This window comes from Cervus elaphus, chromosome 9 (assembly GCF_910594005.1).
Source record: "Cervus elaphus chromosome 9, mCerEla1.1, whole genome shotgun sequence".
In the NCBI taxonomy this organism is placed as follows: domain Eukaryota; kingdom Metazoa; phylum Chordata; class Mammalia; order Artiodactyla; family Cervidae; genus Cervus; species Cervus elaphus.
The window spans coordinates 47,596,797-47,657,744 of record NC_057823.1 but is presented as its reverse complement, the minus strand read 5'-3'; the positions used below and the strand labels follow the sequence as shown (position 1 = coordinate 47,657,744).

General features: G+C 52.7%; 1 protein-coding gene across 10 annotated transcripts; it reads right to left on the bottom strand.

The window, feature by feature from the left end:
- Positions 1–554: 554 nt before the first annotated feature.
- JADE2 (jade family PHD finger 2) lies at positions 555–51,400 on the bottom strand. Of its 10 annotated transcripts, none has more exons than XR_006342728.1 (14): positions 49,586–51,120; positions 41,175–45,866; positions 40,756–40,813; positions 38,754–38,842; positions 28,000–28,157; positions 23,496–23,656; positions 22,616–22,827; positions 21,215–21,382; positions 19,672–19,788; positions 17,944–18,408; positions 9,207–9,324; positions 6,461–6,589; positions 2,682–5,224; positions 555–2,422 (listed from the first exon to the last, which is right to left on the bottom strand). XR_006342728.1 is itself a non-coding variant. In XM_043912791.1 (14 exons), the coding sequence occupies exons 3-14, from the start codon at positions 41,334–41,336 to the stop codon at positions 4,416–4,418; spliced, it is 2,646 nt and encodes an 881-aa protein (XP_043768726.1). In that variant the 5' UTR covers positions 41,337–45,210; positions 45,783–45,866; positions 49,586–51,120; the 3' UTR covers positions 555–4,415. The 10 variants fall into 10 exon arrangements, 9 of the variants coding, with proteins under 9 accessions (XP_043768726.1, XP_043768727.1, XP_043768733.1 ...); XM_043912791.1 differs by having other exon boundaries at positions 555–5,224; positions 41,175–45,210; positions 45,783–45,866; XM_043912792.1 differs by lacking the exon at positions 49,586–51,120 and adding an exon at positions 49,305–49,403 and having other exon boundaries at positions 555–5,224; positions 41,175–45,210; positions 45,783–45,866.
- Between the last annotated feature and the right edge of the window lie 9,548 nt (positions 51,401–60,948).

The following is a 60,948-nucleotide window of genomic DNA, read 5'->3' as shown; positions in this document are numbered from 1 at the left end:
ATATTCATTGGAAGGATAGATGCTAAAGCTGAAGCTTCAATACTTTGGCCACCTGATGTGAAGAGCCGATTCATTAGAAAAGACCCTGATGCTGGGAAAGACCGAAGGCAAAAGAATGGGGCAGCGGAGGATGAAATGGTTAGATAGCATCACCAACTCAATGGACATGAGTTTGAGCAAACTCCAGGAGATAGGGAAGGACAGAGGAGCATGGCATGCAAATCCATCCCATGGGGTCGCAAAGAGTCAAACACGACTTAGGAACTGAACCACCACCACCAGAGTTTCCTCCCAAACCTTCCCACTGGAGGTGGCTCGAGTGGTCCTGACTCTGATGCTGAACTTCACCTCTTACCAGAGGTGTGGTTTTGGGAAGCTCCATCATCCACTCTGAACCCCAGGGGATGACAACTGTGAGAAGCAAATGAAGTAAGCCCAGCCCCAGTGCATACTGAGCACTCACTATATTCCTTGGGACACTCAGGGACCACTCACTATTTCACTGAGCCCACCCTCTCCCACTCCCCAGCGCAACAGAGCCTCAGACCAGCCAGCACAGAAAACATTGCTTTATTAACTGCGTTTGCCAACACACGAGGATTGCAGAGGGGGTCCTGAAGCCACAGGCTCCAGTGAGGGCTAGGCTCTGGAAACCCCCATGAGTGAGCAGGACAGGATGGGACTGGGAGCTATGTGGTAGCGGGATCATAGGAGCATGCAGGGGACGCGGGCACTGGCCACCGCGAGGCAGCCATACATTCTATTGCTCGTTAAGGGTAGCGAACATGGACAATGTACAAAAAGGAGAAATAGGTTTTTGCGTTAATGAAAAATACATTTTTTTTTCTACAAAGGAATCTTTCCTAATACAAGAAAATAAATATTGCAACATAAGCCAAAAATAATTTAAAATTGCTCTTTTCAATATATTTTCAATATTTCTCTTGTATATTAACAAATGGCACATCAACTTTCTTTGAAACAAAGACAGAAGGTGTCTCCTCCTGTGACATTCATATCATCCCCCCACCCCGAGCCGATGTGGAGCGCAGAGTGTTGTGCGTCTGAGGGACAAGGTGGCAGGAAGTGCCTTAAAGAACAACCAAAGGTCCTGGACTCCAGCCCTGGCTCTTTGGCCAATGTGGCCAGCTGGGCCAGGGCCATGGGAAGTGGCCTCCCCAAGGGCCTTGTTATAGGCATCCAGACCATTCTGCAAAGCTTGGGGTATGGGCAGAGGTTGGCCACATCTGGCAGTAAGCAAGGAATGCCAAGTCCAGCTGCTGCCAATGTCTGTCAGAACTGGGCATGTGATTCTCTAGAAACTGCCCTGGCAAGTCCCACTGTGTGCCCATACATGACACACAGACACACATGCATATGGACACACAAGACGTGCCCTGGCACACACTCACACATCCACAGCTCAACACCCATGTTTGGAAACCTGGGTGTCTTCTCCAAGGAACCTGAGACCTTCACACTGCAAATGTTCACACACTGTCACCAAGTCAGAGCTCTTTTAATAAAATAAACCCTTCTAACCTTTCTTCTCTGTATTTGTTCTAAAATACATTTACGATCCATAAAAATACTTTCCTTGCACATTATCCTTTCTCACTGTGAGAAGGGGGAAGGAGGTGGGCAGCAGAGACCAGGAGAGTGGCAAAGACCGCCAGGATAACTTCCAGAGCAGCTTGTCCCTCCCTGAGGAGGGCCACTGAGTGTGGGCAGATATGGTCACATGAAAGACATACGTCAGCCTCTAGTCTGGAAAAGGCCTCCTGCCTTCTCCTCAGCTTCCCATCTTGACCTCAAAGGCAGCAAAGCTGTCTGCACTGTGGATGGGAAGCTGGAAAAAGTGTAAAGGGGCTGTGGCTGATGGCAGAAAGGCCAGCAGTGAGAACCAGTATCCTTGTCTTCTTTGTAGCCTGCCGGACATCCTAGTAGTGGACGGCTGCCTGGCAAACAAAGCTCTTGGGTCTGGCCTGGCAGACCCTGGGCAGCCAGCTTTAGAGGCACCCCGACTCCGTGCAGGACACGGGGCCCCAGGGATAATTGAGTTCAAAGCAAGAGCCAATTGAGAAGTGGTTGAAATCTACAGGCCAACTTGAGTAGAGGCCCTCTGAAGGAGTGCTGGTCTCCTGGCCTGGCCCACCCAGTCCAGGCCCTGACCAGACCTACCACGTTCCTGCCCTGGTTCTCTGCCCTACCTCGCCCCCAGAGCTCCCAGACCCGGCCTCAGGATGGATGAAGGGTAAGCAGGCTAGTGCCGAGTCTACTGGACCTGAGCACCCCACCTCCCGGCAGAGTTTGGTTGTTCTTTAAAGCTGGTCCCTTTGCTTCCTGTGAGGTCAGACCAGGCAATCCAGCACAGACAAGGTTGTGACCCGAGGTGACCCGAAGCACGGGGAAGGAAGAAGATCTGTTCAAAGGCAGTAAACAGAGAATGGGGTTAGGACGCTGCTGCTGACTGCACTGGCCACTACCACCAAGGCGCCAGGCAGACTGAACTCTACACAGTAGCTCATGCAATCCCAACGCCCAGAGTCCTTGAAGCCCACTCTGAGTCTGCTCCGACTGGACACATCTGTCCAGCCCTTTAAACTTAGTCATTATCTTTGTTTCCTGTTTTGATAAAATTCACATGAAACTGAGTGTCCATGACCATGCCACTGTCGTACCTTGAAAGTCTGGAGTCGGGGATGGGTGCTCAGCCTGCTCCCCATCCCGCTGATTTGCGCTTTGTGTTATGTGAGGGGGATCCCCATGGTGAGACTTTTGCCACGCTGGTTTCACCGTCAGTCTCCTCCTGCGGAGTTTTAGGGTTCAGGAGAGCTCACAGTGGGCCCAGGATCCAAAATCCAACACCAGCAGCAGCAGAACAGCATCTTGTCCGAGAGCTTGGGCTCACCTCCTTGGGTGTGTGCAACGAACATGTTTCTATACTTGGTTGCTAAAGAATTCCATTTTTAAAAAAAGTCCAAGTGACAAGTTGTCAGGTCCTGGCTGTGCTGTATTATGGTCAAAATATTCTTTGGCATCCACAGAATGATTCGACTGATTCACTGGACTTTTGCAAGGTTCTTGTTGGAGAAGTTCTGGCTTTACCAGTGGCAGAAGTGACCCAGGAGTAAGTCATAAAAGAAAAGAAAACATGTTTTCACTGAATTCCTTTTTGTTTTTCATTTGTTCCCTGAGCTATCACCCTGGGGCCACTCCACTGAAACTCTTCAGAGCTACTACCTGGGACTTAGAGGGTGAAGCGGAGAAGGCAGGACGGTGACGGTAGGGAGGGAAGGGCTAAAAGGGCACAGCTGGGAAAGGGGGTTAAGGCTCAGAGGGGAAGAGGAACCAGGAAGATCCAGCAAGACTTCAAACAGCCCTGGCAGGCCATCACTAACCCGTCCCGGGCCCCGGGATCCCACTGCTTGTTGGAAGGAGGAGTTTCCAAAAGGAAACCAAGGAAGAAGCTCATCACTTAGCAGGAAACTTGAAAAGGCAAATGGTCTGGTCTGGTCAGCTGTCTGGGATTGATCAGACCCTGGCCGAGACTGGCCCCGAAGGAAGGAAGGAAGGAAGTTGGAGTCCCAGAGCGATTCTCTGTAGTGGGCGAGTCTGAGCCCCACGCCCCTGACCGGGCACTGGCCCTCCCTCGCAGCCCTCCGCCGGCACTGGCGGCTGGCTGGCTGGGAGTCCCCTGAGAAAACGGCACAGCTCAGGAAGGACTCTGGGAAGCCCTCCCCAGAGCCGCCGGGCTGGGCACTGGCAGGGGCAGAGCAGCAGGGGAGTGGAGGATCGCAGGGTGGGCGGGCAGGCCTCCGATGATGTGGGTTGACCAGGAACAGCTATGGTTCCCTTGGAACCAGCAGGCCCTCTTCGCCCCCTCAGTGCTTTCTTGTATAAGCTCATTGTGCTTGTGACAGTGAGTAGACTCTGGCTGGGTATCACTTATCATACTTCCTTGGGGATCAGTGAAGTGCAGCAGGACCCCCCCAGATGGACCCCAGTGGGATTTGGGAGCAAGGCGGGGCAGGCCCATCTGCCATATAATGCCCAAACGACAGTCTGTGTCACCCAGTGGCAGCGGGCGGGAGTCCTGAGCTCTTCATCACCTTGCCTACATGTAGCCAGGAGCCCAGCAGTACTGCGTGGCCCAGGCAGGGATGCTGCCACGGCCGTGATGGTGCACAGGACCAGGGCTGGTCCTTGTGGCCAGAGCCGTGGAAGGAATCCTAACGTCCTAGGCCAGCACAGAGGAAAGACAATAGTGTGGAATTCGAAACTCTCTTTATATTAAAAATAAAACCACATCAGAGTGGCAGCCTCAGGGGTCTGAGACACTCAGCGGAGATTGGAAATGGCAGTTGTCACTGGGCTGAGGCCTCACAGGGGGCCAGGACAGGGGAAGGGGTGACTTAGGAGGCCAGTACCCCCATGCGGACCACCTCCTCAGCCCCTGCTTCCCGGGGACCTCGCTGCACCCCGCTGTCCTCAGCCTCCACATCTGAGTCGCTCATCTCCCCATCAGAGAAGTAGCCATCAGTCTCAGTGTCAAAATGTAGGCTGACCTTTGGCCTCTCGGCCACAGCAGAAGGCGGTCCCGTCCCCGCGTCAGGCCTGGCACCTGGCGATCTCCGGTTTCCCTTGCTCTCACGGGGCAGCCGGAGCCGGCCTGAGGGCTTGGGACTCGCTGTAGGGCCAGGCACTTGGACATTAGAGTCGGCAGCCATCGGGGCTGCCTCCTCCGGGGTCTCGGGGGCCAGCGGTGGGGGGCTCTCGGGAGCTGCTGGGATGGGACAGTCCCCAGCTGTAGGGCTGGATGGCAGGTGAGAAGGTGTTCGCCGTGGTGGCTTCCTGGCAGGTGGTCCCTGACCCCCTTTGCTGCTGCCAGTATCCTGGCCCCAGGGCTTCTTGGGGGGTTTGTCTGGGGTCGTCCGTGAACCAGGCCCATCCTGCGGTGGTTTCTTCTTAGCAGGCAGGCGGGTGCGGCCGCGGGCCTTCCTGGCAGGGTCGCCAGGTCGCAGCGAGGGGTCCCGCATGAAGCTCAGCAGTGTCTCCTCGTCCTGCAGCAGCTCCTCGGACAGCAACCCCGGGGCGGGGTCTTCGCGGTGCCCATTGTTGAGCGACCACTCACTCATGGCCATGTTCTCTGCGGTGATCTGCACTGACTGCGCCAGCCAACTGTTGAAGAAGGTGCCGTCGATGGGGAACGAGGTAGACAGGCCTGGCCAAGGGGAGGAAAGAGGCAGGTGAGACGCCAGCAGGCGTGTGTCCCACCCTCCTTCAGGAAGCCCTCTCCCCCACTGCCCTGCATGCCATCATGGACCTTCCTCCCTCTCTCCCTCTGCGCTAGACCCGGCCGAGTCAACCTGTTCTGTCCATCCGGCCTGCAACCCCTGAACACCCTTCTCCCCAGACAGATGATGTCCTGCTCCTGGGGACTGTCTTCATAGTTTGAGGAGCAGAGTACAAACTGAAAATGTGGACTCCTTATTCAAAAATTATTAAGAATTTCAAAGTGGCTACAGTAGCGCATTAACCCAGGTGAGGGCCTTTGCTGACTGCACAGAAGCACACCCAGCCCTGCTCACCACCCCACATGGCATCACCCTGGGACCATGAGGGATGGGGGGATGGAGGAAGGAGCCCTCTGGTCACCAGGGGGCGCTGGGTTTTCATGAGTGTCGGTTTCCAAAGCTTCCAAAGCAAGGGCTTGGATAAGGGTGTCTGTCAGGGCCAGCTCCGTTACGGGCCCTCCTTCCTTTACTGAGGTCTTGGGAGGCGGCCGCTGATGTTCCCATCAGATACCAAGCTGTCTCCTTCCTGAGACTGAGGAAAATAAAAGATGACCTGGGGCTTCCATGCTAGAGGTGAGGTGGGGGCTTCCTTGCTAGAGGGGACCTGGGGCTTCCTTGCTAGAGATGAGGTGGGGCTTCCTTGCTAGTGGTGAGGTGTTCCTCTAGAGCACGCCCCTTCCCTGAGGAGTGCTCTAGAGGAAGCATATGACATCCTGGGAGACAAAGCCCAAGGCCAAGAGCCCCTCTAGGAATACCATGCTTAACAGGGCAGCAGTAAAGAGATCTGTGACAGACAGCTATGACAGTGAGATGCACTGGGCAAAGACCACTGCTGCGGAGGTCTCTGGTGGCTTCCAGGAAGTTTGCAGGGGATGAAGGGAGGGCCTATTTGAGGACATTCTGGCAGAGGGTACAGGGACAGAGAATTATGGCAGGCCCTCACCCCACAACATGACACAGGCTTCCTTGAAGGGCCAGGATGTCTAGAGGCTCCTGAGTTCCTAGGCCCAGCCTCTAGTCTATGAGAGGAACCCTTGGGAGGCCAGATAGGGCTCCAACACCCCCAGTCTCCTGTATACCTGGAAGGTGGGAGTGCCTGGACATGCGGGGAGCTGCAAGTGCAGTGATGGTATAAGCCTAGCCATGTGCACCAGGCCACTCACCAAGCTGCCCCAGGACTGAGTCAGACCCTGCCTTCACTTTCTCTTTCTTCTCGGGGCTGCCCTTGGGGCCCTCGCGGCCTTTTCTCTTTGAGTCGCTCTTCTTGCCCTTTGTTTTCCTCCCAGACCGCTCTGCATCAGGGAAAGAGAGAGCAGGAGGGAGATGGTTACCCCAAGCAGGCCAGACAGAACCAAGACCCCTGCATGGAATCCCAGGGAGCCCCATCACTTAGCGTCTCGCCTTCTAGGTCACCTCCCCTGCACCTCTGCAGCCCCCGTCCAGAGCCAGGTGAGACCTGGGATAACTGTGGCTCCAGCGAGTCAGGGAACAGCTGATGTGGGAAAAGGGGGTAAGAGTCCCTGAGGGGCTTGGTGAGGGGCTCAGCGACACGAGGAGGGGGAAGACCACTCTACAGGACCTGAGCTGCAGTTTGATCTCTACGGACTACAAATCCCAGGAGAGTCCTGGTGGGCAGGAAGGCTGGCTGGAGGTGAGTGGACAGGACAGGGCCTCACAGGCCAAGGCCACAGAGGTAAAGGTGCGTAGGTCACTGTGGGGTCAGCAGCCTCGGCTTCCCCTCCTGACACAGGGTCGGCCCCCTGCCTTGCACTCGTGGTCTGCTCTGGAGGTTAGACAGTTGATGGGAGACTCGGGGTACACCCCTGGCCCTCATACCCTTCTAGTCCAGGACCACATGGGTCTGCGGAGTCACAGAACAAAGCAGAACAGGGGAGGGACATGCTGTGGTGGCGAGCTGCCCCAACTCTTCTCCTAGCTTCTCAGCCAGAGGCTGGAGGGCTTCCTGAGTAAGCGTTTAAGAGAAGGTTGAGGAGTGTGGGCCCAACTCCCGGACTCTGCCTAGCTCTGCTGTTCATTCCAGGTGTTACCTCAGGCCAGGCCTCAGTCTTCTCACCTATCACACGGGACAGTGCCTAGATACTTGGAGGGAGGCTTCCCAAGTCCCCCACTGCACTCGCTGTGGCCTGAGCTCCTCCCAAGGGCACAGACCTTACACAGCTGACCCTGGCAAGCCCTTAGCGTCACTTCAGACATTTTCTTTCTGCCCTGGCTGCAGCTATGCCAGGGTCCTTCCAGTTTCTCTAACAAGACAAGCTCACTTCCAGGTCCCCAAATATATGGTTTCTTTGTCCCTCCCCTGGTTCTGTTCACAGCCTAAGTATCACCACCATTGGGAAGCCTTCTCTAGGCTCCTGGCCAGACAGACCTCAGGAATATACTTGCGGCCCGTGTCCCACCCTATGGGTGAAGCGTCATAACACTGAGGGCATTGGCTTCGGGCAGAGGCAAACCAGTCTTCTCTCCAAATGCCTTGCCCTGATCAAAAAAAGGTGGCCTGTTGCTGCTGCTCAAGTCTAGGAGCTGCGAATGTCTCCAGACTCAATGCGAGAATGCGGACCCTCCGAGCTCCTGACTATGTTTCTGGAATCCTGTGCCTAAGGGCACTGCATGCCTCGCCACTCTCCACTGCCTTCCTGCAGTGGGATGTATGGCCCGTGTGAGTCCCAGGAAGCCTGAGATGTTCCAGTATCACCACCACCAGGAAGCCATCCCTGATACCTGTGCCCTGCACTGGCACCCATGGCAGGCCCCCGGACACCACCTTCTTTTGTCTCTCCAGAAGTGAACTCTGTGAGGACAGGAAGCCCATCCGTTCAGTCCACGGCAGGGCACCCTGTGCCCACCACAAAGCCCAGTATTCTGTCAACCTCAGTCAGTGCTTGCTGAAGGAACCGACAAACAAGAGGGAGCCTGGGAAGGCCTGGGGGCCTCCTGTCTAAGCTGCCCTAGTCCTGGGGGGTGCACAGTGAGCCCTGACCTCTAAATGGCCGTGATGCAGCATCTGTATCAGGCAATGCTGGTTTCCGGGGCAGGGATGGGGCAGTAGAAGGTCCTCAGTTGTTGACTCTGGTGGTGGCCCAGCCACTCTCTTCTCTCTGCTCCAAGCCTAGCCCAACTCACAGGCTCTATCTGAAGTGGCAGCTTCTGGCTTAAAAATCTCTCCATCCACCTATTTTTACTGCATGGAATTCAACATCAGAGCACCATCTTCTGCACTAAGCACTGCCCTCTTTAACATGTTAACACTCCACAAAGGGCCCTGTTGTCTGGCAACATCCACACCTAACAAGACAGACCACTCTCAGAGCTTCTTTAACCTTTGATTTCCAGATCTGTTAAAGGCATGTGATGGTAAAAGCCTAAGAAAGAGGAAAAATAACCTACTGGCACAGGGCCTCAATCCTGTCAGATAGGGTCAGAGAGAAGGAACACACAGGTCCTCTTCCACCCCTGGGGCAGTTGCCTTCTTCACAATCAACACACAGGCACACAGGGGTTCAGGGAAGCTTGCCAGCTTGTTCCCTTCCTGCCCTGGAACCAGCACAGAGCCGCTGAGACTTCTGGTTTGCACTTGTACACGTGCAGCTCCCTCCTGAACCACAGTGGGCCTGTACTGCCTCAGAGTCCCGTGAACCAGAAAGCTCCCTGAGGGTAGGCCTGATGCCCACATCACATCTTTGCTCCTTGCCTGCCAACACACACCCAGGACCCTGGGAGGCCCCTGCCTTGGCCCACTAACTGGGTACAGAGCATAGGGGTAGGGTCAGTGGCCGCTGATCCCGTACACATGCCCCACCAGGCTCTGAAGACACACAGCTCCCTGGAACCTAGCCCCCTCGAGGGTGTGATCACGAGAGGTGGCCAGCGGCAGGCAGGGGAAGCGCCTACCTCGACACAGATCCTGTTCGATAAGTTTCATCTGCAGGTGGAATATCTGCTCCTGGAGCTTGCAGATGGCATGTTTCGTTCTCTCGCGCCTTGTCACCATGTAGCACAGATTTCTAACCTGAGGAAACACAAGAGAGATTTTCCACCTTACTCATGGGCAACCACCTCAACCTCCCAACTCTGGGGGGCCACTCTGCCTAACCTGCCCAGGACATCTGGGAATCAGTACCCAGGCCCCGAATGCATTCTCAGTCCTGAGCTGCAATTCTCTGATCTCAAACACAGGGCCGGGCACAGGCTTGGCCCCAGGACCCGCAGTGGAGCCAGTGTGGGCAGGGAGTGTGTCCGCAATGGTCAGGCTGGCAGCTCTGCCTTCCTTCCCCGGGCCTGCACCTCCTGGCTGAGTCATGCCATTGCTCAAGGCCCTTCCAACATGACTGCTCTCCCCTGTATGTAAATCCCCCAAGGCCTGTCATGGCCTGACAAGGTCACTAAGTCCATCCTTCAGCCTCCATCCAAGGCTTCTTACACATCAACGAAACTCTTCAGCCACCAGCACCTGGGCAAAACTCACCTCCTATCCTGAGACACAAATGACCGGCACATGAGAGAGCTCCAGCAGAAGAGCTCTGAGTAGAGAGGCGGTCCCTGATGCACTGGCGTCCAGTCTGCAGCTGACCCTTGTCCACGTGTTGCACTGGCCCTGAGCCAGGTCCCAGCTGCTCTGCTCAAGGTCTCATGTGCACTCGGCCATGTTCGCTCTGCCAGGGACAGACTCCTCTGGGGGAAGGGCAGGGCCTCTCGGACTACCTTAGGCCAGCTAGGAAGAGCCTCCTGGGGCCTGGGACACCATCTTGCTTAGCCCATGGGACAGGACCCACCCTGCAGCTGGCTTGGAAGCACCTGAAGAACGTTGCTTCCTGTCCACCTGGCACCTGGACCCCGTGTGCCATCCCTCACTGGCTGTTCTCAGTGTACATCATCTCTCTGGGACCAAGTCCAGGCCTCCTCCCGCCTTCAGGACACCACCTTGCTCTGACACGGTCTTCAGATCGGGTCACGATCTCCAGCAAAAGGGACAGCTGGCCACTGGAATCCTGGGTCCCACCAGGTTCTACCTCCTGCTAGGTTCCATGTTCAAGGCTGAGTTCGGTCTTCATAGCATTAAGCTGCCTGGGCATGACCTGAGGGTTCCAGGGCCCTTGCCTCTTGTCGTGACCATGACTTCTCCCACCCTGCAGTAGCCATGATGAGACCTCCCGGCTGGCATAGGCCGCCTCCTCTGTTCCCTGAGCCTAGCTGTGAAAGAGACCCCGGAACACCTGCGCCAGGCTAGCAGGCCTCTACAGGACAGGCTCTGGGTGGGTTCTCAGCACCACTCTGCACCGCAGCCTAGAGTGTGAATACCAGGCTGTCCTGTGGTCAGCACCTCCCCAGGGGGCAGCCACCTGGCTCAGCCTGTGAGCCCTTGCTCCAGCACACTGGCACCATCTGACTTCTTCACAAATCCTGGATTCCCTAGGACCTCCCTCCAGCTAACCTCCTCCTCCACATCCCTAGGCACAGGCTTGTGCTGGTCCCTGGGCTCAGCTGCGAGAGGTGCCAGCAGAGTCCCCTTCTTAAGGCTTGCTGCTCAGCAGGGCAGAGAAGTACCGCTCTGAACAAGTCCTGACAGGACCAGGCAACCCTGATCCAGACTTGGGGGTGGTGAAAAGGCTCCCTGGAGAAAGGGGAAGACAGGCAGGACCTCATCCTTCAGGTCTTGGCTCCAGGGTCACCTCCAGGAGGCTTCCCTGTCCATCACATCTAAGCAACCCAATCTCATTCTCCTCATATCCTGGTCTCCTTCCTTCCCAGCAGTCATGTGGCTGAGCACGCATAGGGACAGTGGGGATAAAGGCAGCTGGATGGATGCATGGCTACTTTGGGGGCCTGAAAACACACTAGTCAATATATCTAGCCTAAAAACAGATCAGGTCTACTTCCTATTTAAGTACAGATGCAGTTTTCTTTCTTTTTTTGACTTTTAGAAACATTAGAACAAGGTTTATCAAGGCAGGCCAAAATGAATTCCTGGTCAAGATTACCCCCCAGATCCCTGGGGTGGCTGGTTAAAAGCACAGATTCCCAGGCTTGGGGGAGTATCAAATTCTCTGGGGGTGGGGCCCTCAAATATATATTTTACATAGCACCACAGAACCTGAGAACTATTGCCAAGCTCCAAAGTGAGCTGCATGGGCTACTGAGTTTGACATCTCAGCATATATAGGAAGATAATATTCTAGTGGGGGGTTTTTTGGTTCTATTAGAAATTCTGATTATGTATGCTTTACAAAACAGCACAGTAGATATGAATGAGATATTAAAAACACAATATATTGGAGGTAAATGCTCAATTTTTTTCATGATAAGGGTACATACACTACCCAATCAATAATATCTGGAGATTTCTGCTATAGAAGATTCTGTGAGAATCCAAACACATTGTTACACCTTACTCCCAGTTCACTATGGAATCATCAACTCCTCTAATTTTTCCTAAGACTCTGGTAACACAGCTACATGTAACTGAATGCTGTGAAATTCCTTTTCCATGATGGCTTTTAGGGAAAAGTATTGCAACCATCCTAGAAGCCAACCCAGGCTATTGGACTCCTTACATTGTTTTTTTCTGATTATAAATACAAACCAAAAACAAACAATCCAATAAAAAAGTGGGCAGAAGAACTAAATAGCCATTTCTCCAAAGAAGACATACAGATGGCCAACAAACACATGAAAAGATACTCATCATCACTAATTATTAGAGAAATACAAATCAAAACTACAGTGAGGTATTACTTCACACCAGTCAGAATGGCCATCATCAAAAAATCTACAAACAATAAATGCTGGAGAGGGTGTGGAGAAAAGGGAACCCTCTTACATTGTTGGTGGGAATGTAAATTGGTGTAGCCACTATGGAGAAAAGTAGGGAGGTTTCTTAGAAAACTAAAAATGGGACTACCATATGATCCAGCAATCCCACTCCCGGGCATACCCAGAGAAAACCATAATTCAGAAGATACATGGACCCCAATATTCACTGTAGCACTATTCACAGTAGCCAGGACATGGAAACAACCTAAATGTCCATCAACAGAAGAATGGATAAAGAAGCTGTGGTGCATATATGCAACGGAATAACACTCAACCATAAAAAGGAACAAAATTGTGTCATTTGCAAAGACGTGGATGGGCCGAGAGACTGTCACACAGAGTGCAGTAAATCAGAAAAACAAATATGGTATATTAAAGCATTTATGTGGAATCTAGAAAAATGGTAGAGATGGTCTTGTGTGCAAAGCAGAAATAGAGACACAGACGTAGAGAGCAAACGTATGGACGCCAAAGGGGAAAGCTGGGAGAGTGCAATGGACTGGGAGACCGGGACTGACACATATACACTGCTAGGCATGAAGAAGACAGTGAGACACCACTGCACAGCACAGAGAACTCTGCTTGGTGCGCTGTTATGACCTAAGTGGGAAGGAAATCCAAAAAAGAGGGGATACACGTATATGCATGGCTGATTCACTCTGCTGTACTGCAGAAACTGACACAGTAGTATAAAGCAACTATACCCCAATTTTTAAAGAAAATGATAAAACAAACATCAAAGAGCATAAAAATCAGTCAAGTAGAAAACTCCTCCAAAACTAGAGCAGGGATCAGTAATAAAAGCAGGTTTTACGTTTTGATAAAGTTTTTTTCTCTTGGCCACGCCATGTAATCTTAGTTTCCCAACCAGGGATCAAATCCGTGCCCTCTGCAGTGGAAGTGCAGAATCCTAACCGCTGGACCACCAGGGAATTCCCTTGATAAAGCTGTTTTGACAATAGCAAGTTTGGCAGAGAGAGACTGGACATGGGCTAAGGAGGGCAGGGGGCAGGGAGGACTCTTAGCCAGCTACCTTAAGCTAGAATGGACCAGGGTAGGGGCATTCACGGAGCCTAGGGAGGTTATAGGAGGAGCAGAGCATACTGGGCATGAGATGCTGGAGCTTGGGAGGCAGGTGTGGGATGGAGTCAGCCTCCTGATGGGGAGTAAAGCTGTGGATCAGAGGCACAATGAGACGAAAAGCCTAGTGCAGTGAATGATCGCAGGGACCAAGGAACACTCAGAGAGGGAGCAGTAGGACTGAATTATCAGGAATGGGGAATCTGGTCAGAGCATCCACAGGAAAAGTATCTCAAGACCAAGGGCATGTTTAACTGTGGCGACCACTGCTGACAAGGCTGAAGGATAAGGGTGGAGAAGTGGGAGAGATTGGAGGCTGCTGGCAGCCCTGGTGGAAGGTTCTGGAATCTGGTAGTGGCAGGGGTCTGGCCTGCCACTATGGTAGATATAAATGAGGTATTAAAAATACAATATATTGGAAGTAAATTGCTTCAAGGAAGCTCCAAGAGTGAGAAGCAAAGAAGTAAGAACTGTGAGGGATGACAGAAAAGGAAAGATAGGGACGAGGACAGAGAAACCGATGATTAGAGGGATGTGGGGGAGGGAGGACTTGCTTTTGAAGATGGGACAAGGTAAAATGGATTCAAACAATGGTGCAATCCTGGAGACAGAGAGGGGATGAAGAAAAAATAGATACTCCTGTGCTGTGGGTGTGGGCTGGAAAGAGATCCCGGTGCAGGGCAGCAAGGGGAGGACATGAGAGCAAAGGGCAGAGAATGGGTCCAGAGGGCACTAGCAGGCAAAGGTTCTGGTCTGAGGAACAGAAGATGAGGTCTGCTAAGAGAAGGGAGTCCTGAGGGAGTGGGGGCAAGGCTGGGAACCGGTGGTGGTAGGAGAGCCCAGAATGCTGCTGGCTAATGCCTTCATCAAGGCTGGCTGGCAGGCACCTTGGGGTGCTCGCCCACTCACTGCTATAAGATCTCTGCTGGTTGGCAGAGTGGCTCCTACTGGGTAATGCTCTGCCCAGCATGTGGCCTTTGCACAGGGACAAGCAACTGGCAGTGAGCTAATGCCACAGGGTAAGAGTGAGGAAAGCAGGGGACAGTGAAGGAGAAGCTGAGCAGACAGAACAGGGGACTTAGAGGTCTGGGGCTGCTGATCAGAAGCAGCGGGAGTGGCTGACAGGGCCTGAGTGGGTAAAGGGGGCAATGGGGTGGAAGAGTCCCAGAGTTGGGAGCCATGGGGTTGAGAAGCTAGAGGCTGGAGGCTACAGCTGCCCACTCGGCTTTAGTAGGAGGTCCAAGAGACACAACCCAGGCACTGAAGATAGTAATGGTGTGTGACAATTGACAAGGAAACAGGCGGAGTGTGGGGGAGGCAGGGCCAAGTCTCCTGGGGAGAGCTATGGACACGGAAGCTGGGGGGGAAGTTCCTACATGTCTGTCCTCTGGGGCCAGTGTCTGAGAGCCACTCCTGCCCTCTCGACTCTTCTCAGGCCAGGTAAAACCTTTAATAAACTCTTGGTAATCAGATCCGGAGCCACAGGCAGTAAGTGAGGCCCTGGGTAGCCCACTCTGCCAGCCCGGTTGCTAGGGGACACCAGCCAGTGTTTGTCAGTTTGATCGCTGCTCATCAGTGCTGCAATTTTTTTTTTTCTGTCAGCTGTGAACAATTCTGAGAGGCTGCGGTAGCCAGGCCTTCCTGTGTTGCCTGCCAGCGCCGAGGCCAAAGGCTGAAATCTGAGGAAAGCACATCTTCTAGGCTAAGCATAAAATGGGATTTCATGCTGGTGGCACCATGACCCCGGCTCCTGCTTCTCTCAGCAAAAGTCTCGCCTAGCCTTGGGAAGCAAATCAGTCGAGGAGGACCCAGGATTCCTGGGCCATAGCCCTGGGCCCGCCCTTTCAGTCCCTGGAGCCCACCCTCCGAGCAGCCCGTCAGCTAAGGGTCAGAACAGCAACACCAATCACCACTGACAAGGGAGGGTGGTGTGCTAAGCCCTGTCCCTGCCAAATGTCCCATTTGGGACATTCAAGGTCATGCGAGACTTGATTCATATCTCATGATGATTCAAGGTCAGCGAGACTCTCATTCCCATTTCACAGACAAGGAAACTGAAACCTGGACAAGTAGAAAGTGAAACTCAGAAGGCACAGAGCTGGGCCTGCTCGAACTGGATGCAAAGCCAGGCTACCCACAGCCTCAGTCTCAACTCCTCCCCTGAATCCCTGATGGATCCAGCCCAAGCTGGCCTGGTGCCCAGTGACAGGCTGGACACTCTTGACTGTTGGCACCAGGCCATGGTCAGAGACGGAGCCTGCTGGACAGGCCGACAGTTATGGGTCTTTGCAGAAAGCCTCCCCCGTGGCACAGTTCTCAGCCTGCTTCACTCACTCAAGTCACCAATGCGTGGCGTGAAAGGTTCTGAGGCTGGACCGGAGTGGGGGGTCAACAGAGCACATGGCTGCCTAACTTCCTCTCAGCCTGCCGGGGCTGTGTACTCAGCTGCTCCCCTTCAGCCTGGCTTGGAGGCTGCTGGAAAAGCAGGGGCCCTCCTGAGCCCTCAGAAGCTAAACAGACTGCAAGGCTGGCCCTGCCTCCTCCTCCTGGGGGCAGAGTGGACTGATTCACACCTGACCTGGGAGGGCTCTGTGCCCCAACCAGAGATGTCTGTGAGGTGGGGATCCCACAGCTGCCTCGGCATCTTAACCAGTGACACCCTCAGCCCCTGGCCTCACCTGCACCAGCTGACAATGGGGTCGAGAGGCTGGGGGACTGAGGAGGGAGTACTTTTGCCCAGGAAGAGTACAGAGCAGAGAATAAGCCAACAACTCTCTGACGAGCCCCTCCCCTCTTCAGGTCCAAATTCAGTTCAACTCTAGAAAACACACGTTCCTCCAAGGCTCTCTCAACCTCTGAGCCCCACTGCTCATCAGGGATGGCACCACGAACTTCTCAGCTCCTTCTCCAGGATGATGGTTCAATAGGTGAGCCTGTCCCCTCACCTCCCCACGCAGCCCAGCCAGGGTCAGACACATGCTGAGCAGCAGAGATCAGGGAGGTCAGACATGATGTGTCGTTTGAAAACAGGAGGGCTAAAAGCAGGGTGTGTGGACTGCAGACCGTGGGGGTGGCCTGAGGACAAGTGTGGAAGCAGCTCTGGTCTCAGAAGGATCTGTCCCTGAGGGCCCTTCCACATGGGAAGGGATGCTGGGCTGCCCAGGGAGTGGTGACTGAAATGCAGGTGGCCTTGCTCTTTGTCCCGGGTGACACTTGTGGACACGTGATGATCTCCCCGCCCCCCACCTTCTGGTTGCAGGCTGGCCTCCAGGCAGTAAGCTTCCTCCCTCCCAGGCCAACAGGGCCATTTCTGCTTGACCAGGCCTCAGGGCAGATGCATATGGGGGTGAAGGAAGGTAGAGAAGCTAGGTCCAGTTTCAGAGCCTCCACCTCATTGCCCCTTACCCCAGTACTCAGCAGATGCTGAGTAGCTCTAACCACTGTACAGCCTTGCCAACTGAGACACACCTAAGCAAAGTAGCTGCCTTAAGTCACACAAAGCCCCCAGAACGCTTCCACCCCTACTGCTTCCTAGTGTGGCCTTGGAGATGCTAGGCATACGTGTTGTGTGTGTGTCCGTGGAGGACACCCTGACATGACCCCTCATGCTCCAGAACCCTAGAAATGAATGTCCCGGAGAGGAGAGGCCAGAACAGCACCTGGGGTTCGGAGGACTCGATCAGGGACCTGAAACACCCTGCTTTATGCTCAGGTTGCCTCCAACTCGGGGGTGGGACTCTATCTGGAGGGGCTTTTAGCTGGAGGAGTTGGGGAGGGGTGTCAAAAAAGCCAAGTCTAAGGGCACACAACACAGAAGGCAGGACCCTCTCACCTGTTCTCTGGGAGGAGGAGGAGGGATTAGAGGCTTTTGGGGGGCCTCTGTGCTCTAGGAAAGCAACTCTCACTGGCCCCGGATCTCCACAGCCCGGCCTAAAACCATGAAGTCTGCACACCAGCCTTGTCTCACTCAGCCCCCAAAGCTGTGTGCCTGGACCAAGGTGAGATCGCCTGCCACCTGGCACACAGCTGAGGGGTTCCGGTCGACCCACTCGCTCCATCTGGGCCCCGTGATGCCACCTCCAGGGTGAGTGTTTGGAATCTGCAGCCGCAGCAGGACAGTCCCTGCTTAAAATCTTTCTGCAACTTCCAGAAACACCGTGGTCCACGCACCCAGCCCCACACTTCACTCCACGCAGGCTGTTGCTGGTTTCTAGCCCAGTCTCACGCCCCGGGCCTCCGCTCACATGGCTCCCTCAGTCCAGAACCCCAGGAGCTGCACTCACAGCTGTCTTCCCTGCTGTGGCAGCACATGCGGATTATACTGATTTAACTCTCTTGTGATGTCCCATGCCTCCCCAGCCTGACTCTAAGCAAAGCTCCTGTGTTGGGACCAGGCCGGGCCCACAGAGACAGCTGGGGGTCAGATGCCTAGATCTTCCCCCAGCTCTGGAGTCTCCCAGCCTCACAGTCGTGCCAGGGCCCTCACCCTTGATCAGACCTGCAAAAGGGTTGGGACAAGAGGGACTTAGAGAGCCCAGAGCCGGATCCTCCCCTGTTCTGCAAACTCTCAGTTACCCCAACCTGTCCAAGATCCGGAGGCCCTCAGCGCCTTGGCCAGAGCTCACTGTTTGAAACCTGGAGAGCCACGGCTGCTCCGGGGAAGCGAGGGAGGGGCGGAAAGGCCTGCTGGGACACCTGCCAGGCAGGTGGGTGGGCGGGGAGCAGCAGGGGCACTCACTCTCTCCAGGTCCTGCCGCAGGTGCGTGAAGAGCTTCAGGCGGCGGTAGAGGACGTCCTGCTCCTGCTGGGCCAGGTTGTCCACCTCGTCCGTCTTGGGCGTCAGCAGCGGCTGGTTGGAGTTGGCTTTCCTCTTCAGCTTCCAGTACTGGTAGATGAAGTCGACCAGCGCCTCAGCCAGGTCAAGGCGCTCGGCCACCTCGGCTGGCTCTACCAGCTCATAGAAGTCTTCCTCCAGCTGTTGCAGCCGCTGCTTCCGAAGAGTCACCTTTTCCAGGTCCTCGCTAGCCGGGCTGGGCTCCACAGGCTCGGACGGAGCTTCACCCCGTGGGCCCCCATCACTGTGCTCCTGGCAGAACGACTTGAACTTGACCTCATCGTTGTCTGCTAAGATAGTCCTCATTTCCAGGCTGTGGTCAAAGGCGCATGTGACATGGAATGCCGTGACGCAGGAAGGCATGGAACACTGGAGGGAGACAAAGAGCTGCATGAGGTATGAAGGGAGCCCAGGTGGGAGGGAAGAAGGATGGGGGAGCATCCCTCAGGGTGACACTGGGAAGGCAGCATGCTGGTGAGACCCTAAACAAAACGGCTGCCAACATCCTGCGGGGTGTCGGGGGTAGGGAGCCATGGAAGAGGGCAGGGGAGCTCTGGGGGAGCTGAAAAAGAAATGGGGTACAGCATCATAAGCCCTAGGGAAATGGCAACAGTTAGGTGACTGACAGCCTCTCTCAGGATGAGCTGCATTTCTGTGTGGACAAATGACTTTGGAATCTGAGACGTCAAGAGAGAGAGGCTGTTGATGGGTCCCTGCCTCCTCTGCTCCTACAACATTATCTAAGATGGGGAGCTGTGCCCCTCCTTTGTCCTCTGGGAAGCAGGGCTGAAGTTGGACCCCTGCCTTCCTCTCTTGTCCAGGCAAGTGTGGCCAACTCACGGCCTTAGTTGCCTGGGATGATGGCTGTGGGCAGCTGCCAAGTGCTTCAGTGACAACCCACCAAAATATTAGTGGGGCCCTTTATGCCGCACTCACAAGCCATTCTGAGAATCTTACAAACGCTGGAGGCACGTCCAGTATTTGCAGTGACCACTGTTCCCGGAGACATGAGAGAAAGAAAGGTTGACCTTTCCAACTCCCAGCCTATAGACCAGGAGCATCAGTATCACACAAGAACTTGCTAGAAATAGGCAAATTCTCAGCCTCACCTCCAATCTACAGATTCAGAACCTCTGGGGGTAGGAACAGCAGTCTGTGTTCTCACAAGTCGTCTGGGTCATACTGAGGCATCCTAGAACTTGGGAGCGGTTACTGCTAACAAACTAGCACAGCCCTGCCCCGTGTAGGGAGAGCTAGTCAGTTTAGCTCAAAGTAAAGTTTAATTCCTATTCCTCTCACATGTCCAGCTGACACTGGAAGCAAAGTCAACGTCTTTATGAAGCCCAGAGACACTCGCTGTTAGGAAAGCCAGAGTCCTTGGCACTATAATGGGGTGGTGAGCCTGGCTCCCCAGGCCTTTACCCCATGCCCAGTGATACTATGGATGGAGGAAGGTCCAGCAGATGGGGCGCTGACTGTGGTCCCATCGCAGGCTCAACAGTGGCTGTGTTGGGCAGGCGGAGGGTGGTGGCAGCGGCCTGCTGTAGAGGGTGTCCCGGACGTGTCCCCTGACATAGCTGTAGCAGCCCCGAGTGGGTTCCCAGGCAGCAACGCGGTGGAGGGGACGTGTACCTGGATGCAGGTGCCCGTGCACTCCTTGCAGAGGCTGCAGGACAGGGCCCAGCGGCTGGCTGGGATATGCGAGATCTTGGTGATGGGCTCCATCTTCTCGGGGCAGCCGATGCTGACCTGGGCAGGACACAGGGAGCTGCGTCAGGCCTCTCATCCTTAGCCGGCCTCCAGGGCTTACGCAAAGAGAGGACTGTCTGCTGGAACCAGGCGGTGGGCAGACAGGGCAGTGGGAGAGGCCCAAGTCCTATCTTGTGTCCCAAGTGGACCACTGAGCAAGCGTTGGTGTGTGCTCTCCGGTGGCTAGGCTTAAACAATGACTGGGAGAGCATACATCAGTGTGTGAGGCTGACTGAGTATATGAGTGCCTGTGACTGTGTGGGTCTCAAGACAGAGATGTTTCCATGTGCAGGTGAGTATGTGTGCAAGGTCCCCTTTTCTTTTGCACCTCAAGCCTTTGTTAACAGCATCTTCAGAGTTATTAGAACTGGTACTCATTTTGCTTATGTTTCTGGGTGGCAACTATAGGTCCCCACAGCAGAATCTCTTCTTGGGGACTTCCAGGGCTTTCCTGGCCAAGGGGGATGTGCCCTTGTTCAGCCCCTCCCAGGGGGACAGGCCTATAACCACTCGCATCTCCTGGGCACAGCCCACCCCTCAGCCCGAGGCAGAGCCCATGCCTGAGGATAGGAAGAGGGTCCCTGTCCAGAGATCCTGAACCAGAGAGTCCCAGAAGTAGGTCCTGGTTGCTTCTCTGTGTCTCTGCTGTGCCTCGCCCAGGGTATACTCAGAGGTCGTCCCAGCCTTCAAGATGCGGATGTGGGAGCAAGCGACTGCTGCTGACATAACCACCAAGATCACAGAAACCTGCGAGGTGGGACGCAGCAAGGACTTTCAGACTGCAAGCCCAGGAGAGGGAGGGGCCACCTGCTGACCGGGCCACCTGGCTTGCTTCCGGGCACAGGCAGCATTGGAGTGGGGCCTCATTCTGGCTCAGGGCACACAGCAGGGGAAGGGCTGAAACGTCAGCGAATGTCAGCATTTCACACATCAAATAAGATGGGAGCCCAAGGCCTCTGCTAACTCACTGTGGGCCCAGCCCACCCACAGCCCCTCCCCTCCATCCCAGCCACAGTCCTACTACCCAGTTTTAACCAGGCTCCCCACCTGATTTCCTTTTGGGTCATTTGGCTCACTTTTAAACAAGTGCTTTACTTTGCTTGGGGCCACTGTCTAGATCCAGGTAAACCTATAACCTGCTCTCCCCTGACTTCTGTCCAGCTTGCACACCTACCACCTGGATCCCCTAGTGGCTCAAAGTCCCATTTTCCCATGGAAACCACCACCGAGTTCTGCCTAGGTCCAAGGGTAAAGTTCCCTGTGGGCTGCTGCCTGCGTTCTTCCCAAGCTGAATATCTGGGATCTGCCATTTCATGTAGCCCATCACCTTCTTTTCCCAGTGCTCTGCCATCTGGGTTCTGAGTTCTGTTCAGACCCACTTCCCCATGCTGGGCCCCAGGACCACTCCACCCCCACCTCTGCCCACCTCAGGAATCCACAGGGCACAGCTGACGTGCACCCACTTGGTCCCACTTCTAGTGGGCTTCAAGGCTCCTCCTCGCTTCGGGCAAAGCAGGCACTTCGGCTGGACACCCAAAGCACATGTCCGGCACAGCCAGCTGCCCGTGGGCACCTTGAGGATCCCATAGCATGCCTGGGGAGAGAGCAGAGAGGACACAGGTCAGAGGCAATGGCCAAGGTGCGTCTGCAGTGTGCATTCAGCTGCAAACAGTCCGAGCCCCAGCCCATACTGGGAGCTAGAGTGACGCTGCTACTCAGCCCCACCAAAGACCTCCTGAGGGACTGAAATGCAAGGGCTCCAGTGAAGCTCTGTGCAGGCACTGTGCACTGAAATTTCACCGTTTCACAGTCCTCTGTGAAAGGGCTCAGCTCTGCCCTCTGCTGGGAGGACAGTCACTTCAGCAGAGGTTCCTAATCCGGGATGGATTTCAGGGGCATCCATGAACTCCCTTAAACAGAATACAAATCTGGGTACGTATGCTGCCTTCGGACAAGGCCCAGAGCTTTTGTCTTTCTTCACAGGTGTCTGTGATCAGGGATCCTTCTGGTCATGCCTAGGGATTATGGACCTAAGAGCTGCTGGGTGTAAGGGATGTGAACAGGGTGAATGGGGAAAGTGGTGTATCACCTACCCACCTGCCACCCAGGAGAAGCCACTCTGAGCTCCCTGGGCACTATTCCAGCAAAAGTGGGTGAGGAACGGCCTCAAAGTCAGGGCTAGAGTAGGTCCACGGAGTTCTAGTCAGGTCTTCCACATCTTCCATGAACTAGGCCCAGAGATGCCCCAGACCTACAGCCGTGGGGCTCAATATCAACAGGGGAGCCTAGTCAGGCCGCACCTGGCTCATAATACTAATAATGTTAACAAATATGAACAGCCCTCACTGTACGGTTCTAACCAAATGACTCAGAGTAAGGCACTTAATCCTCACAACGACTTACTTTTATTTATACTTGAGGAAACAGCAGCTCAGAGAGGTCAAGAAACCGACCCCAAATCACACAGCTTGCGAAGGGCAGAGCCATAATTTGAAACCAGGCGGCCTGGCTCCAGGCTGTGCTCCCCATCCCTACACTGTGCTGCCTCGTTGTGAGTGGAGGAGCAGAGGAGGACGGGGTAGGACGGTCCGTGGGCAGAGTCTGAGGGAGGCTGGCGGCAAAGGACAGGAAGACCATCCAATAGGCATTACTCAAATCTGGCCGAGGGGGCTAAACCCTGGCACCATGGGCACTCACACCCTTTCCTTCTCCCCACTTGCCCTCCTTAGGCCTGTGCCCACAGCGCTGCTACACCCCCACAGCCAGGGTGAGCGGTCAGGCAGGGGCCTGCCAGCATCACACAGCAGTGGCCGTGGGGGTTGCCCACCTGGTGCACGCAGACGTTGCATTTGTCGCAGAAGACCATCTCGTTGCCATCTTCGCCCTCGGGAGAGCGGCACACGTCACAGACGACATCCTCATCGTACTCGATGCCCAGCCCCTCCTGCGTCTCGATGGCCCGCGCCATGTTCTGGTGGCACAGCGTCTCCAGCTCCTCCAGCACACGCTCGAGCGTCAGTTCGTCCAGCTCTGGCTTCTCTGCGAGGGTAGCAGGGCAGGGGGTCAGAAGCCCAGCCTCTCGGAGCAGGTGGACAGGAGCGTTTCTACCTGCACGCTGTGTTTACTGTCTCCGGCCCTAGTTCCGTCGTCTGAAAACCGACTGGGTTCGACCATGCAAAGGCCCCGGAGGCCTGGTGTGGTGTTGTGACTTCAGACCCTGCTGGTGACCACACATACATGCTTGTGTACACACAGATGCTATGACGGTGTCTGTCTCTGGGATGCAGCCGCCGCCATGGGGAACCCACTGCCTGAGCTGTGTGTATGGGGGGCACCTGAGAAGGTGGCTGAATCCAGCAGAGCTGGCCTTTCCTGGGACACGGTGGGCCTTCAGCCAGAAGGCCCATACCAGCTGACCCCAGCCCCACATGTCACGCTAGACTTCTAAGTGCTCACTCACTCCTCATGTAACAGTCAGGCTTACTAAGTGTGTGGGTGCACGCTCAGTCATATAACACTCCCCCAAACCCTGTAAATGACATGCTGTTACTGCCTCCATCTGACAACTACAGAAACTGAAGCACAGTCATCAGTAACAAGGCAGGGACTTTCCCCCAGACCTGTGCAGCGCCAAAGCCCAGCAGTGGTTTAGAAGAAGACCCTGTGTGGCCTGGCCCCGTCCCATTCTCACCTGGCAGGTCACCTACCCATCTCCTTGAGCTCTGAGTTGATGAGTTCCAGCCAGTAGGCATCAATCTCGTCCAAGTCATAGCGGCTGCCCCCTGGCCAATCAGGCTGGGAGCCCTCACCAAGTTCAGAGCCACTAGGGGACACCTGGGTAGGGGGGCCTTCCAACGGTGGAAGAATCCTAGGAATTCAAGAGAAGATATGAGGAGAGGGTGCCCTCAGCCTGCTACTCTTGCTGGCTCTGAGGGCCACCCCTAGGGAGTTGGCCAGCCTGACTGAGGGGCTAGCAGGAAAGTGAGGTGTGAGACTTTGCTGCCAAGCAGGGCCTGCCTCCTTCCAGTCCCTCCTCCCACCTGCCCACCCTGCAGAGGCTGTAGGAGGCCATTCCCTTTGCCATCCTGGGCAATGCCCAGTGCCAGTCACTTTGGCACAAGTTGGATAGGGCCGGCTGGCCCCCAGGTCCTTCCATACACTCTTTCAAAGCTGGGGAAAGGCCCCCAGAAGCCCCAGCCCCTCCTCCACCAGTAGCCTCAGGGGACCTGAGGCCAGGGCTCCTCTGGGGTGAAGAGGATGCACCTGCTACAGTCCCAGGGTTACACTTCAGGTCAGCCCTCTCTCAGGCCATGGCTCTGACTCGGAGGCAGCCTGCAAGGGTCCTGGCTACAGGGCGAGGCCTCCAAGCCCAGCTCCGCCACTTAATGTGTGACTGGGTAAGCCATTTAGCTCCTCTGCGCCCCAGAAAATGGACTAATGGTAACAGCACCTAGCTTCCACAGTTGGCATAAGGATTAAATGGATGAACACGTGTGGAGCTCTTAGAACTTTGAGTGGCATGTAGTAAGCGCTATATTCGTGTGAGTGTGTATTTTAAGACCTCTGGATATCACTTTGCTCCTTCTGAAATGGAATATGAGGGTTTTCTGCCTTGGGAGGGCATGGCTTCCTCTCTTGGCTCAGCTGTGTGCTGCCCCTCAGTTCCTAATGCCAGTTCAGAATGCCAGCTCTTCCCACCCCCTACCAGTTGCCATGGTTATTGCTGTGGAGCCTGGCCTCCATCTGGCCGGCCCTGCCAGGGCTGAGAGGCCCCTTACTTGCCCAAGAGGCCTCCTGGGGTCGAAGGCAGGGCTGCCAGGGGCTGTGACTCAGCGCAGACTGGAAAGGGAAGGCAGGGCCAGGGGCGCACAGATATGGCACAGCTACGGGGAGGGTTCTGGGGCTTCAGTAAGAGCCCCGGGTGTCGGCAAGGGGGGCAGGTAGGATGCAGGGCGGGGGGCGCAGAATGGCCTCCAGGCAGGAGGGAGGCCCAGAGGAGACTGAGGGAGGCCAGGATACAAGGGAAGGGGCTTAGAGTCACCTTCTGCCACACAAGATGCCCAGATCAAGGAAAGTCCTAGGCAACAAGAATGACGTGACGCCCACCCCCAATCCCAGACCATTTCAAATAGAAGCAATAGTATTTGCTTTGCAGGACTCTCAGTCCTACAAAGTTCTGCCTTGCCTTGGGAGGCTCTTATTTAAATTAACACATTCTTTCAAAAACATTGTCATTTTGTCACGACCCTGCTTTGTTTGTGTCCCCAGCATATGCTCAGCTGGGTCTGGGATAGCCCGAGCGCCCACCGCCTAATGGCCTAACTACCCACACTATGTGCTCAGGATGTACCTGGCCAGACCTCTTGGGGCCAAGATCACATTCCTTTCTCCGGGAAGCTGGGGTTAAAGGGCTATCAACATAAAAGGCATTTCCTGTGCTTCCCGGGGTGCTCATCGTCACCTGTCTGGCCTCTTCTGGCTCCGACTATGGAGGAGGCGCCCCTACCACGGGTGGTTTGACGTCACCCTCAGTCAAGGCCTCAGTCTTGGCTGCAGCCAGTAGAACCGAGGTCAGCGGGGAGGAGATGGGTGGCTGGGCTGGGATCTGAGGGCGGAGGGGCGGGAGTCTCTCACTCCAGAAGACCAGATAGAAAACAGAGGCTGGTTTTGCCCTGGGCTGTGTCTTTCGGCCACCCCCGAAGAACAGTGCAGGCCCTCCTTCAGTTCATGATGTGACAGTGAGGGGTTCTCATTATCCAGAGATGTTTAGGACCATGAGGTGGGTAGACCTGCTCAAGGGCCAGGGAGGACTGGGCAAGAAGAGAGGGATGGAGGGGGCCAGGGAGGCAGTGGGGGAGGGCAGAGTCAGCAAGCCAGGGTGACTGGGGCACGAGACTCTCTCTGGGCCACACAGAGGCAGCCCAGGGCCTGTTCCTGTGGCTTGTGACTTCCTGGCCCAGCCCACAAGGCCCTGGCGGTCATGCAGGGAATTCCCCAGAATTTCCCAACTTCCTCCTCTATAAAATGGGGACAGCAGTGTGCCTTTTAGAGGGCTGATATGATAATTAGATGAGAAGATGAATTTGAGGCTCAGCACAGCAAGTTCTCAGGAACAGAGCTCCTGGAACAGTTCTGACCACGGCGCCTGCTGTGCCGGCTTCCAGGTGAGAGCTGTGAAGGTAAAGGTGGCCCGGCAGGTGGAGGTGCCAGGCTGCAAGGAGACAGGGAAAGTCGGGGCCCAGAGGTATCTCCATGGGAGCATCCCTCCCCTTCCAGTCTTATCCTCTCCAAAGAGCAGGATAGGCCAGGCGTGCCTGGCTCTGGTCAGCCTAGACCTGTGTGTATGCGGGGAATGTACCTAGTAGGGCCAGAGCTGTGTGAACACATGCTTCCGTCGTGATCTCAACAGATAAGACACCAACTGAAGCCAACCTACTTGTGTGGCATCTGCAATTAATCACCCAGGCCAGCAGATGCTTCCAGAACCACCTGACATTGACATCGAGGACAGAGGACACACCGCTGGGCCAAGCCTAATCAGGACTCACCCCTCTCCGCCCAGCTGGTGGCCTACCCCTCTGCCTTGTTACCCTGGGCCCTTGGCATGTGAATTCTCAACTAATCCTCACCACTACACTATCAGGCACATACTGTTATTAGATCCATTTTATGGAGAAGGAAACAGGTTCAAAGAGGTCGGTTACAGTTCTTTGGTCTATAGAGTAGACAGGGTGAAGCTGGCTGGGAGCCTGACCCACGTTTTTGGCCCTGGGCAGCAGACGTGTAGAATAAAGCGTTTCTCCAAACTCCACATATGCTCTCGTCCAGAGAGGCCTGGAGCTTCCCTGATTCTCAGAGGGCCAAAGATAACAGGCCTTGCGAGCCCAGGACGATAAACACTGCCCAATACCCAATCCTCACTGGGCACCAAGTGGGGCTTAGTATGTGCTTTGCCTCTGTAATCACATGCCCAGCACCGGCCTGGCACCAGGCAGGCACTGGGTGTCTGTGAGCCCATCATAGGTGTGGCTGCCAGGGAAGCATCAGTGCCAATGTCAAGGGAGGTGACAGCTGAAATCTTTGCCCCAGGCCCTGGCAAAATGGACCTAAGCGAGAGCCCCAGGGCTGCCAAGGTTGGGAATGGACTGTCAGTTAACATAAGTCTGCCCAGCCCTGGCAGGCTGATGTGCGGGGCGGGGACGGAGGGCCAGGACAGCAGGCCCCTATGGCCCAAGACATGACTTGGAGGGTTTCCCAGGGTGCAGGAAGAAGCACTTGGCTGAATTCTGTCACTGGAAGCAAGGCCCACGGCCACAAGGCCACCTCCTGACAAGAACACAGGAGTCTCTCTGACCTACAAGACCACAAGGCTCCTGAGCCCAGAAAGGACTCAGCCTTGATCCAATCCTGATTTCTAGGAGGCAGCGGGCCCTCCTCAGAATCTGATCATAGCAACTGTTTTGTGGACATCTGGTGTGTACCAAGCACTGGATTTCTTGCTCCCAATAACTCCTCAAAAAGGTTTTAAGAAGCCAAGAGCACAGTTTGTCCCTATTTTAAGGACTTGTTAGAGGTCTGGAGATATCCCCGAGAAGATCTTCTGGCGGGACCCAGTTTGGAATGACATCAAGCTAATCCACGGCCAGTTTTCACCGAGTGTTCATGTGGGCCAGGTCCTGGGTCCAGGGCCTTCCACGCATCATTTCTCTACATCATCTTGACCACTGCATAGGGCAGGTGCTGTTGTTATCATCCCCATCTTATAGACAAGGAAACTGATGCCCAGGCAGATTACATTTCCTGCCCAAGGTCCCACTGAACTTGGAGGCAATTTGAACCTAGGCTGTCTGGCTCCAGAGCTGAACTCAAGCTCAAAACCTTGGCCTCAGAGGTAAAACTGCAGTATTTCTGGAACACTGCAATGTTTTTTCAAGAACAAAAGAAACAGAATAGACACAGACTAGAAAGGAACCCCTTGCCTGGTCCTCGCCTCCCCTCCCTATGGCCCCTTGCCTGGGCGCCATGGCTCCCCTTCCTCTGGCCCCTGGCCTGGGCCCCATGCCTCCCCTCCCTATGGGCCCTGGCCTGGACACCACGGCTCACCTCACCACAGGCTCGGGAATGGCCTCTGCCCCCGCGGGCACCTGCACGCCCTTCTCCTGGTCCTTGCCTCCCCTCCCTGTGGGCCCTGGCCTAGGTGCCACGGCTCACCTCACCACTGGCTCGGGAATGGCCTCTGCCCCCGCGGGCACCTGCACACCCTTCTCCCATTCTTGCCGCCATGGGTCTGCCAAGACGTAGTAGTCATCCGGGCTGAGCTGGTACGAGTCTGGGATCTTCATGGCTGTGATCAAGTCTGTCCGGAAAACCTGTGGGGAGACAAGGTGGGGAAAGAATGGTTTCAGGTCGTCTTCAGGTGATCTGCTTCACAGCCCAGGGCAGGAAAAGGCAAATGCTAAAAGCCCACTCACTCAAAAATGAGAATGCGACACAAAAGCAGTTAAGTACAATAACCCGTCTTCCCTGAACCCAGCAGAGTGCTTTGCACACAGAAGATCTCCAATAAATGTTGAATTGAATTTACATGCTCAGATCTGCTCAAGGACAGAGTCTGAGTGATGGATAGAAGTGGACCTTAGAGGGAAGAGGAAAGACATGTGGGAAAGGCAAAAATACTGAGGAAAAAAATCAGTTGGCAGAAAGGCTTGTGTGAATGCAATACTGCCATGAAGTGTCTGTTTAGGGAATTTCTGTTGAAGATTCAAAATTATGTTTGTTGTTGTAACCACAGTCACAAGTGTAAAAAGAATCCAGGCAACTACATGCCAGGGCCTCAGGCAAATAGCTGAGGGAGAGGCCAGGCTTTGGGACAGCCTAGAGAACAGCCTCCCATGGCTGAGGGTCTCCACGGTCTCTGAAGAACAACGGTACCATATGTCCTATTCAGTGGGCGCTCTGCTGTGCCATGCTCTATATGACGGGGAAGGAGAAGCGTGTTGAATTCCTTCTCAACCAAGCCCTTCCAAACCCCCTGGGGCCAGGCCATGAGTGGACACACCCTCATGCTTTGGTTTCCTTGTGAGCACCTGCTCACTCAGGGAAACTTCTTTTCCCAGCGTTCTATCTGTGGTCCCCCACCCCAAAGCAATCCCCACGCCCAGCCCCAGGAGCACTGGCAGTGCCTTGTCTGCCCCAGCTGCTCGGCCTCACCTGGGCCCCACCAAGGGCTGCTGGAGGACTTGGTGGCAGCTCTAGACACTATGTGACTTGTTTTGGTACCAACTTTCCCCGTGAACATCACAAGTTAAAGGAGAGTTCATGTCACAGAGAGAAGAGAAACCACTATAGGGAGTCCTCCAGGTTTCAGACCCGACTCCAAGCCCACTCCCCTCCCTGGAAGACCAGCCTTCCAGGGGTGGTGGCCATTCACTGGTAACCTCTGCCTGCAGGAGGCCCCACCTGCTGGCTCTCTGTCTCACTTGAATCTAGGAGACAACTGAAAGGGGGCGCCAAGGGGGCTCAAGGCAGCGTCTTGCAGAAATCTAATTAACATCTGCTTCTAGCCAGAGAGGGCCCTTGCTTGCAAAAGGTCAAGTTTCTTGAAGACTCTATTTGCCAATATAATTTAATTGTTAAGACTAACACCCTAACATTTAATTAGGGTGTCAGTGTGAAAAAATTAAAATGAGATTACGATTAAATGCTAATTACACAGAAGATGAAATGTGGCAAAGATTTCACAGCCCTGATAATTTGCATATCTTATTAGCAAGTAGCAAGACAACTGATATAAGAACATAAACTCAGGTAGTGGGTGCTTCTGTGCTGTCCTTCAGCACCCTCCCTCCCTCTGCTGGCTGGGGCCAGGTTATTTCCCTCTGGGGCCCCCTGTTCAGGACCCGGCAGGGGTAAACTGAACCCACAGCAATCTGGTGACTGTCTCAAAGTTCTCCCAACCCTGGCAAGCCCTACGTGGTACATCTAATGCCCTGTTGCTCTGAATGCCATTAGGAACCATCCTCCAGGGAAAGCCTGTCATCTTGCCCCTTCCAGAGCCCAGTGTCACTGTGTGCCCCTCCAAAAAGGCACTGGTGAGTCTGAAATCTCTTGCTGTTCCCTTTTCCTGAGCTATAGTTCAAATGCTGCCTCGTGGGATCACCCTGATCACTCCAACTCAGGGTGGCCAACCACCCAACAGAGCCACTTTCCAGCCCGTGGTCCTGTCTCACTTCCGAGTATGTATACTTCTGAAAATTAACTGGTGTGTGCATGTTCCTTGCTTCTTGTCATCTCTCCTGCCACACCTGTCCAGTTATCTGCAACATTCTCAGGGCTTGGCAGAGTGACTGGCACATAGTAGATGCTCGATAAATAGTAACTGAGAGAATGATTAAATGAATGAGTGAATAAAAGGGCCCCTCTGGGGAGTTACCTGATAAGTCTGATGACCCCAGCTGGCTCCTTGGCAGTGCTTTTTGAACCCCCATGAACTGGAGAGACACCTCATGGATACATCCAGAGCTGAAACAACCCAAGTACGTGGAGCGAATGGAGCAAGAGGCAGCCCTGGTCTGCAGGTGCAGACAGAGTGCCAAGCCACACCAGCGGGGAAGAGGTGGCTCTGTCCTAGGAACAGGCTTGGTGCTGGGAACTCGAGAGCAGGAAAGGATCCCATGCGCAACTCAGCTAAGGAGATTCAGGAGAGGAAGAGAGTCTGGTCCCAAGAGAGTTGCAAGCTTCATGTGGTGTGACTGGATGCCACTGGGCCCTTGGGCAGAGGATTGATGGAAGCAGAGGAAAGGCAGCACCATCTTACAGGTACCAGCCAACACTTAAAAGAACACAGTGTGCCCAGCACCAATCTAATGGCTGTCCTTGAATTAACTGTTGGCCCCTATTCCAACTCTGTGAGGTGGATGCTGTTATCATCCCTAGTCTACATTAGAGAAACCTGGGACTCAGGTCAGCTTAATAACCTACACAAGGTCCTACATGTTAGAAGTGGCAAAGGAACCCAGACAGACAACTCTGGAGCCATCCAGCACTCCTCTGCAATCTCGCCCCTCTTGGCCACCTGCTCACTGCCAATGCCCTTGAATTAACCCAAAGCCAAATCAAGGGGTTTCCCCAAAGGCTGGAATATGCAAATCAGATGGTGACCTCTGCAAGTTCCAAGTTCTCCAGTGGCTTTCCACTGCCATCTCACTGCCCTCAGGACGAGCCACGACTGCATTAGTAGTCAGTCTCCCTTCCAAGCACGTCTCACACTTGGCACAGGGGAGGACCCCACTGGGACACTTCTCCCTGCCAAAGTGGGGGTGGCCTGTTTCACCCTTAGGGTGTTACTCCAGCCCATAACTGCTCTAGGAAAGATTCCCTGATGTCAGGCTGGGTTCTGGGCTTCCTCTGGACTCCCACAGCCCCTCTACTGGTATCCCTTGGTTTCCTGCCAGGTCTTCCCCACTAGAAGGTAAGCTCAGTGAGGTCTGGCCAGGCTACAGGCTGCAACAGTGCATGCAGGGCCTGACACATGCTAGGTGCTAACTAAGGCTGAATGATTGAAGAGCCTCCCGTGGATCTGCCACCATCTTTCTGGGTAGCTGCCCAAGGATTCAGCTGGGGACTCTGTCCCTTCCAAAGGAACCCCTGAATACTCATATAAAACCTGTCCACAAACAGGGCAACCCAAACACCTTTCTGTCTTGAATAGCCAAAGGTTGGGCTTCCAAAAAAAGGCTCAGTTATTCTCCTAAAACGCCTCTGAATTATTCACGAAAACTAAATAAATAATAAAACAGACACTGATGAACTGGAGGCCTTGCCATGGCAAGGAAGTTGGAAGCTGGAAAACAAGCAATTTTCTAAGAATGTGAATGTTTACTATTTTTCTCTTTTGGCAGAAGTTGACAAATTGTCTTTCAAAGTCTGCTGCCTAGCAACCAAGTTCTGCTGAGCTGCTTGGGAGACGTTAATTGTAGCTTCTTCAAACAGTATGAAGAATGTTTAAAGGTCTAAAACTCTAACCTAGTAACCAATGTGAGTGCCAGAGGTGCCAACACAGCTCTGAAGAGAGCTGGAGACCCTGCTCTGCCCAGACGTGGGGAAACTGCATGGGGCTTGCCTTCTAGTTCCTCTTCCCAAGAGTGAGACCACAAGCACTGAAAAGTCTATCTCGCTTTCTGAGCCTATTTCCCCACGGAGAACCAAAAATGAGCTATGCCAGAAAGCGTGTCATGTCTCAAGACTGACATGATCTCCAAAAGCAGATGAAGATGATGACAACAGGCAACTTTCACTCTGCTATCCTCAGCATTCCTGTACATGATCATGAGATTTATGAATATTATTTGAACATTTCATCCTGGGACCTTGGTTTCTGCTTCCTTTTCTCAAGAGTGAAGTATTATATATCACAGTGTATTTCAGACCTAGAGAGGCACCAAGGGGAAGTTCCGTTACTTAAGGAAAAGCCCCAGCACTTATCGTAATTACTGAGCACAATTATCTGTGTAATTATTTGTTTAATGTCCATCTCCTCTAATAATCAAGCTGAGAGAGGCAGAGACTACGTGTCCTGCTTATCACTGTGCCTATTTGTGGCATCATGTGCCTGGTACACAGCAGGTATTCAAGAAATGTTTGTGAGACTAGTGAGTGAGTGAATGAATGAATGAACCCCAGGATTTCTCTAAATCCTATATAACTAAACTCTGAAACTTCCTCTCCTGCCTAGCAGGGACAGTGAAGGCAGAGGGCTGGCCCAAAGGATTCTTCCAGGCAGAACTCAGGAACTGGTCTTGGTTGCTGTCCCAAAGCCAGTGAAAATAGCTTTGGCCAGGACAGCCTCTCCTTGCCTTCTATCCACATCAGAAGGCCTAGTGCAAAGCTAGGAGTGGCCACTCTCTCTAATCTCCCAAAGGATGTTTGACAGTCTGTCTTGCAAGAGTCAAGTAAAATTACTACCAAATGCCTCATTTGAAATCACCGTGTTTTTCTGAGCACCTCATCTCATTAGAAAGGACAGCTAACAGTGAAAAGTAATTGCCCTGCTGCAGCATGCTAGGTGCTATGCTAAACACTTTATATATACAATCTCACCTAATCCTCCCACTTTACAGATGTGGGGACCAAGACTCAGAGAGGTTAAACCACTTGTCTGAGGTCTGCCCTGTGCTTTAACCAATGCAATCCAGCCTGCAAACCAGTCTGCTATTTCTTCTCTTAAAAAAAAAAAATCTCTTTCTTGGACTGGAAATTGATAAAGAGTATCTCAGCCAAGAGCATACTTAGATACTTAAAATTAAGCATAAAACACCAGAGAAGGGCTCTGGAAATAGCTTCCCAGTCCCAGTCAAGCTACCACTAGGCTAATTTGGTCAGACACTTACACACACACACACACTCAACATCTCTTTCTCTTTCACAAGGATAACAGCACTTCCTGCTCTTAAAGAGAATTTATTACACACATTTCTTTTGCAAGACAAGTCCCAGAGGCCGGGAGGCCTTTCCAGCTGGCGGGAGCAGCAGTGTTTCCAAATGTATGAGAAGTGGATTCTGCCCCCCACCCCAGAGCAGTGGGAGGCCCAGTGGAAGGGCTCCCCTCACCGCCCGCCTGCCTCCCAAGGTAGCAAAAGAGCTGTTGGCTAGAAACATGGCTCAAAACCACAGGGTCAAGCAAAAAAACCCTTTTCTGGAGAGTCTCCTGTTTTACGCTCAAGTTTGGGAGCACTCTGCCTTTCACTACAACATATGCCATCACTGTTTTAATATACAACATTATGTCATTTCAAACATTTGGATAATACCTCTGCTCCTCCAGGAAAGCACCTTATTTATCCCATGGCTTTGAACCCCAACACCATCTGGCCACCCTTGCGTGCACCTAGGGGGGAAGGGGCCCATTTTCAAAAGCAATGGGTCAAGCAGAAATGGAGCATTTTCACCCTCCACTCGTTGCCTTTCCTAGGGAGGGCCATCCTTACATAGGAACTTTCACAGACACTGGATCTGGAAGACCTCCACTGCTGGCAGAGGCTGTTCACAGGGTCACCTCTTTCTCCCAGGCCCCGCTCCAGGGGTGAGAGGCTGAGCACTGGTGAAGGGCCCCTGTGGAACCCACATAGAAGTCCCCCATTCTCTCAACTCAAGGTACATACAGTTTGTCACCAGGGCCTAAAAAGGAGCCCAACTCCTGCCCACCCCATTCTGAGACCATCCAGGCTTCCATCCCAGGCATGCGAGCTCCACCTTCACTCACGTCTGGGTTCTCCCCACACCCCCAGGCTCCACGGGCCCCAGGACAGGACCGTCACACCTACAGAACAGAAACTGCAGGACAGCACTCTACAGACAACCACCCTGAGGCTCACAGAGACTGTACTTGCCCGAAGTCTCACAGTTCCTCAGTGGCAAGCTGGCTACATCCCTCGTAACGGACACCTTCCTGTGCAGCACCTGCTTCCTGCTAACAGTCAGAAGACAAGCTCCCCAGGGACAGGGCCTGCGCTCTCTGTGTCCCTGGCCCTAGGCTGGGCCTCTGAGGTGCTCTCGAGTGTTTGCTGAGTTTAATCACTATCATTAAGGTCCTAAAGACCTATCTCCCTGCCTGTTGGCTGACTTCTGGGGACTCTGACTTCCTGAAAACACAGCTTTCTACCTCAAGAGAGCCTGTCCGGGGAAATCCTCACTTCTCAGCCTGCTCCTCCATCTGCCTCTCTGCCCCAGGCCTGAGGAAGACATGGCTTCAAAACAGCAGTCTCCAAACCACCTGGCTTCCAGGTCTCTTCTCAAACTACCCTTCCCACCCATGCCAGGCCGAGGGCTTAGCAGAAACCTGTCAGTCCCATGGTCGCTGTGGGAGAAGGGAGGAGCTGTGGGTGATGCCACACCCACATGGCCAGCATTTGTTTAGGTCACTGAACCAGGCTGGAAGGCCTTCCCTTCTTCCCTCAACTTTCAGCGAGGACCAAGCTGGAAACTCCCATTTAGCAGATCATGGAAAAAGGTCTACGGCAGTAGTTCTTAACCCTGGCTTCCAGCAGGAGGGCTCTGAAAAAGTACAGGTGCCTAGGGCCCTACTCCAAAGCATTCAAGTCAGAATTCTTGAGAATGGTATGGGATAAGGGTCTGATATTGTTATTTTAAAAAATAATCCCTGGTCTGTGATCTCCATCAGGCTCTCAGAGGTATGACCCACAAAGTTACATTCATGCTATTTAGTGAGACAGGCCAGGCCAGAAACCCAAGGCCTAGAGCGGCTGCCCCAGGCTAGGATAATCCCGTCCTCTCCTTCAGGACAGGCCTGGCCAACTTAAGCACCAAGGGACAGAGCTCAGCTTTGCTGGGATCCCACTGGCAGGCAGAGCAGAGGAAGGCAGCAGCCTGTGTTCCTGGGGTCAGCCCCACCTTTTCCCTCCACTGCCAAACGGATCCTGGGGCCAACTTCAGACTAAGTGTGCTGCCACCAAAACTCCTAAACCAGCCTCCCAGGAAGCCCAGGGCCTGTTCTTTCAGCCCCAAGTACCGAGGCCTGCAGTCCCCTCTCAGTCAGGCTGAGGAAGCCACGCACTGGTTAAGGGCCAGAACGAGAAGCTGGGCCTCAAGGCCTCAGCCCTGTCCAGGGTCCTGACTCCTGGTCAGAGCATTCTGTTCCAGCCTGGGGCCTCTCCCTCTGGTGTGGAGGGCGCCCCTTGATTTGCACCCTCAGAGTGCACATATCATCTCAGGGGCAGCCCTGCCAGTCTCATCTAAACCCATTCCCTGCCTTTTACAGAACTGGTGGCTTCTCTATGCGCCAGTGCTGCTGTCATGCTAAATACTCCTGATGCTCAAATCCCCGTTCATCACTGTTCATCTTCAAAGATGAGGAGATGAAGAGACCTCCAGTCCCGTGGCTCTGCATGCAGCTACCAGGAAGGGACTCCTGCACCACACACATCAACTTGCATGTATTGAAGCTGGGAACTTGAGCCAGACTGGGAGCAGACCGTGTGAACAGCCTGAAAACCACCCCCCAGGCTTCTTACTCTGGGACCGAGCGGGAGGGACTCCAGAAGCCCTTTCACCAGGGTGTCGGAAGCCCTCAGCCCCCAGCACCAGCAGATTAGGAAGGCCTTTCTCTCCAGCCCGTTCACAGAGAAGGGACAGCCAGTGAAGAGATTTAGTGCGAGCATTATCTGCCGCCAAATCCTCGCTTTCATCTCCGCCTTCTCACGAGCCAAGTCATTTGGAAGCTTTCATCGATAGTTTCCTCTCTGCCCCACGAAAACTTGGAATTTATGCCGGCTTATGGCTCAGTCTCCTTGCTTAGGGGACGAGGGAAACCTCGCAGGCTGCTCTCCCCCTGCTGTGGGAGGAAAAGCTTGTCCTTGGCAACAGTTCAAGACAGGGAAAACTTCCTCAGCCCTCCAGGAGCCTAGGACTTGAGGGCGTCAGAGGCCCCCCTGCCCCTGCAGAGGCTTCTGGGCTTGAACCCAGGGCTGTGCACAGCCAGTCCCCATTCAGCACCCATGCAATGGTTCGATTCTATTTTTAGGTGGAGAAAGGTTCAAAGGCCCTGCACAGGAAAATCCAAGAGGGAGGGGAATTCTCAGCGCCATGCAAATCACACTTTCCCCTCAGCCTCTGCTTGACACCTGTTTCCCCTAGCCGGCCGCCTATCCTGGGTATTGATAGCAGCCAGGTCCCCAGGATCTCCGCCCAGAGCAGAGGCCCCTCCTCCTCCTGCTGCTTAAAGTGAGAGCTAGGGGAAGGAACTAAACCAGCCCCAGGGGCTCCCCAGAACTTCCCCTCCATTCTCCAATCTGAATAGCCCACGAACGCAGTGAGGAGGTGAGATTCTCAGAGGCGGGTTGCTCAGCTTCAAAACAGCAGGGTGACTACTGCCTTTCAGGACCTGCTGCTGCTGCTAAGTCGCTTCAGTCGTGTCCAACTCTGTGTGACCCCATAGACGGCAGCCCACCAGGCTCCCCCGTCCCTGGGATTCTCCAGGCAAGAACACTGAAGTGGGTTGCCATTTCCTTCTCCAGCCTTTTAGGACCAGGGAGACACAAAAGGTGGCTAGGGTTTTACTAATCCAGCCCAAGTAGTAACTGGGAGCCCTTGCAGCTCTCAAGATGAGGGTGTGGGTAGAGGAGTGGTCCCAGGGACTCCCAGGGCCCTATCACACTCTGCCTCCTACTTCCCAGTGCACAAGAACACAGCCTGTCCACCCAGTGAGCAGGGCTACTGTTAGTCACTCAGATGTGTCCGACTCCTTGCGACCCCATGCACTGAAGTCCCCCAGGCTCCTGTCCATGGAATTCCCCAGGCAAGAATACTAGAGTGGGTTGCCATTTCCCTCTCCAGGGGATCTTCCCAACCCAGGGAGAGAACCCTATTAAGAGTCTCAAGAACAACATCCTCTCATGCCCACCTCACTCCCAGATTTTATTCCAGTCCTTACTGCATTCCTGGAGATTTCTCCTTCCGTCTCTACCCCTCCACTGTAGGGCCAAGGGAGGACAGTTGGGATCAGAACAGGAGGCTTCAGAACTCAAAATGGTGTCCCCACCTCCAATCCCCATAAAAGATGAGTCCCAGGGTAGGCCAGCTCCACGGGGAGTCCTTTTTCAAATGCAAGGTTCTGTGGAAAACACCCCTAGGGACTGGCTAAGGACAGCAGCTCCTGGATCACCACTGCTGTGAGAAGGGGAAAAGAGGTTGCCAGGCTCAGAACAAAGATATCTTCCTTCAGTCTGGGCCAGGGCCAAGTGCTTTGCCCTAGAACTCTGAGCCTTCACACTCGTGCTGTTGGCCCCAAGAACTTCACATCTTGACTATATATATAACCTCAGTTTCCTTACTATAACAGGAGGGTTAAAAAAAGTAAAGTGTCCAGCCCATGTCTGCGTGCTAAGTCGCTCAGTCATGTCCAACTCTTTGTGACCCTACGGGCTGTAGCCCGCCAGGGTCCTTTATCCATGGATTTCTCCAGGCAAGAATACTGGAGTGGGTTGCCACGCCCTCCTCCAGGGGATCTTCCTGACCACCAGATCGAACCTGTGTCTCCTGCACTCCTGCATTACAGGTAGATTCTTTACCGCTGAGCCACCGGGGAAGCCCTGTGGGCTGCAGATCAATGTCTCTCTTAAAGGTCAGACTCAAAACCACCCTACTGGGGACTCAGGGCTCTTGCAGCCTCATCTGTTCCAAAGGTCTCTTCTGTGCCCACTATAATGCATTAAAGACCTAAGAAGGAGCAATGAGGTTCTAGGATGTTATTTTCAGGGGCTACAGAAGGCAGGACCCCATGTCCATTTGTCTACCCACTTCCAAAACTTCTACGGCTCCAGATGTCATAAACGTCTCTTACCTGTCCCAAAAGACAGGGTCAAAGCAGGGAAGGAATAAAGTGCAGATGCATCTGAAATGGGCATAATAAAGAGTGGATGACCACTGGACGACTCTGAAGACGCCATCCTTCATCAGTGAATCCTGTCACTCTTGGTTCAGCCTCCAAAATGTCCCATATCCTACTGCTTCTTACTCCACTGCAATCACCTAGCTCTAAGGCCACCATAATTTCTCTCCTGGACAAATGCTAAAGAAGCCTGCCTGCTCCCACTCTTGCCCATCACATTCCCTCCCCCTTACAGCAGTCAGTGGGACCTTTCATTAAAACATCAGACTATGTCATTACCCTGCTTAGAATCCTTGAAAGGCTCCTCCCCTCACTCAGATCAATAGGAACATCTTTACAACAACCTATAAGGTTATGAGAACTGACACTCCCACCCTTTCCTCTCAATCACTTCGCTCAGCCACACTGGTCTTGTTTTGCAATGACTGCGTCCTCTACCAGGAATCCTCTCTCCCCATACACCTGCACTTCCCCCAAACAGTCCTCCCTCTCCACAGGTCTCTGTTCCTGTCACCCTTCCACTTCTATTTCATCTTTCTCCAGGTTACTTGTCATTACCCACCTCGGAGGGCTTCTTTTCGTTCTGCCGGGGCCAGCCCGATTTGGTGCTGCTGGGCAGTTTGGAGCATCTTGATGCAGACGTAGCGTGACCTGCAGAGAAAGCACAGCCCATGAGGGGCCCCTGGAAGGCCAGGAACACCACCCACCATGTCCAAGGAAAGGAAACCTGTAAGGCAAGCTCTGGCTTGAATGTTCAGGAGGTGGAGACCTCTGTGAGCATCTGGTGGACTGTCCCTGCTCGGGGCCTCTCCAATGATGAATGGGGTCATGACGCCTCCTCCACTCACCAACCAGAAGAGACTTGGGAGGTGAAAGGCAGTGGGACAAGGACTCAGTATTAGCTTTCTGTGTGACCCAAAAGGGTTGCTCTAAAGTAGACACATAGACTTAAGCTTGAGCCCTGGCTCAGCCACTTATTAGCTCCTCAGGATGGGCAAATGACTCAGTCTGAGCCTCAGCTTGCTTTTGTATAAAATGGGGGCAGAGAGTAACTATCTCCAAAGAGCTTTTGTGAGAATTAAATGATACCATGCCTGTAAAGTCTTAGTACAGTCCCCTGCACATGGCACTGCTTTGATACACACTACCCATTATCACTCGGGTTCTAAAGGCCCTTGTGGGACCACACTAAGAGTGGTCTCCACTCCTATGGGTCAAAGGAGCATAGCCTAGGTGGGCAGTGGGGGACTGGTGAGAAGGGAGTATGCCACAGCCCAGCCCAACTCCAGTGCAGACAGAGGGCTCAGCTGCCAGGTGCTCTCCCCTGCAGGTGCCTGGGGCTTCAAGGGTTCCTTGGCCTGAAATAAAGTTAGAAGCAGAGGACATTGAAACAGGCCGCAGGGAGCGTGACTGCACTCACAGGCGGCCAGATGCTGCGATCTACTGCCACGGGGAGGAAGAGCCAGCCAGGTCAGACTCCAGAGCCAAGCTGGAGTCTGAGCAAACAGACCCCAAAGGACAGTGAAGGAAACCCGGAGGGAGAGACAGGCGAGGACTGGCGTCTCATCCTAGTGCATGTGTTCCTGAACCCTCAGGTTCCTGGGGTAGAGAGAACTCCAGGGACTCTCAGGGGGCCTTGAGGCTCTCCCCAGTCCCAGCTGCTCACCATATATGTGAACAAGCTAAGTCTACAGCTGCAGGGCTCCAGGCTTTCACCTGAGGGCACCACTAGGTGGGAATCTTCCTGGCAGCGCATCTCGCCTACACAGGGCAGAATGGAACCCTTTATTCCGACTGGCTCATGCAGGCCTGGGTTTGTGGGGCATCTGAGAAGAGCTGCCTTCTGGTACCAGGGACAAGCCCTCACCCAACACAAACTTTTTTGCCTCCACATTTCAGAAGAGGCTCCCTAAGGCCCCATTTTCTGTGTAAGAGTGTCCCCCTCTATCCAGCTGACACACCCAGCCCCCACATAAGTCTATCTCTGAGATTCTACGGCCAAGATCCCATGAAGGTCAGGCTCCTTCATTAATTTCTTCAGCAAACATTTACTGATCACCTATTATGTGCCCCATCTAGCTGGATATGGCAGTCAGCAAGTCATGACCTGTCTTACCAAGGGGCTTACTTTGATAAGGAAATGGCACTTGATTAGGAAATAACACTGATTAGGCAATTATAATGAAGAGTGACAGGTTTTTTTGCCTGTTGTGAGGACACTTCCACAGGGCCCCAACTCAACAGCAGGGCCAGAGGGAGTGAGGTATGCTCCCAGCAGCCCGGACCAGCACAGGCAAAGGAAGACCCAGAGGGGAGTTGATCTGTTCCAACCAGAGCAAAACACAGGGGTTGAGAGCGAGAGGGTAAAGGGGAGCAGAGCGGAGGAGGACAGCAAGGCCCTGAAGGCCATGGTGGTGTGGGGGCTCTCAGAGGAGCCCGGGCTGCTTTATGCGTTCATCAACACGGAGACTCTGGAGCAACGTCCCACTCCCCCAGTCTGGGCCTGTGGTCCTGATAATTATTCACACACTTTCCCTGCAGGAGCCCCACATGGAAGGCCTTACTGTCGGTGGTGTCAGAGTTGTCGCTGCTGATGGAGTACTTTCGCCTCTTCTCTTCCATCTGCAACGAAAGTAGGCCCCATTATACTCACAGGCGGCTCGGGAAATCCTCAACCTCTCAGAAAACTGCCCGTCAATCTACCTCCCCACACTCGCCCCGCTGCAGAGGAAGAATGAGAAGAAGGCCATGCCCTAGCCTTCTCCTCGGGCAGCCTCCCCCTTCTCTCACCCACCTACATGGGCCCTGGGGCTGGGGGAGGGGGCAGCATCGCTCATCTCCTGAGCCCAGAGCCTCACACAACAGAGAGCCTAGTCAAAGATGACAATGAGGGAGGACAAGGGGGGTCAGTAGCCCCAGAGTGAACAGTGACTTGGACCTGCCTCGCCCCAGCTCCCTCACCCACCACGGAATCCCCTCTCACCTGCAAGTTGCACGTGGTGCCCTGCTTGAGGCAGAGGAGGGAGGGCACAGAAACAGACAGACTCTTCCAGGAGGACCAGGCGAGCGGAGTTGAGGGACAAGCCAGCCCACAAGCACTGAGCCTACACTCTGCATATCCTGAGAGTGGCAGCCAGAGGGGCATGGAACTGGGGTGGGGGCAGGGAGGCTCCACGCTGGGTTCCTGAGCCACGCCAGGGCCAGAGTGAAGGGGCTGCGCTGCCCACCCTCCCCTCAGTGTCCCTCTCCAGGTAAAAATACAAACTCACTTTCCCTCCACTACAGTGTTTAGCTTCAAGGTAGAAGGGCGGCTCTCCCGTACTGAGCTCTTTCCCCTACCCATGCCAACTCAGCTATCTCGTGTTCCTAACAACCTGGGGAGTTGTGAGCTATTAGCTTCATTTACTGAGGAGGCTCAGTGCCTTGTCCTGCTAGTGACTTGGCTGAACCGGGATTTGAATCCACGTGGTCTGATCCCCGAGCCCACACTGAGCCGCCTTTGTGCCCTTGTCAGCTCCTGCCTGTTGGAAGTGCTTTCCTACCCACTATTTCCTCTAATCCTGCAGAGTCCTGGGTGGCAGAGCCTGCTCTGGTCCCCTCTTGGAGGGGAGCACACTGAGAGACTTGTTAACCTGCCTTAGGTCTCACAGCTAGTCAGTGGCTGAGTCCCAATTCAGAGAACAGACCCGGGGCTCGGAGCCCACGGGGCTTTTCACCATGTTTTTGTCAGCCTAGACCCTGGGCTGCCTCACTGTACACAGCAAAGGACAAGAAGCCAGTGTCAGTAGGGAGAAAGCCCAGCTGCCAACCAACCAGGCTGCCCAACCCCACTGTGAATCCCATTTGCCACCTGCTGTCACCCCAAGTCTACTCATACGGAGCCCTGGGAGGGGTCACCTTATTTTACTGTGGCCTTGCAGAGGCCTTAGGAGCACTGGCTCTCTAAAGCGGGTTGCAATTACCCAGAACTCTGAGCTACTCAGAAGGACCCTCTGGCCTCAAACTTGACCTTAGCGAGGAGCTTTTCTCCACCCCCATGTCTCCCAAGAGTAGGGTCAGGATGAAAGGTTCATTGGGGCTGCTTGCTGCCCAGCTGCAAAGGTGGAGGCCAAGGGCTCTCCAGAGGGTGTGGAGGTCTGGAGGCATGCCTGGTGGAGAGGAGCACGGATGCCAAGGAGGCAGGAACCAGAGTTGAAACGGATAAGTACCCATTGCTTGGGGAGGGGCGCATCCTGGCACACAGGGACCCCGATGAGGCCTCAGAACTGGCCCTTGGTGCTGGCAGGCATAATGGCTGCTTCCCTTTTGCAGGTGGGGACAATGAAGCTCAGAGGTTAAGTGACTTGCCCAAGATCACAGTTCTTATAAGAGGTTTCTCTGACTCAGGAGACCATCCTCTTGACCTTGAGACTACTCTGCCTCTGTGTAGCCCAGTGGCTCAGGTCATAGACTGAATGAGTGAATGGGACAATAACACTCCACTACCCAGATCCGTGCCCATCCTTGCTGTCCTCTGGGGTCTGCATGTGACAAAGGTGACTGTAACACAACTCTGACTCCAGCCTGAATCTTGCCAACCCAGCTGTCACAGGTGGGGTAGGAGCAGGGGGAGAAGTGCTCTTCATGCACCCATCTGTTTTCTTCTGAAATCCTCTACATGAACTGCATTTTTCTTCATTTCCAGCAAATAGGCACTTGCAAGCCAGGCTGTCCCATAGCATAAAAGCAGCAGCACTGGATTCAGGGAGGCCAAGTTCAAATCCTATCTCCACCCCTCACTAGACCAGGGACCTTGGGAAAGACATACTTCCCCAAAGACACAAATTGGATCTGGAATTATACATAAATCTCCTGAACTTAAAATGCTGGCAACTGATTTAGATATTTAAAACACTTAGAGAGGGCCAAACTAAACACATCTGTGGGCCAGAATCAGCTGGTGAGTGAAGGAGAGCAGCATAAAGCCCTTAGCACAGTGGCTGGCATTCCATATGGGTGCTGGTTATTAATACCACAGCAGACTTGGGCCAGGTGAACAATTCTACCAGCAGCCACCTGAAGGCCTCCTCAGCAAGGCAGTGAGCTGTGCAGTAAGGAAGGTCCCTGACAACAGGACCCCTTGACTGCCAGGATCTCTTCCTACTGCCCAGGACCAGTGTGACCTGTCAGCACGCAGACCTGCACCCCACCCTCAGCCAGCTCCTCCGTGAAACACCCCAGAGTCCTCCTGGATAGCGTGTTATTATGAGAGCAGATTTTGCGGCAGCTTAATTGGAATAATAACTAGGCTTCAGAGGGAAACCACTGCTTTGCTTCTTTTCTTTGAACCAAGTCTGTTCGAAAGGTCTCCCTGCCTCAGGTAAGCCTCTTCTCAGTGGCCAATGAAGACTCAAATGAGGCCTGGCCTCCCCTGCAGGACAAGGCTTTGCCCCATGATGTCCCCCTCCAACCCAGCACAGAGGACACGGAGGATTCTTACCAAAGCTGAAATCCAGGGCTACACGTGCAGGTGGGGGATGGGGGTGCCAAGACTTGACCTTGGCCTCTCGTTTTTCCTCTCTGCTGGCTCCCCTAACCTCTCCCAAAGCAAGGTCTGCCCTGAGAATATTCAGGGTCATGAGGCACTTATTTTTAGGGACAGAAAGTACCACAAAGGAGACGCTGGGAAAGAAGTGTCCCCTTTTCCTGCCATTGCCACCAGTCTGCTTGCACTCTTACACCTTCCCCAGCTATGGAGACACACACAGCTCTCCTCTGGGAGTATGGATGTCCTCGAGTCCCCTGAGTGAGCAGCCTTGCTGTGGCTCCTCCACCCCACCGCTGACCCTTGGCAAGTGCAGTGGGTGCTCCCTCCAGAACACACGGAGAATCCAGCCACCTTCCCCATCTTTACTGCTTCCACGCTGGTCCAGGCCAGTCTCATCTCTCGCAGGACTGCTCATTCATCTCCCAACTTCCACTACTGCTCCCTCGTAATCCAGGATCCACACAGTAGCCAGAATGATCATGTCATATGTCCTATTTGAAATCTTTCACAGGCTTCCTGTTGATCAAGGGCAAAACTCAAACTTCTAACCATAAGACTTTATACGATCTGGTCCCTGCCTACTGCATATTGACCACCAGCCCATTTCCCACCACTTCCCAGTCAAACCAGCCTCCTTTCATTTCCTGAAACAGACAGTCCATGCCTCCAGACCTGTGCACAGGTGTGCTCTATGCCTGTAATGGTCTACACAATCTAGGCATCTCTGACTTTTCCTCCTTCAGGTTTCGGCTTAAACATCAGAGGTCTATGCCAGCTGCCTTATCTACAGAAAGCCCACCACCCAGTTACTCAGCTTCTTTAGGAGTGTTTGTTGAGCTACTTGATGAATGTCCTTTTCCTTCAGAGTATATGTTCCACAACAAGAAAAAGTGTAACTGTTTGGATCCTTGCCCAGTAGCCCTTCGAGTTGTACCTAGCACATGACAGGAGTTTGGTGCACACTCAGTGCTGAGTGTGCTCTTGTCCCCTCCCCCCAGAAGTGTGGGGCCACACAGCCAAGCAGCCTGCTCACAGCCTATGGGAGCAAACACCCCAGCCCCAGATTTCGACCTGTTTGCACAGCCCGCCTTCCCCGTCTTAACCTCACACGTTTTCCAAGAGGCTTTATTTGGTTGGGCTCCTGGCTAATGATCAATGTCAACTCAGTAATAGGGCAGCAATTTGGTGGCAGATGTTTTCTTGGCAGCACTAGCCACTGGTCTTAGTGGGGACCTCAGGTCTGGACTTGAAACACCAATGCCCAATGCCAGCCCCCTTTAAAGACCTCTCCGCAAATAAACTCAAATAAACACCCTGGGCCTCCATTAACGCCCCTCCAGCTGACCCTGGAAACAGTGGGTCTTTCAGGCCTGCTACTGCAGCAGCTCCCTGGGCAGTTAAAACAGCCCAACCTGGCCTCCGGCCTCTCCTCTCTGGGGGCCACCAGGCCTGCCCAGCCTGCCACCACACACAGCAGGATTTCGTCTTCCTCCTTTAAAAAGGGGAGGAAAAGGCTTTCAAGCAGGCAATTTACCATTCCAGACACAATCTTTCAAAGAGAAACAAAAACTCTCCCTGTCTGAGGCAGACCGCTAAGGCGTGTGTGTAATAAGATGCTAATACAATTTAATGATATTTCGGCTGGAAAACCTGTCCTCAGAGCCTGCTTGTGTCGGGAAGGCCAGACATTCAGAAAACAAGAGCTGCATACTCTTAAACCGTTTTAAATGGGGGTCAGAGCCCCACTCTTTCCTATCTCTCATTAACTTTAATGCCTTCTCAGGGACAGTAACTGCTGTGACAACAGTGATTTTGTACACACAGATCCTCAGACTTGCTTCTCCAATCACAGGGAATCCTAACCCTCCTCCAACACCCACCACTGCTCGCCTGTCCCAGGGGCACCCAACTCCCCTAAAACACACTCTCCACACCCACCCTCCAGACCCAGTTCTGAGGACATGCCAAGGGGATCCTTGGAGACAGAAAGGGGCTTTGTCTACTTTGTCCTTCAGCACCTTCACACCCTACCCTCCACCCAAAAGAGGGCAAAGTTCAGCCCACTCATTCCGTGGATGACTGCCCGTTGGCAACTGCAGGGTCCTTCTGGTTCCTTCTTCAGAGAATGGAGCTGGCTCTCTGGCCTACCTTAAAGGGGAGAGGTCAAAGGTCAGCTGCGTTTGGGTCCTATCCAGGTTATTAATAGTAAGAATTGCTAATACCAATCAGGTGCTTATCCCCTGCCCGGCTTTGTGCTTAGTCTTCTTTATGCAATGTATCACTTAATCCACACACCCACCATGAGGTAGGTACTGTCAGTAACCCCAGTTGCAGATGAAGAAACTGAGGCATGGAGCAATTGCCACAGATGGTGACTGCAAAGCCAGCACTCAAACCTAGGCTGTCTGATCTTAGAGAGAACACCTTGCCCCCCACCTCGGGGGGTGGGGGGAGGAGGGGTACAGCCCACAGTGCACAGACCTGCAACTCGGGAGTATGGTTGGGGTACTCCAGATTCTTACGGGTTTCCTGAGAATCTCCCTGGGTTCCTCAACTTTGAGACACATGGTGAGGCTCTTACATGGAGGACAGGGCAAGGCACGGATATTCCCCTCTTCACAACTTCAACTTGGCCTCCCCTTAGAGACCCCAAAGGGAAAACTGTGAGTCCCAAAAAGAGACTGCTGGATGAGCTGTGAAGAATTTGGACTGGAAGCCTCTGACTTGGGTCTTGGGTATAAGATAAGTACCTCCCTGATAACTGGAACAATGATTAATACCCTGCCCTCAACCTCAAGGATGTGGAAATCAGTGCCAAAAGCCTAACCTCAAGATTCTGGAAGGCCTTGGGGTCTAGGGATCAGAGTTCCACCTCACCTGTCAACAAAAGCTAAGTGGAGATTTCCGACTGCCTCTTGGATCAGTGTTATTGGCCATTCAGCCAGGCCATTTAGGGAAAGGAAAAGCACGTTGGATGGGAAATGTTCTGGAAACATTTGCTGCATCCCGAGCCCAAACAACTCTACCCTTAAACACTTCAACTCCAAAAGTGCTGGGGAGACCCTTGGCTAAGCAGTTTCAAAACCAACACTCATGCAAGTCTTGCTGCCTGGGGCGAGGACTTCCCTCAGTGAGGCATTTGCTGTGGAACCAAATGCTTTTCCACTCTAGACAACAGCCAACAGCACTTGGGACAACTGAGAGGCCTCCAGATCAAACAAACATCCCTTTTTTCCCCTACCATGCAAACTTTCTCAATAAATTATTCGCCCACTTCGGATCGGATCAAAGCCTGTTTTCGCAGCCTGTGACCTAAAAAGCAAATAGCATCTCTTAAACATGAAAGCCCTCCTCCCTGCCTGGGTCGGCTTTATTACTCATTCCTTCCTCTTACAGTTATTCTGTTGTTATTTTCCTTCTCTGCTTGTTAAGATCGTTCTGCGAGTCCCAACCCGCCTGAGGAAGATGGGACAGGAGAGATGGTGCCTTCACTTGGGGCCCTAAGGTGGGAAAGGAAGTCAGGGTAGGGGAGAAGCCAGCACCCTGGGAACCCAGGAAACAGGGCCAGGCCCGGTTGGCAGCTCCCTGCCCAGCTCTTCTGCCAAATGTCCTACTGGGAATTTTACCAGTGAAGGGAGGGAGTTAATGTCACCCTGGGAGGAGGGGCCAGGCGGCCCTACCACCACCCAGGCCCAAGACTAAGTTAGCAAACATAAACGTTAAAGGGACATCCTGACAGCTTGTCTGGCCTCAAAGCTTAGGGTTCCTCCCCCTTGCAACAAAGGCAAGGTAGCAGTCAGTTGTGTCCTCTCAGCTCCTCGGTTAGGAGTGCAAACGCGATGCCTCCTGATGACCCCTGCAAACTTAAGACCCTGTATAAAACTTTGTGTCTTGGAATTCCAAAGTGGGGGGGTGGGGACAACGAGAGAGAATGCTAAGCGCAAGGGCAAGGTTTGGGAATTTGCAGAGACCAGAGGCGCCGTATGCTTCCTGCCCTTGGCACTGAGCAAAGGGAAACACAGGCCCTCCCGCCCCGACCAGCCCAGGGCATGAACCAGCAGACAAGGTGCTAAGGAAAAACGTCCCGGCCGGCAGCAAAGGCTAAGGGGATTGGGAGGGGGGTGGCGCGCGCCTCCAGCCTGCCCCTAAAGGTAGTCCGCGGGACAGCAGGCTGGAGGCGCGCCGGCGTGATTCTGACCGCGGGAGCCGGGAGGAGGAGCCGGAGGTGGCTGCGGGGGGCTCCAGCCCTGGCTGGAAGCGGTTCGGGCAGGGGGTGGCGCCGGGAGGTGGCCTTGACCCGGGAGCGGAAGGAGGAGCTTAGGTGTAACGGGTGAGAGTAGTCGAGCCCCTTGGGGGTGGCAGCTGTGTTTGGTGGGGGACAGAGTGTGTGTGTGGGGAGGGTGGGTGTCCTGGGCCTCTAGAAGCTACAGTGAAGCCTTTCTGCTTGTCTCGCAGACATCCTCCTTTTCTGACATTAAAGCTACGAACCACCAAGCTGACCCCCTCTCAATTCTTTGGCCTGAAGCACAGGGTATCTCAGGGACCAGGGATAAGCGGGAAGGGACCGGAGGGAGCCACAAGTCTGCACCCAGGCGGAGAGGAGGCGGGCAGAAGCCGCTCCGCAGGCGCAGGCGAGTGGGTGGGAAGGAGGGAGGGAGAGAGGGAGGAAGGAGGTGAGGCCGGGAAGATGCCACTGCCGGGGGCGGGGCGGGGCCGGGGATCCGGGAGAGGGACTGCAGCGGTGCTTGGTGGGGGCGGGGGCTGCAATGTCACTCATTTGGGGGTCAGGTGTGTAAGTCCCAAGCTCGGGGCGCCACTTGCCTACATCTTCCCAGTACCACCCAGGGATCGGGGAGCAGGCGGAGGGCAGGGGACTGCAGAACCGTCCCCAGAGCGGGACGCGAACCGGCAGAGTTGGGAGAAGGTAAACAAGGGCCACGCCCCCTGCCGTCGCCCCGCGGGCGCGCACCCGCCGCTCCGGCAGCCGCCGGTACATTTCCACTCCCAGCAGCGTTTCTCCCCCGCTGGACTCCCGCGCAGCCCTGGACGGGGGGGCTGCCCCCGACACCAGCCCGCGCCCCCCGCGCTGGAGCTGTGCACCCTCCATACTCACCTGGAAAGGGTATCCCCCGCCCCTCCAAAAAACTGCTTAATTTGTGCAGAGCCTCCGCGCCCGGGAGCCGAGCATGCTGCCCCCGCGTGCATAGCCCGCGTGCACCCAGCCGGGAGAGGGGGCGACAGGGCGGAGGCGGTGGCCCCCGGAAGGTGTCTGGGACCGAACCGGCTGCACGTGAGCCCAGCCCGGGGTCATGTGCACCGGCTCGACCCGGTTCGGCGCCCGGACGTGCTGCGTATCAACAAAATGAAACTCGGGGAGACAGGAGGGCAGATAGCCCTGGGTCCTCCGAACCCACGTCCCCGGCCGCGCGACCTCCTCTCCGCACAGGTCTCCCGCCGCAGCCCCTCCGCCCAGCCAGAGCCCGCGGGGCAAGTTGCAGCCCAGGCGCGCCCCCGCCCGCCCGCGCCCCCTCCCCGGCCCAGGGGCGCTTTGCCGCAGTCATTAATAAAGAAGGTCGCCAAGCTCACCCTTCCAAAAGTTGTTGTTGCATGCGCCCCTCTCAGCCTACCCGCAATGTACTCTTTAAAACACGACTGACCAACATGCGCAATCTCCCCTGTGCTGTGCATCGGCACCCCCCCCCCCCCCCCCGCGCGCTGGCTTCCTAGAACAGGCAGCCAGCAGGAGAGAGAGGGAGCGAGCGAGCAAGAGAGAGAGAGGGAGCGAGAAGCGCTGGCAGATCTGTTGCAAAAACACAAAATAACGCCGTGGAGATGCGCAGGGCCAGTCGCCGGGGGCTGGATCTTACCTTGTTCCGCTGTGCCCTTCCGAGGGGCGCTACCCACGGTTACGCGCCGCGGCTGGGGCCGGCGTGGGAAGGATGCTCCTGAAACCCGGAGCTCCTGGGGCCGGCGCGGGCGGGCGGGGGGCGCGCATCCATCCGGGGTCGTGGCGAAGGAGGCGGCCGGGGCCGTGGGGTCCCCAGCACCGCACCCTGGCCGGGGACGGTCAGCGGTCTGGACCTAAGCCCTTGACGCTAGGAGTGGGCGCAAAGTAACTCCATGGACGCCTCTCACCCACCCCCCCAAATAGCCTCCAACTGCGATGGCCGCGGTCGGCACCATTCACCAACCCCCCTGTGTATGTTTCTGTTTCTTTTTAAACCAAGACTTCCTTGTGATCTCTTTAGAAAAAAAAAAAATGTGTTGGGGTGGGGGTGGGGTGGGGGCAGGCGGGAGGAGCGAGGGAGGGGGAGTAGCCACTTTTTTCTTATTCACTCGGATCTCCACTCCTGACCCCCCCGCCCACCCCCCCGCCCAGTTGTTTGGCTCCAGCAGCGGGTTCAGGTAGCGTTGCAGGCCTCCGGGTGGAGGGTACCCTGCTGGGCCGCTCTCTTGCCTGCACCTCGGGCCTGTACTCCCCACGGGCTCTGGGGCGCCCCCAGCCCGCCCTGTCCCCAGGGCCGGGCCCAAGCGGCGGCTGCGCCCGTGCAAGTCCCATCAGGTCTGCTCACACTTCACACACTCACACACATACCCCGCCCCTCCACTCTCACTCACACTTTCTGCTCACACCCCGCCCCCTTCGCGCCCCACACCGGGGCGGCGCCCCCCGCAACCTTTAAAAAAAAAAATGCAAGCTTATACTTAAAAAAATCTTTTGGCGCCATATTAATGACGTACTTAAAATTTGCCATTTCTCCCTGCGTCAAAAAGACGTTTCTTTGCAAATAACAGCCTGAAGGCGACACTCGCGGAGGGAACGAGGTTTGCACAGAGCACCCCGCCTCCCGGGGTTCCAGCGCTGGAAGACCCTCGCTCTAGGCCCTGCTGGTTAAATCGCTGGTTTAAAAATGCGAAACGAATAAATCGCGTGGCGTTTTGCAGCGCCAGAAGTGAGCAGAAAGTGCTGGCAGGAGCGGAGGGGAGGGGCGCGCGCGAGTCTGGGGGAGGGGGCGCGGCTCTCCTCCCCCACCCAGAGCAGATGGAAACTAACATGCCGGGCTGGGGAAACTTGAAATTGTGGGCGACCTCAAGAAGGAGGGGCGGTCCGTAGAGAGGGTCCCTCTCGGGTTCGTCGCCCCCTCCCCCCGCCCGAGTGCCTCTCGGCGCCCGGCTCAGCCCCGCATTTCCGGGGGGTAGGGAACGCAGTGATGTGTGAGTGGGTGGGTGGCTGCACGTCCTGGTCCCAGTAGGAGTTTGCCCGAGGGTATCCACTTCCCCCTTGCTCCTTCCCACTCCCCTTAAAGGGTTAAAAACCGAGGGGCAACTTCCAAGGATTGGCACTTGGCGAGGAAGCGGGGCGCCCCTCTCCCCACCCTTCGCCTCCTCGCCCCTCCTCCTCCGGCTCCACTTCCCGACTTGACCTTGTGGTGCACAAACAGTGCGCTGGGATCCTCGCAGTTTCTGGAAGAAGAGCTTGCGCTCGCCAGGCAGGCGGGCTGTCGGGCGGCTCTCGGGCGCTGGCGGGGCCTTGGGTCGGTTCCCGGAGCCGCGAGCCACACCCACCCAGCCCGCTGCGCCCGCCGCACTCACCTTCTCTCGAGGAAGGAGCCTGGCTGGCCTTCTGGATAGGGAGAAGTTGGGGGCAAACTGCAGCCTTCTCAGATGCTCCCAGCTAGGGAGGGGGTGGTCTGGACTCAGGCGGGGTTTGGGGGAGGGGGAGACCTGGGAGCCAGGCCCAATATCCTCAAAGCATCATTGCCAACTTTTTCTAACCCCTCCTTTTTGGCTGTCCCTCAAAGATGATCCAATAATTTCTTCAACCTCACCTTTGACTTTGAAGGCACGTGGGTGAGTTGTGAACTGAAACAGGAACCGCCTCCCCTCTCCAAGACTGAAGGTTGTTTATCCTTTTTTTCCCCTCCACCCCTTCTGTGGAAAGATAAATATTCAATTTACATAAGATGACATTTATGTGACAATTAAGAAGATTCCCTGATGGAATGTTGTGAACACATTTGCTTATAGGAGAAATAAATCCAATAATAAACAAACTCATAATAACAGCACAAATCCTCCGACAGGGCGGATTGTCTACACAACAAAGAGGGAGATGATGGATGCTGAAATAAGCACTTTTTGCCACAGGAAAGAAATAGGAGCTCCGAGGGAGTCACTGCAACATTTCTCTTCCTTGGCCTTCATTCACAAAGTCTAAGGAGGCTTGCCAGCAAGATTGAGGGGCTGGGTATCACCTCCCAATTAGATCTGCTCCAGCCTTCAGTAGTCAGTTGGTAGGTTTTCCGAACCTCAAGCTCAGTGCCCAGAAACAGGTGTCCCAGACTCTGAGCATGTAACAAAATGGTTAAATACGGAGGCTCTAATCCTGTCTCTGCAGTTCCAAGGCTGCTTCATATGTGCAGGTGAATTCATCTCTGGGTCTCTTTTTCCTCTTCTGTAGAATGGGGTGGTTGGAGGCTTCCTGAGGCCAAGTATACATATATATGGACTGTAAGTGTATAGCAGGGCCTGACTTAGTGTATACGGTGCGCATTAGCACTTTCCCTGGTGCCTACATTTTGGTAGGGTGCGAATACACTCCCTGAAAGCTGTTAGCACTGAGAAACTGAGGGACATATAAAAGGATCTCCCACCATGGGCCAAAGGGAAGGCCAGGAGAAAAAACTGAATGATTGTGGACTTCATGGTCAAGGTCCAGATGGTAGCTGCATATCTGAGGTGAGAGTGAAGACACCAAGCTACAGTGGCACAGTTGAAGGGAACTGCTCTTGTTAGAGCTAGTTGTAGAGGGTTCGCATGTAGGAGAGGACATGGACAGGCTCCTCCTCTTAGCCATCCTGATCCCAGGGCAAGCAGTTATTAAATGACCTAGAGGAAGAAGAGGGAGTGAGTGACCATTTATAGGGCACCTGCTCTGGGCTGTGGACTGTTAGTCATCCTACTTCATCCTCAGGAAAACGCATGTTACCTATTCAAAAGATTTAGTAACTTACCAACAGTCAAACAGCTAGCAAGTGGTAGCAGAACTGGCACCTAGTCCAGCAGAGCCCAGGACCTATGTGCTTTCCATTTTACCACACTGCCAAAGATAAAAAGTATTAGCATTACTGGTTTGCTTGGGGATGGGAGCCTGATTGCTATATTGGCAAGAAATAATTGTATGAGCAGCGCTTTTTCTCTGGGGTAGTTTCCCTGACTTTGGGTGAGATCCAAGTCACCTAAATAGTCCTTGGAAGGTACTTCTTGTTTAGGATGGGGTGCTCCATTAGAATCCTTGACTTTGCACAGTTCTGTGCTACTGTTTAAGGTTAACCTTGGAAATGTAAATAGAATGATAGCATTGAAGCTAATTGTAACTCCTCAATCCTCGTTAAAACTTTCACAAATCATTCATTAACTTTTTACAGAAAAAAAGAGAAACTTGGTGTCCTTGGAGATATAAACATTAATTATTTTCAACAAATATTTAGTGCGTGCCTTCTGTATGTTAAGCATCATTCTAGGTGCTGAGAACACAGCACAAACACGATAGAAAAAAATGCCTATTCTCTAGAGGCGGAGCCAAGATGGTAGAGAGGGAAGACAGAGTCAGTGTCTCCTCACACACAGGATACTCACCACACTGCTGGTGGGGGACCTCTGACAACCAGGCAGACAGGAGGAACCCCCAAGCAACCAAGAACCAACACAATATTGCAAAGAAATTATCCTCCAATTAAAAAAAAAAAAGCCTATTCTGACTTTCTAGTTAAAGGAAATACATAATTTTTTTAAAGTTGAAAAAAACCTATATTTGAAGGTTAGTAGGTGCTGTGGAGAAGAATTAAGTAGAAAGGGGGATAGGGAATGTGAAGATGCAATTTAAATAGAGTCCTTAGAGAAAAGCTTGCTGAGAAGGTGGCTTTTGAGTAAAAGGAGATGAGGGAATGAGTTGTGAGGGTTTATGGAGGAAGAGCATTCTGAGCTAGGGATTCTTTTTTTTTTCCTTCTTTCTCTTTTATTTTTTAAATTATGAAAGTACAATAACACATTTACAGGAGACTTGGAAAATACAACAAAGTTACATATAGTTCCACTGTATATTACAATTCTTTTTTAAGTAGATAAATTAAGATATTTAGTTGGAGTTTCAATATCAAACTCTCAAAAATTAATAGAATGAATAGACAGAAAAGTAGAAGGATATAGTTGATCCGAAAAGCACTATGAACCAATTCAACATATTTAAGATTTATACAATTTTCACATGACAGCAGGCTACAAATTCAATTCAAGTTCCCATAGACTATAAACCAGGACACACTGGAACATATCCAGGGACATAAAGTAAGGTACAAAAATTTCATGGTCTACAGGTATTGAAATCACACAGAGTCTATTCTCTTGTCACTGTGGAATTATGTTAAAAATCAATATCAAAAGATTTTTGAAAATAGCCCACATATTTTCAAGTACAATGTGACATTTACCAAGAGAGATTTTTGATTTTAAGCTGGGAATTCTTAATGTGAAGTCATAGACACCTCCCTCCAGAGGTCTGAGTATAGAATTGAGGGAGTCTTGACCTTAGATGGGAAACAAAAATTACATTTTAATTTTCACTAGTTAAAATTTGGCATGTTCTTTGATTATGAAAGCAGACAGAAAATCACAGCACCTATGATATTGTTGCCTATAGAAATCACAGATACTTTCATATCATATTATAGTTGTTGCTATTACCTTAAAATATCATAACACTCATCACTACTTCAAAATTATGCTGTTAGCTCTTGACATTTAATGGATTCATATGAAACATATATATTACTATATTACACATTTAAAAAATGTTTTGAGGGTCTTTTCTTGGGGGGGGGGGCGGTTAGATTCCATAGACTGTAGCCTACCAGGCTCCTCTATCCATGGAATTTCCCAGGGAAAACTACCAGAGTGGGTAGCCATTCCCTTCTCTGGGGGATCTTCCTGACTCAGGGATCGAACCTGCATTTCCTGCATTGGTAGGCAGATTCTTTTCCACTGAGCCCATGGAACCCTGCCACTGCAGGAGATGCAGGTTCAATCCCTGGGTTGGGAAGATCCCTCAGAGAAGGAAATGGCTACCCATTTCAGTATTCTTGCCTGGAGAATCCCATGGACAGAGAAGCCTGGCGGGCTATAGTTCATAGGTTTAAGAAAGTCAGACATGACCTAGCAAATAAACAACAACAACAACATTTCAGCATATTGGTTTTTATAATTTATGAAGCTTATTTTATGGATTTAAAGATATTCAGAGTCTACAGGCATCATAGGCTGCCAAAGGGGTCCATGACATGAAATAAAGATTAAGGACCACTCTCTACACAGAGACAAACAAGTGCAAAAACCTTCAGGTAGGAAGGTGCTTAATATGTACATATACAAGGAAGAGATTATTTATGGCATTGTTAGGAATTTGGCTTTTGCTAGGAATAATATGGAGGGTTATGAGAAGAAAAAGGGTATATTCTGACACTCGATTGCACAGGTCACCCTTCTGTCAGATGAAGGACAAACTGAAGGGGAAAGGTTGAAGCAGGAAGATCAGTTAGAAGTTCACCATAATAAAACAGGTGGGAGATGATGTTTTAACTTGGACTAGAGTGTTATAGCAGTGGAAGTGGTTAAATTCTGTATGTAGTTTGAAGAGAGCTCTGACAGGATTTTTTGATGGGGTGTGAGAAAACGAGAAGTCAAAGACAACAAGAGTTTTGCCTTGAACCAATGCAAAGAGGGAGTCGCCATTAACCTAGATAGGGGAAATTGTGAAAAGAGTAGGTTTGGAGGAAGTATAAGGATCTCAGCATAAGACATGCCAAGCTTGAGGTGCATATTAGATATCTAAGTGCAACTATCCTGTAAGCAGCTTGAAATGCAACCTCAGCCCAGGGGCGAGGTCTGGGGAAGATATCACTTGAGAGTCATCACCAGGTAGATAGTATTTAAAGCTACAGTGATGTTTGCCATTACTTCATGGCCAATAGAAAAGGAAAAGGTGGAAGTAGTGACAGATTTCCTCTTCTCGGCCTCTAAAATCACTGCGGATGGTGACCGCAGCCATGAAATCAGAAGACAATTGCTTCTTGGCAGGAAAACTATGACAAATCTAGACAGTGTTTTGAAAAGCAGAGACATTACTCTGCCGACAAAGGTCTGTATAGTCAAGTCTATGGTCTTCCCGGTGGTCACGTAGAGTTGTGAGAGCTGGACTGTAAGGAAGGCAGAACGCCAAAGAATTGATGCCTGTGAACTGTGGTGCTGGAGAGGACTCCTGAAAATCCCTTGAAGAGCAAGATGAAACCAGTCAATCTTAAGAGAAATCAACCCTGAATATTCGTTGGAAGGACTGATGTTGGAGCTGAAGCTCCAGTAATTTGGTCATTTGATGGGAACAACCAACTCAATGGTAAAGTCCCTGATGTTGGGAAAGATTGAGGGCAGAAGGAGAAGAGGGCATCTGAGGATGAGATGGCTGGATGGCATCACCAATGCAATGGACATGAACTTGGGCAAACTTCGTGAGATGGTGAGGGACAGGGAGGCCTGGTGTGCTGCAGTCCATGGGGTCACAAAGAGTCAGACACAACTTAGTAACTGAACAACAACAACAAGTGATGTCTGAATCACCAAGAAGGTAGGTATAGAAAGAGAAGAGGTCCAAGGATGGCATCCTTGAGCACTGCAAGGTTAAGAGGTCTGGAAGATGAAGAAGCAAGGTGTTGTTAAGAAAAAAGTAATCCGATATTTCTCCAAAGAAGAAATACAAATGACCAATAAGCACATGAAAAGATTCTCAACATCACTCATCATTAGGGAAATGCTACACTGAGGTACTGCCTCACATCCATTAGGATAGCTACTATTAAAAAAAAAAAACAAAACAAGTGTTGACAAGGATGTGGAGAAATTGGAATACTTGTGCATTGTTGATAGGGATGTAAAATAGTACAACCATTGTGGAAAACAGTACAGCCATTTCTCAAAAAATTGAAGACAGAATTACCATATGATCCAGCAATTCCATTTTTGGTGTGTACTCAAAGAATTGAAAGCAAGATCTTGAACAGGTATTTGTATACTTATGTTCACAGCAGCATTATTCAAAGTAGCTAAAATGTGGAAGAAACCCAGTATCCATTGATGGATGAATGGATAAGCAAAATGTGGTATGTGTGTGTATATAAAATGGAATATTTTTCAAATTTAAAAAGGAAAGAAATTCTGCAATATGCAATACCACATGGATGAACCTTGAGGTTCCTATGCTACTGAAATAAGCCAGTTACAAAAAGATAAATGTTGCATGATTCCACTTGCATGAGATACCTAGAGTGGTGAAATTCATAGAGACAAAAAGTAGAATGGTGGCTGCCAGGGGCTGGGGAAAAGGGAAAATGGGGAGTTATTATTTAACAGATATAGAGTTTCAATTTTACAAAATGAAAGAGTTCTGAAGATGGATGGTGGTGATGGTTGCACAACAATGTGAATGTACTTAATATCACTGAACTGTACACTTAAAAAAGGTTAAGATAGTAAAATTTATGTTATGTGTATTTTTTCACACTAAAAATAAAAAAAGAATTGGAAAAAAAAGTGAAAAAAGGAGCAATAGCATTCAGAGATAGAAGGCATGTCCTGGAAGCCAAGTGAAGAGAATTTTAGGACAGAGGAAAGCCCAACGTCCAAAGCTGCCCAGGGGTCAGGTAAGATAAGGACTGACAAGTGATCATCAGGTTCAGCCACATGGAGGCCACCGGTGATCTTGACAAAAGCCACGTCAATGGAGTGGCACGAGCACAAGTTTGAACGAGTGAAGAGTGGGAACATTTATAGTCGTTACAGCTGATTTCAAGATACTACCTGAAAATGAGAGGTAATCTGTATATACATGATTGTAGAAATGGATAATTATGCATGTGTAGAAATTCAATTGAAACTACTTTTGTTGAGAATATTCCAGATGACATGCATGATAATGGACGCTACAGACACTGAGAGAAATAAAACACATTCACCGCCTTCCAAGATTTCCTAAGAGTTCACAGTCTAGCAAATTTTTGTGAATACATGAAATACACGCAAAATGATATAGGTGGCTAAATACACACAGCCAGCCTGGGCATTCGCTTTTCCAGTATAACAGACAATATGGTTAAAATTGTGGATTCCAGATTCAGGCAGTCATGGGTTTGAGTCCCATGGATACACCAGCTCTGTGAATCTGCACAAATCTGTTTCCTTAATTTCCTCCTCTAAAATTAAGGATGTGATCATTCCCAAACTTTAGAGTGCCTGGGATGCTTGTTAAAAATGTAGATTTAAGGGCCTCATCCCCAAAGGTTCTCAATGGCAGGTCTGGGGCAGGGTCTGGGGGTCTGCATTTTTAACAAGCAGCAGGTCATGCTTCAGGCCCTTGGCCTTGAACCACACTTTTAAAAACACTGAGAACTTTCCGCATGGTACCAAGCTTTGGTCTGGCATTCACTAATTGTTTATTCAATAACAGCCATTCTTCCTGAAGCTCTTATTGGGGACAAAAAATCTTTCTAATAACTTGCAATTTATGTCCAGAAGCAGAGGTCCAGCATACTGTAGGCACCCTAAATTGAGAAAATAGCATGATAATCATTCAATATTTACTTACTGAATTTTTATTGAGTGCCTACTATGTTCTAGACAGTATTCACAGACTGCAGAGAAAAAGATATCTGACTTGATAATTTGTCTGAGTCATCAAGGTAGGCAGAAGCCCAGATGTAGCTCTCTAGCAGCCAACCTCTGTGCCAGGTGAGAAATCACTGGCTGCTGAAGGCAGTACTTAAAGTGCGCGCACGTAAAGCACCTGGGATCTTGTTCAAGAGCAGATTCTGACTCATTAGGTCTGGGGTGGGGCCTGATATTCTGCATTTCTAACAAGTTCCCAGATGATGCTGATGCTGCTGGTTCACAGATCATGCCTGAAGTAGCACAGGTATGGAGGCTTAGGAACAGTGGATCACACTTAACCTAACATTAGAGTTCCTGAAGAATTCCTGGGAATCCTGAAGGGAAATATGAAATCTGGGACGATTACACAGACGGAAGTGAGGTTTGTTCACACTTTCTTCTGTCTCCTCTGTGTCTGGAATCCAATTCTCACCCTCCCACACACAGTGGCATTAGGTGGCTGCCCCTAAAGGAGGGTGAGCATTCATTCTGTTGACCATTCAATAAATATTCCCTGGCTGCCTACCCTGCGTCAAGCCCTGTGCAGAGCGCACAGTTTGGCATTCAAGGGAGGACAAATTCAGCAGCTTCTGCCTCCCAGGCTCTAAGCAGGGGCTGCAGTTGGGGTTTGGAATAGAGAGAAAAGCTGCCTAAGGCTGTGTCCGTGGCTGAAGACACTGACCTGGCAGGACCCAGCCTTGGCTTTTTCTGTGGTGCCACAAATACATGCCGGGGAGAGGGACCCCTCTGGAGCCCTCGCCAGCTGGTTTCAAGATGGTACTGACCAGCCCCAGGAGATGGCTAGATGAGGTGCCAGCCAGGCCACCTGTCCCTTCTTAGACTCCAGCTCCAGTCCAGTGGCCACAGATGGCAGAGGGCAAATGAGATCCCTGGGGCCTCGAAACACCTCCCCAGAAACTGGCAGCAGGCAGTAACTCCAGCCAAGTCAGGGGCCAGCTTGACCAGAGTCAAAGTGTGAGACAACCCACTCAGAGCTGAGGGGCCTGGCCCAATCCAAGAACCAAAGGCACTGGGTCCCAACCAAGTTGAATAGTGTGAGAAAAACTGTCTGTTTTTTTCAGGGTTTCTCATAAATCAAAGTCCCATCCAACCTTCCACCCCCAGTCAGTGTGACAGTCTTACAAAGACCCTTCCCATGCATTTACTGATGAGTTCATAGCCACACTGAAGGTAACTTGGTTTTATTAGAAATAACATGCATTTTACAAGCACCCATACAAACAAGACTTCATCTTAGGGCAGTGAGTTCCAGGCCAAGATTCAGTCTCCTAGGGATTTAGTCCCATTTAGAAAAATAACTCCTTAAGCATAGATGGGAAGGTCAAAGTAAAAACAAGCTATCATAGAGCCTGTGAGTTGGTCAAGAGAGTTTCTTTAAAAGGGCCTGGAGATGGACCTACATATAGATGGAAATTCACATGAGATGGGAGGATGGAGGATATTCTACAGAGATGGGTGGTGTCTACCTGGACTATAGACCTCCCTTTGTACAGGAAAATATACTAGTATGCTTTTTGAGGATGAAAGGTGAGGCCCTATGGTTGCCTCATATCGGAAGGAAAAGACAAGAATGTGAAGTTAATTTCCAAGAATCTCCCTCAGAGAGACCCTCTGATGTGGGCACAGGAGGATCTGTTTAAGAGCATCATTACAGCAATGTTTGTAACACTGAAAAACTTGAAATAGCTTGAATGTTTGTCACTAGAGAACTCACTAAATAAACCAAGAGCAAAAAAGAAGACAGCAAACGAAAAAACATTGTGTGGTTTTGTGCGTCTGATGTAGAAAGAGCCCCAAGAAAAGTGTTAAGTGAAAAGAAAGTTTTAGGGTAACATGTACAGTATGATCTCATTTACTTAAAAAAAAAAAAATACATACAGAAGTCTACATTTTAAACTGAACACAGATACACAGATATACATAGCTTCATAGAAATAAATGTAGTGAATGGTGATGACCAGTTGCCTATGTTGGAGTGAAAGGAGTAAGGTTGGGGAGGGGGTCAGGGGCTGGGGTAGGGCTGTGGAGCTGGAGAGGAAGAGGTAACTCTGTGGTTGTCAGGGGAGTCTTAAGGAGCCCTTTGCATTTGGGCAATGCTGGTTGCCCCACAGGCGCTCAGAATTCTCCAAGAGCAGAAGCATCAGTGGGGTGGAAGGATGGATTCTCCCAGCCCAACCAAGGTTAGAGCATGGTCCTGGCAGGCAGGGACAAGACGTCTGCTCTCTGGTCTAGCCCCCGTGCTAACTCCTGGGTGGCCTGGAGCCTGTTTGGACTTCTCCAGCTGGCCAGCCTGGGATTCTAAGTCTATTCCAGAACGCTCCCCCCCCCCCATGGAGGCTGAACTCCAGGAAGGGCACAGAGAAGCCCCACTTGGCCTTTGGCCGGCTGAGACTAGGGCATGAGTCAGGCTGTGCCTGGGAACCAGGGTGGGAAGAGAGATGTTTCTGAGCAGCATGGC

Bases quoted from the DNA above. Each gene is read 5' to 3' on its own strand.
- JADE2 (XM_043912791.1), bottom strand. From the start codon at position 41,336: ATGCCCCTCTGGCTGCCACTCTCAGGATATGCAGAGTGTAGGCTCAGT. The intron at 18,409-19,671 runs GTACACGTCCCC...GTCTCCCTCCAG, and splicing joins GCACGGGCACCTGCATCCAG to TGTTCCATGCCTTCCTGCGT. The intron at 5,225-6,460 runs GTGAGTGGCCTG...CCCCTTGGCCAG, and splicing joins CTCAGTCCTGGGGCAGCTTG to GCCTGTCTACCTCGTTCCCC.